The 59,094-nt window shown below is 36.1% G+C and overlaps 2 protein-coding genes and 1 long non-coding RNA gene across 8 annotated transcripts in view; all 3 read left to right on the top strand.

Annotated features, from left to right (window-relative positions):
• Positions 1-16,579: 16,579 nt before the first annotated feature.
• On the top strand, positions 16,580-30,422 carry LOC121252376 (protein HESO1-like). Of its 5 annotated transcripts, none has more exons than XM_041151969.1 (10): positions 16,580-16,794; positions 17,024-17,075; positions 18,337-18,525; positions 22,594-22,770; positions 23,025-23,209; positions 24,470-24,565; positions 26,387-26,432; positions 28,544-28,650; positions 28,796-28,897; positions 29,710-30,422. In XM_041151969.1, the coding sequence occupies exons 2-10, from the start codon at positions 17,057-17,059 to the stop codon at positions 30,298-30,300; spliced, it is 1,512 nt and encodes a 503-aa protein (XP_041007903.1). In that variant the 5' UTR covers positions 16,580-16,794; positions 17,024-17,056; the 3' UTR covers positions 30,301-30,422. The 5 variants fall into 5 exon arrangements, with proteins under 5 accessions (XP_041007903.1, XP_041007906.1, XP_041007905.1 ...); XM_041151972.1 differs by having other exon boundaries at positions 17,024-17,087; XM_041151971.1 differs by lacking the exon at positions 18,337-18,525.
• Positions 30,423-31,835: 1,413 nt separating this feature from the next.
• On the top strand, positions 31,836-53,794 carry LOC121252377 (ultraviolet-B receptor UVR8). 2 transcript variants are annotated; one of them, XM_041151975.1, is made up of 16 exons: positions 31,836-31,916; positions 31,991-32,274; positions 33,040-33,116; positions 40,226-40,304; positions 41,201-41,260; positions 41,422-41,523; positions 42,653-42,746; positions 44,123-44,165; positions 44,273-44,318; positions 44,445-44,491; positions 44,601-44,703; positions 50,812-50,866; positions 50,987-51,053; positions 51,496-51,532; positions 52,610-52,686; positions 53,169-53,794. In XM_041151975.1, the coding sequence occupies exons 1-16, from the start codon at positions 31,894-31,896 to the stop codon at positions 53,286-53,288; spliced, it is 1,314 nt and encodes a 437-aa protein (XP_041007909.1). In that variant the 5' UTR covers positions 31,836-31,893; the 3' UTR covers positions 53,289-53,794. The 2 variants fall into 2 exon arrangements, with proteins under 2 accessions (XP_041007909.1, XP_041007908.1); XM_041151974.1 differs by having other exon boundaries at positions 52,607-52,686.
• Positions 53,795-58,859: 5,065 nt separating this feature from the next.
• The window catches only part of LOC121251477, a 1,221-nt gene continuing 986 nt past the window's right edge, over positions 58,860-59,094 (top strand). Inside the window, exon 1 of the long non-coding RNA XR_005938026.1 lies at positions 58,860-59,094. This exon is cut by the window's right edge and continues 595 nt beyond it. This is a non-coding gene — a long non-coding RNA (uncharacterized LOC121251477).

Here is a 59,094-nt window from a genome sequence, read left to right as displayed (position 1 = left end):
TCATGAAAAAGAATGGTACTTGGCTAGCTTTCATGAATACGTGTATTATATGAACCGCTCGATCCCTATTTTGTAAAATATATCATGATTATTATAAGTAGTGTACGAACCAGAAACCCTAATTTACCAGACCGATAAGAATAAGTACTACGACAGTACTGAACTGAAAATCCGCACTCGGTGTATATACTAATAATATGTACGTTTGGGATCTCTTACTAATTAATTTCTTTCCATTAAAAGTAGTAGTGCTTAAGTACGTATATATATATATATAAGCTGATCAGAAATAAAAACAGGCCGGCCGGCATCATGTATTCGTCCTCTATCTCTAATTAGCTAGCTAGCTAGGGACAATATTGCCTTGATTTTAGTTCATGAGTAGTACTTTTGATGAGCAATATTAAGTGATAATTCTGATTGTTTGACGACAGAATTAATCTCATTGCAAAAGGGACGTTTTGGGGACGGGATCGATCGAGCACATGGCAGCAGATGGAATATATACGAAAGGAATATCTCTTGGCCAGTACTAAGATTAATATCTATTGCCAAATAGCTAGGATCCATGCATACAGCTAGTACGTAAAGTTTATATGTGTGTATATATATATATATATATATATATAATATAATATAATTGAGAGCGACCCTGCTAGCTGCAGTACTACGCCATATATAATGTTGTAAATTAAACAAATTCTTTAACAGTATCTAATTAAGACACTATTAAATTATCAAATAGATGATCATGCCCGTAACATTAATTATATATATATGTTACAATATGATGGAATGATTTTTCTGAGCAAAAAGATGGATGAGAAAAGTCCTTAATTAATTAATTATGCCATCGATCGAGGCCATGGTGGGTTTTGTAGGCCGGCCGGGGGACTCATCTCTAATTAGTAATGTAATTCATGATCATCTTCATCATCTTGAATTTTATGATCTTTTTCGATCATATTAAAATATATTATAATTTAAAATTGATATGAAAAATTATTTAAATTATAATATGTCGATGAAGCTAGGTAGCTATCAATGATCTCTCTTTAGAATATGATTTGCATGCGCGTCTTTTAGTAAAGGTAGTACTGGCGCAGAACCCTGATGATCTTTGTCAGTGTGATCTGTATCGTCATCATATATATATATATAAATATATATATATATATATATAAACTAAATAGAAAAGATTAATGCTAATTAATTAATTAGCACCACCGAACAAATTAAGGTACGGATGATGACTAAGATTACAATATACCAATTGACTATTTGCTTATGGCAGTACGTACCACTTTTGTACAAAATGCCCTTTGGCACGTCGCTTAAGATCATTCCGAGGACATCCCTTCTTTTTAGGCAATTTTTTAAAGAGTACTGCAGAGGTACGTGTGCCCCACGAGTACACTCCATTTGCACTTCCATCGTACGCATGATAGAGCACTTTGTCTTTTAACCATGACTAGCATTTGTTTTGAAAGACAATAACGTGTCATGGTGCACTCATTTCTTTTTAAAAAAACATCAAGATGGCATTAAACGAGCTAGCTAGTATATCATATTATAAGAAAGATCGCTATGACTACGAGTACTAGCTAGAGCTCGAATCGTGAAATATTAATAGAGTTAACGAGTTAATTGGTTCCGTCCCGGTGATTCTTTATTAATCAGACAATCAAGAAAATGATTCATGTCATAAAGATGATAACTACATGAAGAGTACATACTGATCATGTAGTGAATGGATTGTTTTGAGAGATCGCATATGTTGCAACGTCTATATATCGATCCACAACAATCAGTCGTTGTTGTTGAAAAACTTTCCCTCCATTGAAATCGATCGATCGGGCCCTCGAATAGGAAAATAATGGAATTAGATTACTAATGTTACGGAGAGTGATCATGCATGCATGGGGTACGTACTCCATACACATGAGGTGGAATTAATGGAGTGTGCATGGTGGACGACATTAGGTGATCAAATAACTTAATTGGACGTACGCCGATCGAGTTTATTTGGGAGTACTGCGTGCGTGCAACGTCGTGGTGACTCTGAGTAAACGGTGACTTATCTAACTTCTAACATCCTGCAATATAGAAAGAAAAACATAGAGAATAGAGGTATATTGAAATAGGAGGATGGGAAAGGAAGGAGGATGCATGCATGCATGGGAGAGGGAGAAATCCTCTTAAGGCAAACAAGAGGCCGGCCGGGGCACATATATAATAATATATAAGGAGCGTGCATGCGTTTCTTTTCTCTCTTGATCAAGTGAGTTTGGATCGGCTAGCTCTCTTTGTTTTTATGAATTTGATTGATTAATTACAGGCCGATCGATACATGATTAATTACCATGCAAAAAATTGATCACGGGTCAAATAATTAGTACAAGAAAATGTTTTTTTTTTGCCGTGATCAGTCTGCTTTTATTGTAAATAGTCGTTATTATCGCAAATAATTCGTCATAAATATTTATTTTTCTTGTAGTGAATCAAGAAAGCCAGGATCATTTTTCTAGGGAAAGTGATTGGAGAAAATAAAAAGTGAAAGTTGGAGTTACGAGAGCATGCATGAATACGATCATTTGCCCATACATGAATGAGAAATGCCATGATTTTAAAGGATCAATATTTAGAGGTCCTTTTAGAATATCCCCACTTGAGCAGTAGCACTCATCATGTCCTGCAGAAAGTATATTTCTCGCATGCAACTTGTTGATCTCCAATATCAGATGCGGAAAGAGAAATACAATTTGGTAACGGACCAAAGAGAATATTCTTAGTACAGCATCATCATGCGCGTATTTTGTCACGATAATTCATTAGCTCAACCAATATCGATCAGTACTGTGTCCCAAAACGCGTATCGAAATCAGTTGTTTCTGTATTTGATATTTATAACTAATTAATGTAATCTCGTTTGTAAATACAATTAAATTAAAACCATTTCTTTATTTATTATTCTCTTATATAGTCATATATATCTTTTTACATTATGAATATATATATAGGAAAAATCTAATTGTTAGCCATTCTGCGTATTAATACGCGCACCTATTCAATATGATTGGTCAAAAAGTAGATTTTATTGAAAACGATGCTAATTTGAATTTAAAATATGAAGGCAACAACATTAGTACGCAGATTGGTACACAAACTTGCTTGTACATAGCAAAACTCATATATATATTTACAAAGAATTGCAAAAAGGGCAATATTAGGAAATCTTTGGATTCCTAGTTTCAATATACACAATAATTATCATGTAGAGGGAGGAAAGTTTGTGCCCACATATATCGATCCCACACTGACAGGTACCTGGCCTCCAAAGTAAAAGGGGGGTAGGCACAGCAAGGAATCATGATCGTGTACAATGGAAAAGGGTTCTCCAACAAAAAAGTTTCCAATATGATTCCATATTTAGGGCTGACTGACACATAAACACTATCTAGCTAGCTTTATATTTTGAATTAAATCAAACAAATAGTACAAATACCAACCTCTCTTTGGAATCCTTTCTCCTATATATAACCCCCCTTGACTTCATTCCTATGCATCCCCCACAAGATTAGTACCTCACATCAGTAAGCCTGATCATCTTCCAAAGCCCTAGTTGATCAATCAGCTTCCTGTCAAAGACTGCAATTTAAACCCTTAGTTACACGAAGAAATTGCATTAAGAGATCATGTCGGATGACAAGAAGATGAAAGTGAAGAAAGGATGGCTTGCAGTTCGAGTGGGATTAGAAGATGAAGATGGAGAGTTTCAACGTTTTGTGATTCCCATATCTTATCTCTACCATCCTTTATTCAAGAGGCTTTTGGAGAAAGCTCATGAGGTTTATGGGTACCATACCACTGGCCCTCTTAGGCTTCCATGCTCGGTGGACGATTTCCTCCATCTCCGGTGGCGGATCGAGAAAGAGCCGAATCATCATCACCATCACCAACACCATCATTCCCATCTCTCCGGTGCTTTGTCCTTCCACTCTTGTTGATGATCATCTTAGCTATAAGTAGATACGACACCATGTTTATTTCTTCTCACAGAGAAGCTAGCTGGATTTCAGTACTACGTATATGATGATGATGATGATCACGACTTATTTGTTGATCATCATCAAATTACAATATGTTGCTTTTTCTGTACTTTTAGTTTTTTCTTCTTTTCTGACTAATAATCTAGGAATCTGTCTTGTAACGACAAAACGGGAAATGAAGAAGTACTTGAAGGAATTTCACCCATATGTATAACATTGTCATCCTGTTCTTTTCTTGCTGCAGAATGAATGAAATTGTGTTTGTGCAAGTCTCCTCATATATATATATATATATATATATATATTATGATTCCCCATATAATATTTATGATCTGCTTAATTATTATTTATGATCTATTCTTTCGACGAGGAGATCAGGAATTAATTTTTAATTTAATTTAATTAATTATTTTCAGCGGTGGATCGAGGGCAGTCTTGCAAGTAATTATGGCTTATATTCATTACTACCTGACAGATATGTGATACTATAATGATAGAAAGTGTTGCACGAGTGTGAGCCAGCAAACAGCAAATTAAAGAGAAAGTGTGGTCTGCTGTGGCCATTATAAGTTTTTTTTCCTTTTTTCAAGATGGAAACTCCTACTTTTCCCAACATCCAGCACTAGTCCTATATATATTGTTTTGTTTTTCCTTTTGAATTCCTCAAGACATTTGCTACTTTTTGCTTCTCCTATATATAGTATACTATCATCATATAGTAACGTCTGTATATACACGCAAACTCACGTTAATAATCATTCTTTTAGTACAATTTTATTCGAAAAAAGAACTAATAATTAATCATGTATTGTATTGCAAAGTCTAGTAATCTCATTTCACTATTAGTCTACGTTGACGTGGCATTTGTTAAGATTTAAATAAGAGTAATGTTACGTACAGTCGTGGAATGCACAAGAGTCGTAGAATCGTTTTGAAAAAAGTAGGGTCTACTATTATAAAATTAATTTTTCTTTTATGTAGGTTTCGTTTTTATTCATTTTTTTTAAATAATTGCACGTCGCTAGCACACTCACGACTGCATTTATCATTTCTCTTTAAATAATAATAAAATCTTCATTTTTCCCATGATCAATTTATGTTTTTTTGGATAAGTTGTGATTTCACATTGTATCAGAGTAAATGTGATCTTCTTCTTTCATTATCTTAAATTTTTGGGACAATTGACGATTTCACACGAGTATTATTTAAGAGGTTATTGAAATTTCATCTCGAAAAAATAAATTAAGAGTTGATTCAAGAATTAATATAGATTAACAATATCACATGATCAAAACAATGAAATAAAATTGACACGAGCGTTTGAATATAGTATTTTTTTAAAACTAATTATATGAGGATGCAGGAATGAATAGCATTTTCTAATATCTAATTTATTATATAACTAAATATTGTATTTGCAGTTTAATACATCGATGATACTTCTCCTTTGAAATGTATAGGAGTACTACTTGCACTATAAGAAATTAGACTTTTTCCAGTGCTTAAAATCGTCGCAAATACCCCTGCTAATCGTTGCAATTGATTATTTGCAGCGATTTTTAATTCGCTGCCTATTCGACGAAATTAAAGTGTCATTTTTTATCAATTTCAGCGATAGGAAAAAATCGTCACAACAGACTACTATTTTCGGCAATTTTTATCCGCCACAACTGTACCAAAAATCAACGGAAATGACATTTCCATTTATCATTAAATCATTGAAAAAAATTAATTGCGGCGATATATATCGTCGCAAAAAGTGTTAAAATCGTCGTAATAGTCGTTATTTTTTCCAGCGATTTCAGTTATCGTCGCGATAATTCATTTCTAGCTAGGTATCTGTCACCCAAAAATACATTTCGTGCGAGTAAATGTCGCCGCAAAGCTCAAGCTAATTGCAATTTAACGTTTATATCAAACAATAATTAAGAACTACTAAATAAAAAAAAAACACTTAAACAAGAAAAGAGTGAATGAGAGAATAAAAAGTACCTTGATTTAATATCCATAGCACTGCTTTGCCGGTGCAAGCCTGTAATGTGCCTGTAGTATTACCCTCAATTAGAGTTAGGCAATTTCTTACAACTCCACAGAAAAAAGTAACATTTTTATAACATTCTTGGAAGCTGTAAATGTACATTTAAAGAGAAGCATTGAGATCAAGCAAAAGCAAGAACTTTCAGCCTATGAGCTGCCAAACACAAGCTAGTAATTTAAGTTAAAATCTAATGTACAAGCAACCAATTAACTAACTAACTAACTAACTAAGTACTATATATTTCCTTTCAAAACAAAAAAACTAAGTACTATATATATATATATATATATATATATATATATACTAGTAGTAATGTGCCCAGTAGAAAGAAAATATATATGTTAATTATATATATATATATATATATATATGAACTATATATAGATGAAAAAGTAAATTAATATACAAACCAAGAGACGTTTGCCTAATTGGTCTTTTCTTGAACAAATATCCACCCTTGAACATTAGACCATCAAGAACCTTGAAATTGATGTCGATCTCATGATCATGTTTAAATTTAATAAAAACTCCGTACGAAGTTTGAATACAAACATATATGTAAGAGAAATTGAGACTTCGAAAAGATGAGTTAAAAAAGAAAAGCTTTTGCATATTACCCAAGTTCACTTGTGCTCGTCAATCTTGGTGCTGTGATGGAATTTTCCTTGAGCTTAATTCTCCCACCCTGTGAGAATGATATGCTAAATACATGATTAATAGTACACGTACCAAATTCATTAATCCCAAAGGGAAAAAAAAAATTTCTGACTACAGGGAACAAACCACATAAACTTCTCAATAATTAAAATTATAAACCCAATTTGCTTTCTCCTACAAAGTAACCCTTTTTTCCTTTAAAAGACTAAGAAGCAACATGTCTTTTATCTAATTAGAACCCAATTTCATTTGCTCCTCTTTCACTTCTTTTTCAGTCCAATGACAGTCCAAACCTCCAGATCTCTTCATGCTTTTATTCTTTTCTCTTCCATGGAAGCTGCAAGTCAAATAAGCCACACAAAATCACACAAATAGCAAGCAACAGAAAACCAGAACAGACATCACAAAAAATTGAAACATATAGTAGCAAAAACTATAATAGACTGCAGCTAGTTCTTTTCTCTCTCGGGTTCTTCAAGTTTTCAACCATTTTCCTTTGGTTTCTTAATGATATATAGCTATACAACATCCAAAAATAATTGCTAATGGATGCAGCAACACCACGTATTTGGGAGTGCTGGAGTACTATCATTACTTCAAACCTTAAATCAGTTATAGTCAAGCAGGTATTTAAAAGAGAAAATAACAAAATCAAGTACTGACTGAACCATTCACAAGCAAAAAAGTTAAATCGATGATGGTCATCTAAGGGCAGAAATGCAAAAAATTATCCAATACTAAAGGGAATAGCTTATGGCAATGGTTGGATATATGATTTATATCTATATGTAGTCCAGTTTTTTTAAAGAAGATCATTTCATTTGTTCTTGTACAAGCGAACATCTGATTGCTTTACTGGTTATAGTCCAGGTTCTTATTGCTCTACTAATAAATTGATGGGTTTATATTCCAAACTTGCAGAATCTATTAACATAAATTAAAGGAAAAGATACGACATGAGAACCATATTCCTGACATCTGATTTTGTCCTGCCTCACAAAATAGGACAAAGATAAGCTCCCCCCCCTCTCTCTCTCAACTTTTCCCAAGAAAAAGATGGGGTCAACACCTTTAAGCTTTCTCAAATAGAACAGCACTATACACCTCATGGCTCTCACGATTTTATTCTTAAGCTACATACCTGACAAAACAAATATTTGTTCTAACAAATATTTTGTCACTCTAACCATCTTGTGCTGCTAAATACTTTGTCACAAATATTTGCTCTAACAAATATTTTGTCACTCTAACGGTCTTTGTTCAACTACACTCTAAACAAGTTGATGTCACAAAAAGAAAACCCATCATCAAAACTATGCTACTTCGACCATTTCTCACTGATCCGATCCTAGTCGATGACAAGTAATTATCAAGTAGTCTTTGAATATGGCTGACAAAAAAATTAAGAGGCTGACAAAACAATTAAGAGGCTGACAAAAAAATTAAAATGAAAGAGATAAAAAAAATATTGTGACAATAAAATATAAGATTGAGACAAAAAATAAAAGATTGTATTTCTTTAACATCAAGAGCAACCTGAAAGATTGCATTGAGAGCAGAGCAGGTGCATAAATCTAAAAATTGCAAAAAATTGGAGAAAATCTCATTAAATATAATCAAGAGTTAGACTTCTTGTCTTACTTCTACTGCTGCTCCTTCTTTTGTCGATTTTCTTTCGTTTTATGCATATTGGAGAACTATATTAGCAACAGTAAAAGTCTTCGCACTTAAAGACAAAAAAAAAAAAAAAGAAAAAAAGAAAAGAAAAAGAAATTTACGATTGTTTGTTAACGTACCTTGATTATATTCTCAGTTTTCTCCTTCTTCTTCACTTTTCAGAAGCTGAAAGGCCTCATGCTTCTGAAGTTTCATCTGCTCTTCCTCTTCCTTTATGAGGTTGACAGCTTCTTCATCTTTCTTCTACTTGGAAGCTTCCATTTCTTGCAAATACATTTCCTTATTCTTCTTTGCCATCTATAAGTTTCAAATATAGAGAATAATGAGACTCGAGCTAAACAGGAATTTAAGCCATGATTACTTGTGCCCCATTAAAACCCATTTTCTATAAGTTGAATGTTAAGTAGAGTGAGCTTTTGATTTCATGAATGCACCTGCAACATCTCATAGAACTCTCACAAAATTATTCACACTTTAGTTAGCAGTGACTTTTTTTTATAAATGATTCACACTTTAGTTAGCAGTGACTTTTTTTTATCAAAGAATATATGTAATGTTAAGGCTGGATTGTAATGTGGCTAGTTTCCATGTACTTTGGCTACATCTTTTTCTATCAATAAAGTTTTATTCTTACTTATAAAAAATGTCATCATAAACAAATAAGTCCAGAAACTAACCATAACAAGAATCTCTATAGTTACATAACATCAAATCAAGTCTATGCTACCAAATACTAAACCAAATAATAATCATGAAAACATAATGCAATAATCTTAGTAAGATAAATCATTTGGCTCTCGGGCACTTGTATTATCAAGTCCTCAACATGAAAGATGAGTAAAAATCTCTTGGTCATGTCCAATCGATTGTAAATGAAGCCAAACACACAAAAGTTTAACATTTATTGTTGACCTTTGATGTGCATATATCTAGTTGGATATTGACTTATTACTTGAACAAGAAGCTGAGTTTTATGCAATTGCAACTAAATTTCAAATATCTTTTATTTAGTAATGACTTTCTCTGGTAGTATTGCTTTCTTTTCCTTTCTATAATTAATTTTTTCTTAAAAAAAGGCACAAATTGAAAATGTGAATAGAAAATGGAGTGCATAAAGGAGTGGAGAAAATTTATAGAAAGAAACCATGCATATATGATTAGTATCATCCAAAATGAATGTGTAATGTTTTGCACAAGTGGAAAACACAAACCAATAATAAGTGTCACCAAGGTGGTGCTCACAATCACCACACCAACTTCAGCTATGCATGTAAGAACAAACTGAATTTCATTAGCAGAATTTCGTGACACCAACTTCAACTTCAGCTATACCAACACATGACAACATAACATTTGGTGCTCACAATCATCACACCAACTTCAACACAGACTCATAAATTTACTTTGTTTTTCACATCAAACTTGAAACAGGAAACAACAAACAAATAAATATAAATGACAAACTAACAAAATAAATAAATGAAAAAGTATAAACTCATCGACCCAAAAAAGCAAACAAATAAATACAAATGACAAACTCAAACATTTCAAATTAAAAATTGGAAATAAACATGATTTTTGGGTAAACATAGCATAAAAACAGCAAGTAAAACAAATAACAAAAAGAATTATAAAGTTCAAGTCAATTTCAACCAAAAGTTCTCAAAACCCAAATTCTCAAGTCAAACACCTTGTATATACTGACAATATTCATTTTAAGGGCTTGTGTGCATTTGGCACCATAAATAAACTGTATAAACACCGGCAAAGTACCTGTCTTGTGCAGAGTATGTTAGCACCTTTCCATTAACATCATCAAACTCTACCCGGGCCATTTCAGAGACTCAGAGTCAAACAGAGGAAAACCAAAATAAGCATATTCCCCTCCGTATGTACCTAGCCATTTAAGATGGAAAATATCAAGATAAAGGATAAACATAAGATAAAGTTAAATGAGTGTTGCGTGAGCAAAGGAGAAATGAGAGGAGCTTACCTCACAAAACGTAGGAAAAATCTCCAAAACCCACAGACTGCACAAATAAAATTCATTTCACAGAAATTTCGTGGGAGTGGAAATTAACTTGAATTGAATGTGGGTGTGTTCGTGAGAAGCAGAGAAGGAGAAGGCCCTTACCACCGACCGGCAACTCAGAACTCCAACAACGAACACAAACGCGAAGCAGCAAACCCACAAGAAATCTGCAGTGGAGAGAGAGATAGGGTCTACTGTGAAGAGAGAGAGAGAGAGATGGTGAGAAATACCTCTAGGTTTTTCTTGCATCGTACGAGAGACGAAGACGGGTTGGGGAGAGAAGGGGGAGCGGCTGGAGGGAAATGAAAAAGGCCAAACGCGGGCGAATTAAATTTTGGCAATTTTTTGCGGCGAGTTATTATCGCCGCAAAATCTGTAAGTTTCGCCGCAAAATATGCGAGGCTCACTCGACGATTTAGAAAATGTTGCAATTCTCATTTGCGGCGACTAAATGTGAGATCTCTGGTTTCACTTGAATTTTTAATCCTTATGTTTATTAATTTTGAGGTGTTATTTTGTTATTTTAATTAATGTGTTAATTAATTATGTTGTTTGTTATTTGTTTTGGTATTTTATTTTTGTTGTTTTGTTAAATTTATTTTAGAGTATGTTATTTTGATTATTTGTATTGTTTTTATTTTTGGGTTTGTGTTTGTTTATGGGCTTATTATTTTTGTTTTATTATGTTGGGCCGTGTGTGTTGTGTGTGTGTTAACTGAAGCCCAGCCGAAGACCGGCCCAGCCCGTGAGAACCCAGCCCCTACTAAAGGAAACGGCGCCGTTTTGATGGAGCTAGGGCTCCATCTTATTCCCTTCATGCGCCGCACCCTGCTGCTTCTTCTTCCCGTTTCTTCTTCCTCTTTTTTCTTCTTCTTTTCTGCTTCTTCCACCGATTTTTCCACGCAGCTGCTGCCGAAAGTAGATCCCAGCCGAGAGCCACCTCCACCTACATCTCACTCTCTCGTGTCGTTCGGCATGCACCCCGAGGGCTTGCTGTCAACCGTGGCATCGCACGGTCACTTGTCCTTCCGCAAGCTCCTTGGTGGAGATGGGCATGGCTTCCATGAGTGCCGTCGTGCCACGCGTCCGCGAGAGGACTTCTTTTTCTCCACGGCATGCTGCCGTTATTTCCTTCCTCCACCGTGCGACACGCACGCCATGCGAACCGCCGCATTTGGCCTATAAATAGGCCACGGCTTCTCATGGTTTGGGGATCTCCGTTTGAGTGTGTTATCTGTGAATTTAGGAGTGAAACCGAGTAATTTTGTAAGCTTGTTTCGAGTGTGTTTGGTTTTGTTTTGGAAAGTCAATCGGAAATTTTGGTGTGATCCGACAGTTCTAAGTGAGATGCCGTGCGGTGTTTGTTCTTATTTTTGAAAAAAGTTCCACTTGGATTCTTGATAAATTTTGGGTTGTAAATGGTGAGTGTTGTGAGATTGTTGCCGTGTATGGTGTTGTGAAATTGTTGGTTGCTGCTGTGTAACAAAAACCCAAGTTTTTGGGCACTGTCTTGCTGTGTGCCGCTGTTGCACCGTCGCCTTGTACAATTGTGATCTTTCAGATTATTCCACTCAACGTGTTTATGTAATTTTCCATCAAGTGATATTAATTGGCTTTATAACTGTTGTTTGATTATAAATTGTTGGTTTATTGGAAATATATTGTATTTGTTGAAGTGTTGGGCTTTAAACGGTGTTGTGAAAAAATGGGCCTTGGGCCGTCGGAGTTGTTGAGATTTTAAATGTAATTGGGCCCTGGGCCAGATTGGAGGATGGGACTATACGTGTATTTGTGAAACTGTATTTCGGTGTTTATTAAGAATTTGTAAAATGAATTATTTAAATGCGTATTCCAATAAAATGTTGAAAAACATATTTATTGTTTTATTAAATTGTGCGGTAATGTCACGAAGTCTGTTGGATATTGATATTGTTGCGTGGGTGCGTGTGTTTCACGACTCCAAGTCGAGATGAGGCATTATCTCAGTGGAGCTCCTCTGGTCACTCGGGAGCGTAACAGACTGACGTGACGTCCACTGAGTTGTCGCAGGGCGACGACAGGAACGAACGAGACAGTAACGCTCTCGTACCGATTCCGTGACCTTTGGCTGACGAGGTTAGAGGATGCTTAGTCATGTACGCACTGGGCGCGGAACTGGGTATCGCTCGTTACGAAGTCTCATGCACGGACGTTACCTGTGATGTGACGAAGAGAGCCAGGGTGTGTGGACGGTCCATATGGGAGATCGTGGTGCATGCGTAAATTAATAAATATGATTGGGACAAAAATGAGATTTTTGGTGTAAGTATAAAAATGGTATTTTTGGAGAAAATGAATGCAAGTTGTTATTTTGTCCGCATGGGAACATGTGTTTGTATAAATGTGTTTTAAATTTCATGAATGTTGTTTTGGTTAATTACTTGCTGAGATGTCATAATCTCATAGTGGTGTTTACCCTACGGTTCCTTTTTATGGTGCCGTAGAGTTTGACGTAGAGCCCGAGTATGAACCTGAAGGACCGACTCCGCCAGAAGCTTAAGTCGCTGTTATGTTGTTCAGCGTTTGGGACTTGTTTCCCTTATGTTATTTGTTTTCTTTAAATTATCTGACGGAAGACTGTAAAATATTTGTAAAGTTATTTTACTGCTTTTTGAACAATTCTGGTACTTAATAAAGAAAGACCCTTTTATTTTTTTTTCCGCTGCGAATATTACTGTACATTTATTGTATGTTTAACACACTTTGAGCACTGGTCGTTGGGGTGCATGATCCGTGTGGTCATCATCCTGGTGTCACGAACTCCACAAAAATAACACGTGGGGGTCGAGGGCGCCACACTAAACTTCGCCGGAAATAGTATAATAAATTTGGTAACATGAATTTTACGGCGACTATTTTCGCCGCAACAAGATGATATTGTAGCGATTTTGATTTCGACGGAAATAAAATTTCTATAAAGTTAAAAATAGTTTATTGTGACGAAAAAAGTCGACGCAATAGGTAAAAAATCGCCGCAAATAAATAAAAGTGATTTCAGCTCAGATTGTCTCATGAATTGCGTTAGAATTTAGCGGCGAATTAAAAATCGCCGCAAATGATAACTATTTGCGACGATCTAAAAATCGCTGGAAAAAATCTAATTTCTTGTAGTGTTGTTATCCAATATTAGAATATATATATAGGGAGAGAGAGAGAGAGAGAGAGGTAATATTGACTGAAAATAACAATATTTCTATATATAAGTTTTAAACAAATTGAGTGAAATTGCAAATCATAACGACTTGAATTTCTACTCAGACAACTTCTAGTCGTCAAGCAACTTTTCTTTGCTTAATTGGGAAACATTTTCTGACATGAAACACCAAAAATCCAAGGTTGTAACGAACTTTTTCCTTAGCTATATATATAGTTAACAAAGAATATATATATATATATATGGTCTTGGAAACTCCTAATTATCGTACGTGCATAAGAGAATTATTAAAGACCTAGTACATATGTTTGCAAGAAATCACTACTGATCATGACCATAAATAATATTGATCATGCTATTATACGTGTTTAAATTTAGGTTGTTACAATTTGGTATACATCTCCTGTTTTATTTCTCAACTTGAGAAATGCTAATTGTATTTAATAAAGACTTACTTATTCACATATCAGTTATTGATATACTGAAAATTATAAAATTTAAAATTTAAAAAAAATTGATAAAATATTGAGTCTTCACATTTTTTGTAAATAAAAATATAAGTACATATAACACTACTCTTCTCAGCTTAAGATCCAAACATCAATACTCGATCACATGCATGACTCCTACTCCAAAGCTAGGCGTTGTTACAATTAATTAAGCTGGCTCGATCTGCCGTAGTGCACGTACAATATTTTGGGATTTGGGGGGGGGGGGGGGGGGCGGCACATATTGGAGGAGAAACCCCTCCCCTTTTTTGGAGCTACAAAAGAAATTATCGTGATCTCTTAAAAGTTAAGATAATTTCTTTCGTGGACATTTTTGCTTGTTGTATATATGGATTGAAGAAATCAAGATAAATCTTGGATACTACAAGAAAATTATTTATTTGTGGCTAGTTATTTCTTATGAAAATGACTATTTCATGTTAAAATGAGTCTGTTTTCATCACAAATAGTCATTTTCGTTATAAATAATCTATCACAAATGCTCATTTTTATTATATTGGGAGAACTTTTCTTTGTTTATTCTTGATGATTAGCAAATGCACGCATCATGTTTTCTGTTCGATTGTACTTGTGTCTCGAGATCAATGAATATTTGCCTGAGGTGAAGCTTGATTTGGGACTTCAGAAGGATCTAGTATTGGTTGTAGATAGCAATATCCAATTAGACTTGGCTATAGAAAAATAGCAAGTGATTTTTCTTTACTTAATGAATAGCCGAGTCATGATCAGACTCTGATATAAGTGTTGAGTTTACCTACAAATCTTATACAAGAAAGTTTATACACTAATGTGATTTAATGTAATAGAGTAAATCCATTTTACAATAAATAGAATTTTAGAATTTGATGAATCACATTAAATTACACGTTAGCGTGTAAGCTTCTTTATGTAAGATTTTTGTGTCAACAAACAATACTTATATACATATTTATAAATATATCTTTCAATTGTCTATTTTGCCTCATTTTAGCATATAATTAACTTGCAGCCACCACAAAAAGACACTGAATTTAACGGAGGAGGAAATGGACAACTTCGAAGAACAATCAAACTTGCATTTCCTCCACCAACATTTCCATAATTAATAGATGGTGGGCCTAGAAAGGGCAAGTAGTGCAAGTCATCTGATAAGAAAGAGGCTTCCCTAGATCTCTATAGGCCTTTTCCATCCACATGAGGTTCTTTCTCCCTTCGGTTCAAGGCCCATACATTTTATAATACGATGAAATTATTAAAATTGTCATTTAATTTCCAAAGTTGATAATTAGTTTGCAATTTACTTCTCATTAAAGTTTAAAGATTAATATGGAAGAAAAATAAATGATATAATTTTATAACAGAAATAAATTTAAATTGTAAAAGTAGCAATTGTGTGTGGATTATGCGACATTCGCATTTAATTTTAATTGATAATGCATGGAATTTTAGATAATGATAGATTTACTATCTTCCTACCATCATTTTACCATTCTATAGTATATTCGAAATTTTTATTTTTTTATTATTATTTTTTAAGTATTTTTTTAATATCTTTAATTATTAAAAAAAAATAAAAAATATACTTCATTTTCTTAACAATGAAGTAATAAATAAATAAATTAAAAATTAAAAGAATTAAGAGTAATAGTAAACAGATGGTAAGAAGTAGTAAATCTATTATTATCTTTTCATTTTATTGATAACACATGGAATTTTGAGTCCGTGCATATGGACTAATATGGAGCCACGTTAGCCTTAAAAGTGGCTCCAAAAGATTACTATAATATATATATATATATAAATAAAAGTGTAATTTTGATCTATGCCAAAGTTTTTTTTTTTTTTTTTTTTCTAACCTGCTTTGTGTCCCTTTTTATTTATGATAATCGTGTCAAAATAGATCCGGAGTTCCGAGTTAGGCCACGTTTCTCTCATAAAAAATACACGCAAGAAAAATTTCTTTAACGACGAGTGAGGTTGTTGCAAAAGTTTTGGCTAAGCACTTTTGGCGGCGGAAACTTTCAGTCAAGGGCTCGTCGTTACTAATGTACTACCATTCAAATACGATCCCTTACTTCAACGCGTTGGCTTCGATAAGAAATGAAATGATTTTAGGTGAAAAATATAAGTTAAAAAAATATTAAAAAAATATTATTTTTTAATAATATTATTATTTTAAGATTTAAAAAATTATATTAAAATTTAAAAAAATTAAATTATTTATTATATTTTATATAGAAATTTAAAAAAATTATAATAATGAAGTGAGATTAAGTTTAAATATCAATAATATCTTAAATATTTTGAAAATATTTTATTATTATTTATTATTTTATTATTAAATTTCACGTATTTTTTATTATTTTTTAATATTTTAATATTAATTTTATTATTACCATTAACAATTATTCATAGTACTTATCAACACTTCTCAATACCGAAATGAGATATGATGGGTGCAAACTTGCCTAAAAGTCCTCGGTACTAAGAATAAAAACGTCAATTGACTCTGTGAACGTTCCTCCGTACTTATCCGAATTCGAGCAGGAAAACGGGGAGACTGGATTACCTTGGAACTGTTGAAGAACCACCCCGCTCTCTCTCTCTCTGCGCGCGGCCTTTTTACCTGAGTGAAGACGCAGGTTTCGATTATTCGCCAGGTAGATTTGTATTTTGTTTTAGTCCTTGTCCCTTTTGTTCCTGGGATCCATATATATGCTTTAGGTTCTGATTTCAACTTCAATTCTGCATTTTCTTTTTGTTTCTCTTAACATTTTCAAGGGCTTTATCTCGGCAAGTATGATAATTTTCCCCTCCTATTAAATGTATTACAATATACTTGTATTTGAAATTTGACTTTTTTGTCGTTTCATATTTTGAAATTTTCAGGGACTATTTGGATTTTTATAGGCTCATAAGCCCATGGCACTACGTGGGAAAGGTCAGTGATATGGTGCTCTTTTTCTAATGTCCATATCTTTGATTTAAGGTTCAATTGCTTTACAACTCAGTTAGCCTTTGATGAGATCTGCAGCCCCAGGGGATAGTTTATTTTATTAACTGATAAAGATGGTAGAAGTTTTAACATAACAATAATGTTTGTTTTGTTTATCCTAAATGAGAAACAATATGTTCCTGGTGGGTTTTTCTCATTAATGTCATTGGAATGGTGGAATCCGTGTCTGAAGTGGTTCTATAAATTCTGAAATTCTTAGGAGAACATTTGACAAATAGTTAGGAATTTATATCAATACTTCATGGAGACAATAGGGAAATACTTGTCTCTCAGCGGAAGCACCTATGAAATTCAGGGACTTGCTTAGGGAATTATTTGGAAAATTTTTAGTGTGATGGGAAATCAAAATTGTTCTTGGTTTCTTCAGCAAGATTCTCGGAAATCGAATCTCTTGTAAGAAATACTCCCAAATCTTTTTCATTGAGAGATCATGTAATTTTTTTTTGTAAGTAAAAATTTTATTAATAGAGATCTAGGCAATGCCCAAGTACACAGGATGTATACAAGAGAAAATACCTAGTTAAGAAGAAGGGGAAGAAATAGATACGAGAAAATTATGTTCATGTAAATTCCTCACTGAGTTTCTTAGTTCTTCTCTGCTGTCTGTGTAAAATTTATTAAATTATTGCATCCATATCTTGTAGATTAGAGATTTCCCCTTCAGTTTCATATTGGCAATGCTGTCAATGAGTGGAAAGTTTCCTACTAGTTTATCAAATTGTCATTCTGCAGTTCTCATGCCGTGATTGTCATACTGCAGTGGCTAGTTTACTTTGCATAGATGTTTTATAATGGTTATGAAATATAGATGCCTATACAAATGACTGATCATGCTTGAGGATGAGTGAATTTAAAATGTTTATGTTAGCTTTGTAATAAATCTTTAATAATGACTTGTAAAAAGAAGTAGATTTACATTATTTGAAACCTTTATGTTAGTTTGGTTATAAATATTTAAAAATGAATTAAAGTAATAAATCTTAACAATGAGGACATCTTGATTTGTTTTGGGGTAGGGGTTAGCTGGATAGCAACTAGCAAAGAATGAATTATAATCATAGTTTTGCCTACAAACTGTCTTCCCCCAGCTGCATGCACCTGAATTTTTTTTTATCTCATTAGCGTCTCTTATACCTCTTCATGACAGTTGTTCAATGTTTCTTCTAATGCGTTTTCTTTTATCCAGTCTTGCAAAAGAAAGCAAAGAAGCTTGAGTTACGTGGATTGCAGAAGAATAAAATTAATCCTACGCATTTATCTGACCTCGATGAGCTACTTAATGATATTTTTGTTTCCCATCTCCCAAAACCAATTGATTATGACCACCGGAGAGATTTGGTTCGTATCTTCAATGCAATAGCAAAGGAAATATATGGTATTCATTCTGTACTTCTGCAAACGCCAAAGTTACTCCAGTGCACTCATGGAAATAGTATATGAAGCTTTTTAAATGCGCCTGGCTACTAATGAATATCTTTTTTGGTCATTATATAACAGTTATGCTTTATGCGTGGCTTCGTCATATTTTCCAAAAAAGAATTAGGTCCTTGAACAGTTAGAAGCTGATAATCTTGTCATTTTGGGTTTTTTTTTTTAATTATTTTTTTATCCTTTATTGCCCAGTAATCATCATGGCTTAGTTGGACAATCAGTATAACAAAACGTGGTAATCGACCTGACTACGGTATCAATAACTGGGTATCAAATTTGACCACAATGTGCCATGGGTTGGTTGGAATTGTACATGTGTATATACACGAGGTTCATGCCTTTTCTTTCAGAATAAGAAATTATTTTGGCTAGACATAACTAGTTAAAAGGCTTTTGAATTTCTATTGGACTTTTTTTTAAGGTTTTACAACGTTGGAAAGTATTGCATCATTCTTGTATTATCCAATAAAAAAGTATTGCATAGTAGTGTTTCTCTGCATGGCTTCTTTCATGCATGAATTTCTCAATTTGATAACTGTTTTTTGTGATGTTGATTGTAGAAACTTATGGAGGGAAAATACTTCACACTTTTTATTCATTGATGTACAGTAACATATGTATACTATATACAATTGACGATTATACCCTCACAAGTTACACTTATTACAACCATGTCCTCTTAACACTTCCCCTCAAGCTGGGGCATATATCATATAAACCTAGCTTGAAACAAATAAGTTTTAATTGACTCGAACACAAGGACTTAGTAAACATATCTGCGAGTTGATCGGGAGACTTCGCAAAAAGTGTAGAAATGTTACCACTTAGTATCTTATCTTGAATGAAGTGACAATCAATTTCTATATGTTTAGTCCTCTCATGGAACACAGTATTAGAGGCAATATGCACTGCGGCTTGATTATCACAAAATAATTGGAGAGGGATAGGAGATGGAAACCCAATCTCTTGAAGGAAGTGTTGCAACAATATCAGTTCACTATTGCTTGTTAGAGGACATGATTGTAATAATTGTAACTTGTGAGGGTATGGAAGCCGGAGGCTGCAAGTGACACGAGTAAGCTTGTAAAGGAATTGGGGGAGACATTGAGGAGGGTTGGGTAAGGTTGGGTGAGTGTGAAGGAGAAAATGTAAGAGTAGGTAATGGTAGATGATCGCACTCAACACTCGAAGCTGGGTCCGAGAAATAGGGTATGGACTCAAAGAAGGTAACATCAACACTCGTGAAGTAGGGTCTAAGAACAAGACTATAACAACGATATCCTTTTTGAGTTCAAGAATAACTAACAAAAAAACACTTGGTAGAACGTGGATCAAGTTTATCAAAACCTGGGCCAAGGTTATGAACATAGCAAACGTACCCAAAGATTTTTGGAGGAAGGGTAAATGGTGGAGATGAAGGAAACAAGATGGAGAAGGGAGAGGAACCATTGAGAACTGATGAAGGCATACGGTTAATAAGCTGACAAGTAGTAAGAACACCATCACTCCAAAATTGTTTAGGAACATGCATGTGCAGTAAAAGTGTTCGGGTTACATCTAACAAATGACGAGTTTTGCGTTCAGCCACCCCATTCTGTTGAGGTGTATAAGAACATGAAATTTGATGAAAAATTTCTTTTCTACTTAAGTAGCAAAGGCACTAGACTGATATTCTCTAGCATTATCAGAACGCAAAACTTGAAACCTTTTGTTAAATTAGGTTTTAATTTCTTTCCAAAACACTTTGAATATGGAAATAAGTTTAGATATTGCCTTCATCAGAAACACCCATGTCACACGAGAGTAGTCATCAATAAATGTGACAAAATACTGAAACTTGTTTGATTTAATGTTGATTGGTCCCCATATATCAAAGTGAACCAATTCAAAAGACTTGATACTCGTTTAACAACTCGAGGTACAAAAGACACGATGATGTTTACTAATTCAACATGCTTCACAAGGAAAGGGAGACACATTCCTAGATTCCTAAACTAAAGCTTCAAAAGGGAAAGAGGGGTGACCAAGGTGACAACGCCATTCTTAAGCAAATGATGAGGAGGATGTAAGGGCTCGGGTGGGTGACTGTTTAACATCAAGATAGTACAAACCACCAACTTCAGGCCCCGTACCAATCTTGTTTCCTGTCTTGAGATCCTGAAAGACACATGAAGAGGGATAAAATGTCAGTGAATATTGAAGACTTTGAGTAATCTTACTAATGAACATCAAACTAAAGGGAAAACTAGGAGCATATAGAACATATGACAATGATATAGAGTCAGTGAGCTTAGTGGATCCAATGCCTATAACTTTAGCAAGAGAACCATTAGTGAGAGTAACACTTTTTGGAAATGTCACAGTATCTAACTTAGATAAGATAGAGGACAAATTAGTCAGATGTTCATTAGCTCTTGAATCAATGATCCATGGATTTTGAGTGGATGAGACAAGACATGCGGACACTGTAACTGAGTGGGCAAGAGTAGTTATGAAAGATGAAACCTGTGTGCGACCCAAAAGCTTATCATACTCATCCTTTGATACACTAATCATATCTTGGCAAATGACTTGATTAGTGAATCCAGATGGTCTACCATGTAGATCCCAACAATAGTCCACCAAGTGGTTAGTGCGATCACAATGGGTGCACTTACGAGATTCTTGACCTTGAGTGCGATTACTTTTGGCATCACGTCCCCCATGTAAGCCTCTACCACCCTGGCCTCCACGCCCACCAAGAGCAACATAGGAGGCAACTGCATCATGTAACTGTGACTCAAATTTAGTTGTCGTGGACGCAGGAAAAATATCACAATTGAACTTGGAGACAAAAACTCCACACAAGATATGAGAAAAACCACAATTCAACTTGAAAATCCGAGAAACACAATATTGATTGCAATTCAGAGCCGATACAATCAATTTAGAGCCGATACAATGTAATTCTGACCGATACAACCCGACGGCCCTGTATCGGTCAGAATTACATTGTATCGGCTTTGAATTGCACTATTTTGACCTGTATCAGCCGGTATTGGCTTGGAATCGGCATGTATCGGGTCTGAATCAGTCGGTATCTACTCGGAACAGGCCGGTATCGATCCTTATCGGAACCGACTTCAACTTAAACTCAAAACTGGATTAGGTTATCCTAAACGAGAATAAGTAGTCTGGGAATTACCTTATCCTTGTTACCAAATAGGCGTTATTCCAGATTAGGAACAATCTCTTACTCCAGGTTGGGGTTATCCGCACTTGAAGATGGGATTGGTTATCCTTGCAACCAAACACTACGTCCCTTTGACGTTGCCGGCGACAAGCAGCACTTCAGGCGGCCGCTGACGACAGGGAACTGACCCCTGGTGTCCAAAACCGGAGACGACACCGGAAACTCGCAGGAAACACCTTCAAACACCTATGGGCCGCCGAAGACGAATAGAGAAGCCACTATGCTGCTCGGAGGATGACGACAAACTCGAATCCGGCAGCTGCAAACACTGGTGAGCTTAGATCTGGCGACAAAATTCAGATATGACACCGGAAGGCACTCCAATGAGTTTGGACCACAGTGAGCTCAATTTTGGCACGAACCACTATACACCACTTACCACCATCCGACAACCTTGAGCTTTGATACCATGTAGAAACTTATGGAGGGAAAATACTTCACACTTTTTATTCATTGATGTACAACAACACATATATACTATATTCAATTGACGATTATACCCTCACAAGTTACACTTATTACAACCATGTCCTCTAACATTGATATTACCTAACCAAGAAGCATCATAGTTCTGCTTTCTTCCCGAGCCTTCCACAAACTGTTGTCCTTTCCGCCCTTCCATTATACACTGCTTCTTCGTTGGACTTGTAAAAAAAAATGTCCTCTAACATTGATATTGCAATATGCCAATAAATGCCTCAGGTTCTTGAAAGTTGTATTTCCTTGTACTAGATCTTTTCAGTTTCATTCATTTAATTATTTTCCTTTTTGTTATTTCAGGCAATTCTGATGAATCTCCTGTCGTGGAGGCATTTGGCTCTTTCGTAATGGATATATTCTGTGCTGGAAGTGATATAGATTTATCTGTGAATTTCAGTAACACGGCTGTTAAAATTTCTCGACAGAAGAGGATTGAAACCCTCAGAAAGTTTGCAAAAAAGTTTCACACTCTTCAAAGTAATTATTGGCATTTAGTTTTTCTTTCATTTCTTTTATATTGTTATCATATGTTTGAATGCTGTTTCTCTTGCTTGTTTTATACAAACTGGTTATTTAAATTAGTTTTTTTCCCTGTTTAATTGAGATTAAAAAGTTGAAGGCAAGGTAAAAAACTGATCGATACAATAGGCACTCTGGGGAAACCCTATAGTATTGAATTGGGGTAGCGGTTTTGTTATAACTATTGTCATAGATGCATTTCTTTGTTGTAGGGGGAGGACATGTTGCTCGCCTTCAGACAATCACAATGGCAAGGGTGCCAGTTGTCAAAGTCATTGATCGTGGAACTGGCATTGAATGTGATTTATCAGTTGAGAATAGGGATGGTATTGCAAAATCCCAGATTGTCCACATGGTTTCTATGATTGATGAAAGGTTTCGGAAGCTTAGTTTTTTGGTAATTAATGCTTCCGAATGTATGGCCCAATAAGACATTATTCCTTTATGTTAGCTAATGCTATCATACTGCCTTGGACAAATTTCTAGCATTTTAGTTATGATATGTTTAGTTGCCTGCCCTGCCTCCCCCCTAAAAAAAATTTTGATTAGTAGAAAGAATTTTATGAAAAAACAAGATAGGTGTATCCTTTTATCACAGACTGACTCAAAACCCAAAGTAACCTTGTGGCCTTAGAAAAGGAAGTTTGATATGCATGATATCTTGTACATGTGATGCATACAGACAATATGAAAAAAAGAAGAAGATTAATTTTAAGATCAAAAGTCACAAAGATCCAATAACGCCTAGAAGGAAAGAGATGAGAACCCCCAAATTGCTTAAATTTAATTAGAAATAGATTTTGGAAATGGTGTCTTTAATCTAAAAATTGGGAGGCTATAAAAAATGGCTAACCTTTCATGATTTTCTTGTATCTTTTTCTATTTCTAGATAGGTGACTCTTGGATGAGCCTTCTGTGTTTTGATGAAGCTTTATTCCTTGTAAAAATAATATTTATGTAGATATAAATTGGGAGGCCAATTCTATTGAGCATTCCCCCTCCCCAGAAGACATAATAGAGGAATAGCATTCCAAATAATGCTTTTCCATTGTTCATTGAAACAATTTTTCAGACAAGCCAATAACTCTCTTACTGACTTAGGCACGACCTAAGAAATACCAAACAAAGAGAATGCTAGTGACCGTGCTCCATGTGCCTATAACTCCTCAGCAACAAAATAATGGAGAATGGTCCATGGTCTCCCCACTTGAAATCAAGAACTTCATCATATGGAGTTATTTGAAGTTTGGGAATTTAAAGAAGAAAGCTCTCAGGATTGTTATGGGGATTAGGGAAAGTCGTGAAAGAGAGATTTAAGTAAACTCATCTAGGGGACTATTGGATTCATTTGTTAGATCATCATGTATACTTACTGTGTACTTGGGATGCCTATTTCAATATCAATAAAATATCTTCATACTTATATAAAAAAAGGACTCATTTGTTAGATCATGAATCAAGAGTAAATGTCTTTTCCATTGCATTGGATACAAATGAAGGTTTTTTTTTTGTTTGAGATCAAAATTGAAGGGTAGAGATGAGGCCATATTCTAGCAAGACATGTTAATCCCTTCAATATAAATAGTTTCCCCAACGTCAAATTTAGTGCTTTTGTACATTGGGATTGATATATTTGTTTTTTCTTCTTTGGTTGCAGGTGAAAGCTTGGGCAAAGGCACATAGCATTAATAGTTCCAAAGATCGAACTTTGAACTCTTTATCCCTAGTATCATTGGTTGCCTTCCATTTGCAGGTATGATCAGCATTTTTATTTTTTCTGTGAAAATTTAGGTCAAGTTTTTCTTTTTGTTAGGTGTATAATCATTTGGACTAAAGCTTAGAATTTTCTCCAACTATGAAGTTCTATTGCATTGATTTGATTGTTGAGAGTAGCCAGTTTATGCAAAAATGCTTGCTCCACTATAGATCCATGTACTAGTATCTCCATTGTGGTATGTGGAATAGGTGATAGGTGGTGGAATGCTGTATGCTGCTTACGTGGAGTGTGGAAGATTGGGGGCAGAGTTGCATACAACTTATATTCATTGTTTGGTTAGAATTTAAGCCTAAAAAAAACAGATGCTTGTAACCAGTTTTTATAAAGTTATAAAGCATCACTAAAAACGCAAAAGGTGCATCCTAAAAGACAGGTTGTATACAAGGGGTCACCAATATAGATACGAGAAAATCATGAAGAGTTATCCCAAGAAATTCTAGAGAGACAGTCCAAAGGAAAGAGAATAGTAAAAAGTAAGGTTTTGAGCTCCTCCAGTGTCAGTTCACGATCCTCAAAATTCCTATTGTTACATTCCTTCTAAATACATCATATTAGGCAAATAGGAACCACCTTTCACATTGCTGCAATTTGTGGGCTTCCTCCTAACCCTCTCCAATAGTAGAAATGGCCCACTATTCTTCTGACCATGACCCAAGCCAAACCAATTCACCTGAAGAAGTCATTCTATAAAGCACTAGGCATCTCGCAATGTAGTGAAAGATGGTGAACGGACTCCTCACTCCTCACTCCTCACTCCTCTTCTTCTTCTTCTTTTTTTCTTTTCTTTCTTTCTTTCTTTTTTTTTTTTTTTTTAATAGACTCCTCACTCCTCTTGCATGTGCAACACCAATCAATTACCACAATGTTTCTTTTCCATAAATCCGTGGTGAGTTTCTTTCCTTGAGAAGCTGTCCATGCAGCAAATGCATGCCTCAAGGCGTCTTTATCTGCCAAACACTGTTCTAGGAGAATGGATTGTTACCACGAGGGATGAGGGTGTTTAGAGTGAACTGCGAACAACCAATTCTTGGAAGACGCCCAAATGAGCTCAGCCTCCTAAATTAATGGAATACAATTGATTAAAGAATGCCGTGAAGGAAAATCACTAGATGTCTTCAAATAATCCGCCATAGAAGTTCTAGTGGAGTGTTGATTAATGTTTCTTTTTCCCAAGCTTTGGCTTCCATAATTTTCTAGACTTTCTTACTTTTTCAGGTTAGGTGTATCTAATGTATATTCCCTTTGTACTTGGATATTGCCTTTCTTGACCCTTAATGAAATTTCTATTACTAAACAAAAAATTTATTATTTTCCTTTTTTATACTACTTGGGATTTTGTGTCCTTTGTAAGAAAAAGAGCAAGCCACTAATAATGCACTGTCGTTTTTGGGGAATGTGAAAGAAAGCTTGAGTTGTCAATGCATTAAATTGTCCATAAAGTTCATGTTCGTTTCTAAGGAGACACTTATGGGATGGAGGGAATAATATCATAATGTTTGCACTGTGCAATGTTAGCAAAATATTATTGTTGACTGTGTGTCTTTAAACGATGTTAAGTTTTGGTAGATTATGCATGCTTCAGAAATTGGTGTTTTCTTGTCATATAATCTACCACATGGTGTTTGGTACAAGTGATCAACCTATTGATACCACTTCTGACCATCTATCCATTTTAAGTAACGTGTTTCTGATGGTTGGAAGTGTAAATTATATCTGCTTGTTTCTAAAGATACTGAAAGATTAGTCTGATTGTTGATTTTTGTTTTAGTGACTAATTTTTTCCCCTTTCTCACACAGACTCGAGATCCTCCAATTCTACCTCCCTTTTCTGCTTTATTTAAAGGTGAATGATTCTGCAAACCATATGGTAACAATTCTATGGTTATTGAACTCCCAAAAAACTTAATTATATTTTCCAAATTTAGGCAGTAATTTTGTTATCTTCAAAGAATTTTTTTTTTTTTTTGTTTCCAGAATGTAGAGAAGAACATGAATGGAACCAAGGATCGTATGTTTGGTATTAGATGCCATATTAGCCAAAGAAAGTGAATTTATCCCTTGGATATTTCCCTTGATGCATCGACATTGAGATGTGACATTGACACATTGAAATGGTGTATTCACTTGCATTGCTTATGTCACAATGTGTTGCTGTTTATACACATGCATGCATCTAACACACAGACTCGAGCATTTTTTGTTTAATTGTTGGATATTCTAAGGTTGTAGTTTTAATGATTTAATCACATATTTGTGGTTTTACATCAAGAAGGTAAAAAGCACACCACAAAGATTTTAAAAAGATATTATAAGCCCTCCTCACTGTGAAGCAATTCATGAGCCTAGTCTTCTGGTTGCAGAGAAAATCGGTTCAGAAACTTAATTTGGGTATGACAATTGGTTGCCAGTAGTGAGCTTTCCTTTCATCTAAATTTTCACAAGTTGGCATTTCATGTCGCTACTGCACCCTGGCTTCCCAAGGGAGAAGATCATCCCATGTGCTTTCTGGGTTGGATGGCATTCCTACAATCTGCCCCTTGGCCCACAATTTAATTTTTAATTTTTTAATTTGCTCGAGCCTTAACTTTGAAATGTGGAAAGGGGTCCTTTAAGTGGGTCGGTGTAGGTCTGCTTGTGGCATATTTTCTGCCACACTGATTTGAGGCCCTTTTTGCTGGTTTGGGATCTATTTTTAGTCTCTCTTCTTCTCAATACAATAGTGATGGGCGATTGATCTGGTAGAGCACTTCGTAGGCCATGGGCCCAATGGCATGTGTCATTCGCAGTGAGCTAGGAGGAATATAATCTTAGCTGTGATCCTGTTGACATGAAACATGGGACGCAAGCCCGTTAGGATGTATCTCGGGCCTGAGTCCATTAAGAGGAGATTTAGGCCATGAGCCTTTTTGCTTAAGTTTCAGGCCTAGGGCCGCCCTTGTAAGACAAAACATGGGCCATGGTCCACTGGCTTATGTTGGGCTATGAGCCCATTAGGAGGGAACTTGTACCATGAACCCCATTTACTGGCCCGTTGAAGTGAAACTTAGGGCCATGAGCTGTTATGAGGGAATTTGTGCTATAAGCCCATTCAAGGTGCACTTGTTGATTTATTTCTTATTTTGGTTACGGTTTGGGCTGGTCTTCCTTTTTGTCAAATGTGCTGTGGCAAGTGTTCCAATGTAGAAATCCAGCCCTCAACATTTACATATACCTTACTCTTTCATTTATTAAGTACATACTCAACCTATAACTTAACTGAGTTTTAGTCAGAATTGAGTTGGGATCATCCAAGGATCCTCATTAGCCAATTAAGGTTAGCAATGTGCATTTTTTGCAACATTTCTATCTGAAATTGTACATTCTATCTGAATTTGTACTTTCTGTCACTTTCCTAATAACATATATATTTTTTCACCGCCTCTATACGTGCCATTTTAGGGGTGCCTTCCATTTTTACTCAAGTTATATCACTTTTCCTCATATGCCAAATGGCCAAACTATTTGACACAACTTCCCTTTTTTTATCTCAAGTGGATTTAACACTCAAAATGCATGCCATTAGCTTTTCTAGGGTGGCTTTTCCATATTTAGATACTTGCAAGGAACTGTTGAAATATGATATTAGGGTTACTTCTTCTTGGAGCTTGTTAGAGTTGCAGTCACTCTGCTGACAGGGAAAGATATTAGTTGCATTTTGTTTTAAGGATAAACTTTGTTATGATTCCAGTTGAGTTCAGATTCCATATCATGTATCCAAAAATAATCTACATTACTTTCCGCAGTTTCTACTTAGCTTTTAATTTGAAAAAGCTAATTGTTCTTTTTTCGTTTTGCTACTTTCCTTGTTTGCTCATTATTGAACTTATTCTGGTTTTATGATTGCTGCTTGGTAACAATCATGGACCTTCTTGATTTGCTTCATTTTGACATTTGAGCCACCTTGGCATGGTCCAGATGGAACTGATCCTGGAAGTGTGGCAAGAAATGTTCATAATTATTTGGACTATGGAAAAAGGAATAAAGAATCCTTGGCAGAGCTTTTCATTACTCTACTTATTAAGGTAATTCTTGTTCTCTACTTTTGTTAGCTTATTAGCGATAAAATAATAGCTCTAATCCTTTTAATCTGGATATTTACTATCCAAGAAAATTGAGGCAACCCATTGTTTGTATAGTACATCTAATTCAAGTTTCTTAATGTTGCAGCTAGAATCAGTTGAGACGCTTTGGAAGGAAGGTCTCTGTGCCAGCTTATATGAAGGATCTTGGACATCTAAATCATGGGATTCTGAGTTGAACTTTATAAGTGTACGCTGCCTATTTTATTTTCTTTTTGACAAAAATTGTGGGGTTTTTTTTTTTTTTTTTGATGTTGGGTAACCTCTCCAAGGCAGGGTCCTTCGGACCCACCCTTGCAGAGTAAACTCCGATCCTGTGCACTGCACCCTCGGAAGTTTCCCTATATGGAATTGGTTAAATCACTGGCTTTTCACCAGGGGTGTGGCCCTAAAGAATAGTTTGCACCCATGAGGTGTTGAACCTTGGACCTTCAAGGAAGTGATACTCCAAGACTAAGGCCTTCACCACTTTGGCCAACCTCTTGGGGTTACGAAAATTGTGGGTTCTGACTTTTGGTTTTCAGAAAATTCTGTATTAGTTCATATAAAAGCCCACATTAGGGAGTGAGCAATCCACAGCACATCACTAATGAAAACAAATAGCAAACATCTCCAAAACATACAAAGAAAAACTCTTTTATAGCTTAAGTATGGTATGCCCTCTCTCTCCACCACCACGAAACATCTCACCTCTTTTGAAACCTCATGCCTGCCAACATAGTCCCTAGAAACAACTAGAGCATCTGATTTGGCCAACCAATCTGCAGCATGATTAACTTCTCTATAAACATGCCTGTATGAAGGACAAGGGCCAAGCATCTTTCTAGAATCTGATCCTACACTTCTCTCACTAACCAGTGTGCCTCATCTTTTCCAAGCAACCAGCTTATCACAACTTCTGAATCAGATTCGAATTTTTCATCCAGCAGCTGTAACTTTAGACAAGGGTTCTGACTTCACCTGTAGTGTTTGATCATTGATGTGTTCACATGCTTCTTACAGGTTGAGGATTTCACAGAACGATCCCAAAATGTTGCGAGGGCAGTAGGAAGACAAGAAGTTAAAAAGATCTACGAATGTGTGCAATATTCCCTTGGTTACCTTTTGACCTTTCTAGGTGGCCGGATGCAGCGACCAACATTAAGGGATATTTTGTTTGGTGTCAATGCAGTATCTACTTTACCGGATATAAGTACTAGAAATCCTGTGGACGGTGAAAATACAGCTAGTCCTGTTCCGAGTAATCCTCGTCCAATGAAGAAGCAGCGTATAATGGAAGGGCGGAAAGGACAACAGCTTGTGGAAGGCTCGGGAAGAAAGCAGAACTATGATGCTTCTCGGTTAGGTACTAATTTCTACCACAGTACAGGGACATTTCCTTCTGCTCCAACTCAATTTCCAATAGGTATTGAAGGGTCACATGTTCATCTACTAAATCAACCCATTATTTATCCACAAACTTCACCTTGGTTTGGTGCACCACCATACAGTCAAGATCCAATTTTTCCGAACCAATACCCGGGACAATTTAATTCTTTATCTCTACAGGACTTGATAATTTCTGGCCTTCTACTTGGTTCTTTCTATCCTTAATGTTGGTATGCACTTGACATGGTTGAAATGAGATTGCTCCTTTGAGTATGACCCGAGATTTGAAACTGGTTCATTTTGTATGATGTTGTTATCATGTTAGGGTCATTCTTACGTACTGAAAAGTCTCTTTTCTTTTGCAAGTTTCCTCATTATAGTTCCATCGATCAAAAAAAAAAGTTTCCTCATTATAGTTCTTTCGCTTTGAAGGATTTGATGTGTCGATTAATGCAATGTCAATAAGTTGCAATTCTCTGTTAAATTTTCATTATAAATTTTGGAATGTTCAAGCTTCCCCTACCCCATTACTTATCAAAATGAAAAAAATAAAGAGAACAAAGCTAAGTTGATCACTAAGATATATAAATGTGGTTTATTTATTACAATGTTTTGATGCTCAAGACAGTCGAGGTTGAGCCTCGTAAGTTAAAATTTATATTCAAATTTGGTTTGCTAAATTAGTGGACCAGCTGAACATGTTTGTCTGAAATTAGTTGTGTTTGAACTTTCATGTATGAATCTATGATTGAGAAATTTAAAGTAGATTGATGTTAAAACTTTTACCAAAGAAATCGGCATTTTTTCTTCTTTGTAGAATGCTTGTTGGACTAAAATATATTTGGGAGATTTATTAAAGGCCTATGTACCCCTTAATAACGCCAATTCTCCATAAAACATTGATAAATTCTAACGATGGGTTCACATTATTCAAAAAAACTTTACATAAACAATAAACAATACTGATGTTGTGGCTATAATTATTCAAATTGGAATTTAGATAGCAAGTAAGGGAAACTTAAATAATATTTTTTTTTCTTAAAAGTGTCGAGTTTTATAAGTACTATAGTCACAAAGAAATCTTATAAAAATAAACTTATAAACTGATATGAATTTATATAATCTTTAGATTTACTTTACAATAAAATTAATTATACAATCTAATATATCATATTAAACCACGTCAATTTGTGAATTTATTTTTGTAAAATTTCTTTCTTACTAAAGCATTCCCGTGAAAAAATTAAGTTTTAAAAGAGTGGTATTACTCTTAATTTTATATTTTATTATATGCAATTATAGTGGAGTAGTATATTTTAAATGTCTTTATAAGCTAATAAATTATATAAAAATCATTTAAAATAAAACAATGCCATTGAGATTAATAAAATTTTGAAACGAATGGATAACATTTTAATTAAAAAAAAAATTAAAAACTAGCATGCAACTTTCTAATGACTTTGGTGAACATACGGTCCTGAATAGATTTTTTTTTTCATTTTTAAATGTTCCCATCAAATTGTAATTATACTTTTTTATATTTATTTTTTAAACATCTTTTAAATATATTTAAATATTAAAAATAAAATTTATTAGTAATCATTTGTTTAATCATTAAAAAATAAAAATATTATGTACAGTCACTTTTACATATTTTTTATACACTCTATTAATAAGATTGATTGTATCATTTTTTTTAATATAAAATAATTATTTTAATCCATAAATGCATAAAAATTACTAAAAATGACTGACTTAACAGAAAAAAAAAAGGAGCATATTTGGTAGGCTAATTTGGAAAGCATTTTCCTCCTGCGAATGACGTTGCAGCGCTTTGAGCCGTTAGTTGCTGCCCTTTGTTGCCTTGTTGCTCGTTTTTCAAACAAACACACCTCTCAATTCTCATTTCGTTCAGGTCGTGGCAAATTTCTGAGAAAGTTATGTGGAGTAGAAGTTGCGGATGGAGAATTATTCGGAGATTTGATACGATAACAGCGATCGGGATTGGGATATTTGGAAGATGGATATCAAGTGAAGCATCGGGAACAAGGTTCGCAGCGGTGTGGGGTAATGGAGACTACGGGAGGCTTGGGCTTGGGAGCTTGGAATCTCAGTGGAGGCCTGCTATCTGCTCTGCGTTCCGCGGCCAAAACCTTAGAGCAATCTCCTGTGGCGGTGCTCACACTCTATTCTTAACAGGTCCTCCTAACTTGATTCCTTTTTCTGCTATTCTCATTTACTTATAAAAAAAAAAATTATTTGTTTAAACTCTGTTGCAATTGATAGGCTCTGGCAATGAACTGAGCGCCCTAACCTGTAACCCAGTAACCCGATCACATTTTTTGATCAATTGAAAATTAGTGAAAGCTATGCTTCCTACACACACACACACACACACACCCCAAAGACTCTGGCACGAAAAGGGGGAAGTTCTCCATTCCTGGTTGTCTTGTGGCTGGATACTCTGGAATCACAGCAATCATTAGTTTGAATGGGAATCCAACGCAGCGCCTTCTCAGATTTTGAGAAGAGTTGCACATTGGAGAGCACAGTATGATCAGAGTTGTAAGCTGTGTTTGGGGGAGTTATTATCAACCATTTGAAGGTAGAATCAGTAGTTTTTTTTTTGTTTTGGGGGGGGGGGGGTGGGGGGGATGGGGGCTTGGGGGCAGCAATTTACCCTGTCAGCAGTTCGAGTTTGCTTATTTTCAACTTTTGAACTTAGCTAATATAAAGCTATATGGTAGCACACATTTTTCTGGTTCGGCAGTATACATAGGTGTGTGCATGCGCGGGTGCATGCGCGCACAAGCACTGTGCGTGTTGGTGTGCATGTTTTTATACTTAATCTTTCATGCTGTTTATCTTTTGAAGAATTCTATTCCATCATAAAAGTGATGGATTGTGAAGATTATTGGTGGTGTAAGGGTAGAAGCTTATAATTTATCCTCCCTCCTCTGACAGAATCTGGCCGTGTTTTTGCCACCGGTCTTAATGATTTCGGACAGCTCGGCATCTCACAGAATAAAAGTTATGCTACTGTATGGTTTCTTGACCTCTTTGCCTAGTTGGTTAACTTCGTTTACCTAGCTCTTTATTCAGTTGGGAATAAAATTATTATTATAGATTTTTCTAGTCTTAATGTTATTCTTTTTTATATAAGTAACACTCATGTTGCCCTTTTATATAAGTAATACAATTGTTCTAAGAAACAAAGATAAAGAAAGTTCTGGAAGTTTTTTTTTTTGTGTGAGAAAGTTCTGGAAGTTAGAGATAGAAAATAGTTATAAGCAGACATCCAAAGGTAAAGGGTGTTTAAAAGGGATCCCTTGATATCTACCATTGACTTTTCACAATATAAAAAAGTTACAGCTGTTCTTCTCTCTCTGTCTCTGTCTCTGTCTCTCTCTCTCAATTAATCGAATGCTCCTTTTTTTCAAAAATATCATCCCAAACTGATAGGGCTTTGAAGAGAGATCCTAAAGGAAGATTGAGACAAGTCGTAGGCAAATGAAAAGCCCTGCAACCAAGAATACTTGCCAAATTATCCACATTCTTGATATTAACAATGAGTTGCATTAGTAATTACTCCCATCTTTAGTTTTCTCTCCGTACACAATTTTTCTTTCAGTAAGTTCACGTAGTCCATGGTGGTTGTGGGCTCTTGACGGTGGGGTGTCTGTTGCATCATTGGAAGAATATGTCCTCCATGAGAAGTTTAGCAATTGAATCGAAGGTGTTTGAGATACGGGCGGAGGGGTGTGAAGTGCTTATCACGGAAAGGGGTTGGAAAGGATCGCAAACTTTGAGGTTGGGTTGGGACTCAGCAAGCTGGGTCTTAAGGGCTTTGGAGGAATGTTCTAAGTATGGAAGAAAGGTGTATTACTCTGCTTATAGGGATGGTAACAGGGGATACATCGCGCAGAAGGGCTCTAACTCCCGTGGCAGTTTCTTGGCCCTAGTGGAGTATAGTGGAGGGGGGCGCTAGAGTTTCATCTTTATCCCTGGGGAAAGGGATGGAATGGGGTGGAGGAAGCTTGCAGTGGTCGTGAGGGAGGTGGGTAACAAATGTGCTCAGGGGAGAGGTCTACCACCTTCGTCGACAGTAGCACTCCCATTGGCTCGGTCGTACATGGAGGTTGTGCAGACACCTCGAGACGGGAGAAATTTTGCTTCGGCAGACCTAAATAGAGTAGGTGAAGTTCCTGTTTTGGTAGGTGCACAGAGGCGGGAGGGTGATGGTAGAGGCGTGTCTGGGCAAAATGATGTAAGTACTTTGAAGGATTTGCGGGATATGCAGGCTGCTTTGGAAGAGATGGTCGTTAAAGTCAAAGGGATGATACGGTGCGTTTTGGGTAAAGAAGTTATGGGGTCGAAGGCTTTGGGTGTGGGCTAGGAAAGGGGACCTAAAGGTAAGGCCCAGTCCAAACAGAATATCGGAACCGAGCCCAAACAGAATATCGGAACCTGGAGGAAGAAGTCCCAGGTCGGGGCGGACGCAGAGGTGGGTGGGTCAATGCCACCGTCGCCGACAAAGCCACAGACGGTGACGTCGAAGATTCTCGAAGTTTCGACGGAAGAACAGCCGCAGGCAGCAGGGTCTGTGAAGCATGGAGGGGTGAACTCAAGCAGTTTTGCTGTAAGATCATAAACAAACGTCTTGGCTCCTGCACAGACTTGGTCGAACGGTAGTAGATAAGGAAATCCTGACATCAATCGTGAGGAGTAAAGGTGATTTTCTCGTGAGCAAAGGCAAGATAGTTTCGGCTCAGTCCCGAGACAATGTAACGGAGCCAATATTAGCACAGATGCTTCCACCAATGGCACAGAAAGAGTCGATAGGCACAATGGAAGCTTCGGGTGAGCTTATGTTGGTCCACCATTTTCTGGAAAGGGAGGCAGGGGAAATTGTTGAGGCTGCTAAGGGACAAAATGAGGTTCTGACCTCTATGGTCACTCACACGAGGGAGGTAGGGGAAATTGTCGAGGCTGCTGAGGGACAAAATGAAGCAGGGGGTTATTGTTTATTGTCTCAGTTCTTAAATTTAGAAGGAAGTAGGCAGGTTGAGTTTGTACGGTCTGAAATGGAAGAGTAGGATAGGATGGTCTCGGATCCAGAGCTCGAAGTAGCTGTTTATGAGGAGGAGATGGATAGTTCATCTCCGTTACAGATGACTCCTCTTCAGATTGTGTCGGAGGAAACCTCAGATTGGGTTTTTAAACAAGTGGAGAAAATTCAAAGCTGTGTAGGTCTCTTTTATGATGGTTATGAAGAACAATTGAGGGCACTTTTAGTTGCTATTGAAGCTGGTCGATCCACGGTCGAGCAGTCATCTGTGAAAAAGAAGCGGGAGTTGAGAAGATTGCATTGTTCTATTAATTATGACAATAAGGAGGGTACTTCGGGTAGGAACAGATCTAAGGGGAGGGAAGCTATATCAGTTAATGAAGCCTAAAATTATGTCTTGGAATGTAAAGGGGATCAATAATGTCAATAAACGCCTTCGCATTAGGTCCATTATTCATAGTTGGAAAATCGATGTTGTATGCCTCCAAGAAACAAAATTGGAAAGTGTTGACAGGAATGTTATTAGTAGCTTGTGGAGAGGTTCGTTTGTAGACTGGACTTATTTAGCCTCTTCTGGTGCTTCTGGTAGAGTACTAGTCATGTGGGATAGTAGAGTTGTCGAGATGGTAGAAGAGTGCATTGGAAATTACTTGGTGGCATGTGTATTAAGGAATGTGGAAGATGGGTGGTCGTGGGCATTAGCAAGTGTCTATGGTCCCAATAGGGATCGGGATAGGAACCTGCTGTGGGATGAAGTATCAGGGTTGTATTCTATGTGGGATCTTCCTTGGTGCATATGTGGGGATTTCAATATAGTTCGATTCCCAAGTGAGCTGGTGGGTCTTTCTTCAATAACTACAGCAATGGAGGTTTTCTCATAGCTGATTTTTGACTGGGAACTGCTGGATTTGCCGTTGGTGGGGGGTGAGTATACGTGGTCCAATTCCAGAGGCAGTTCTAGATTGGATAGATTTTTAGTATCATTGTCGTGGGAAGCTCATTATCCGAAGTTGTGCCAAAAACGTTTTCCAAGGATAGGATCGGACCACTTCCCCATTATTCTGGAGTGTGGGGGTATTCATGAGGGCAAACAGTACTTTAAGTTCGAGAATATGTGGCTAGAAGTGGAGGGCTTCGTTGATAAGGTAAAAAGTTGGTGGCTGTCGTACCAGTTTGAGGGGACTCCTAGTTTTGTTTTGGCTAGTAAACTCAAAGCTTTAAAAGCTGATTTGAAGATATGGAATAAGGAGGTTTTTGGGAATGTTGAGTAGCAGAAAAAAGCCCTTTGGGAAGAGCTTCAATCCTTGGAAGCTGATAGGGATAGCGAGGAGAGCTTGTCTAGGATCAACGAAGTAAAAATAGAACTTGAGAGGGTTCTTTTGAGGGAAGAAATATCATGGAGGCAAAAGTCGAGAGTTATTTGGCTTAAAGAGGGTGATAAGTGTACTAGCTTCTTCCACAAAATGGCCAATTCTCATAGACGTAACAATGCTATTGAGATGTTAAGAACTGAAAATAATCTGCTTACCTTACCTGCTGAGATCCAAGAGCATGCTGTGCAGTATTTTAGTTCCCTCCTTAGTGAGATGGAAGATTGGAGACCTAAGGTAGATGGATTGAACTTTGTAGCGGTGGATGCTTCTTCAACAAGTTGGCTGGAAAGGCCGTTCGAAGAACTTGAGGTGCATTGGGTGGTGTGTGGAATGAGGAGAGACAAAGCTCCCGGGCCGGATGGCTTTTTTGTGGCATTTTTTCAGGATTGTTGGGAGATTGTGCGGGAGGATGTGATGAAGGTTTTTCATGAATTTTATGAGTTTCAAAAGTTTGAGAAGAGTTTGAATGCCACTTTTATTGCCTTAATTCCAAAGAGAGTGGGTGCTTCGGAGTTGAAGGAGTTTCGCCCAATTAGTTTGGTAAGTAGTGTCTATAAGATTATTTCAAAGGTGTTAGCAAATAAAATGAGCAAAGTGATGGGGAAGATCATTTCCAAATCTCAAAACGCATTTGTTAAAGGTCGTCAAATTATAGATTCAGTGTTGATTGCAAATGAATGTGTAGATAGCCGCATGCGGGAAGGGGCTCCGGGGGTCCTTTGTAAGTTGGACATGGAAAAAATATATGATAATGTAAACTGGAATTTTCTTTTGTATATGCTTAGAAGATGCGGTTTTGGTGATAAGTGGTGTGGCTGGATAAGTCACTGCATTTCAACTGTCCGCTTTTCTGTACTTGTTAATGGGCAGCCTTGTGGGTATTTTCCGAGTTCTAGAGGTTTAAGGCAGGGGGATCCCTTATCTCCCTTCTTATTTGATATTGTTATGGCAGCCTTGAGTCGCATGGTGGAGGCAGTGGTAGGAGCAGGATTTATCTCGGGTTTTTCAGTGGGAACTAATTCTAGTGGCCCTTCTACTATATCACACTTACTTTTCGCTGATGATACCCTCATTTTTTGTGAGGCTGTTGGGGAAAAAATTCAAATTTTGAGGGCTGTCCTGCTATGTTTTCAAGCCATCTCGAGATTAAAAGTGAACTTAAGTAAATCGGAGTTGGTACCAGTGGGAGAGGTCCATAATATTCATCACTTGGCTGAATTTCTGGGGTGTAAAGTTGCATTTCTGCCCATAAAATATTTGGGACTACTGCTAGGGGCATCTTTTCAGGCCAAACATATTTGGGACGGGGTGATCGAGAAGATAGAGAGGAAGTTGGCAGCTTGGAAAAGGACCTATTTATCTAAAGGGGGTAGGATTACTCTTATAAAGAGTACTCTCTCTAATATCCCTACCTACTTCCTTTCTTTATTCCCTTTACCAGTTGGTGTGGCCAACCGTATTGAAAAATTGTATAGAGATTTTTTATTGGGTGGCCTGGGAGAGGAGACTAAAACTCCCTTAGTGAGTTGGAAAAAAATTTGTTGCCCGATTGCTGATGGAGGTCTGGGTATTCATAGTCTATGCGGTTTTAATAAGGCGTTGTTGGGGAAGTGGCTATGGAGATACCATGGGGAAGAGGAAGCATTGTGGAGGGGGGTGATTGATCGTAAGTATGGTAGTGATTGGGGAGGATGGTGTACCAAGGAGAGCAGGGGTTCGTATGGAGTGAGTCTACGGAAGTTTATTAGGAAAGGTTGGGGTCGCTTCCTAAAACAAGTTAACTTCTCGGTTGGTGATGGTTCAAAAATCAGATTTTGGTCTGATGTTTGGTGTGGGGATATTGAATTGTCTCGAGCATTTCCGGTTGTTTTCAGATTGGCGACTAATAAGCAAGCTTCAGTTTCCGAGATGATGGGTTTTTCCAATGGAGTGGTGCTTTGGGATGTAGGCTTCTCCAGATCTGCCCAGGATTGGGAAGTAGAGGAGGTTACTGATTTTTTTAGACAGTTGTATTCGGTGGAGATAAGAAGACAGGGCAGGGACCAACTATGTTGGAGACAAACAGCCTCTAAAAAATTTACAATTCGGTCATTTTATAAGGTGATACTAAATCAGCACCATATTGGCTTTCCTTGGAAGAGGATTTGGAAGGCTCATGTTCCGTCAAGGGTGGCTTTTTTTGTATGGACAGCAGCAATAGGGAATATTCAGACTATAGATAACTTGAGAAACTGCAGAATGATTGTTTTGGATTGGTGCTTTATGTGCAAGAAAGAAGCGGAATCAGTGAACCATCTACTACTTCATTGTGAAATGGCTAAAGTGCTGTGGGATGGTGTGTTTGGAAGGGTTGGGCTGTGCTGGGTTATGCCAGAAGCAGTGGTCGATTTCCTAACAAGCTGGACCAACTTTCAAATGCATACTTGTTCCCAAGTGGCAGCTGCATGGAAAATGATGCCTTTGTGTATTATGTGGTGTATTTGGTTGGAGAGAAATGAGAGGTGCTTTAATGATCGGGAACGCAATAGAGATGCTTTATGGAAGTTTTTTATAAGCACTCTACTTAGGTGGTTCTCTGCTATTGTACTCAAGGGTGGGGCTGTAAACGAGTTCTTGTCTTCGTTTTTCTAAGTTTTAGAATGTAATTAGGTGTTTCTTGTGTATACTTCCTGTGTACTCGGGCTTCGCCTATTACATTGTGCTTAATAAAAGTTCTAACTTATAAAAAAAAAAAACAATGAGTTGCGATTTGCATTTAGCCAAATTGATTTTCAGCCCAGAGAATGCTTCAAAATAGGAATAACCGAATAAACAATGCAAATAAAGAAGGTGATCCGGGTTTGCTAAAAAAAAAAATCAAAGTATCATCCACAAACAGAAGATGAGAAAAAATGATCCCGTCACTGTGCCTTGACTCTACATAAATCCTGATAAAAGACCCCTGCTCATTGTAGAAGAGATCATTTTGCTAAGGGCCTCCGTAACTATGACAAAAAGCATAGGAGACAAAGGGTCCCCCTATCTCAAGCCATGAGTGCTATTGAAGAACCTATGAGAGTGTCAATCACCAACACTGAGAACATCGTTGAGCAAATACAGGGCTATCTAGCTACACCATTTCTTCCCAATGCCACAACTCTTCAACATATACAACAAGAAATTTCCAATTTACATGATCATAAATTGTGCCGGCAAACTACAACTTTTGACTCATTGCACCCTCAAACTGCCACTAATCTGCTGAAATGTTTTCTTACAGTATATATGTTTGACAAAGTTTAATAATGTATACACTTGACATGATATTAGAGCCACACTTCTAGGGTTACCATCTTTTGACATTGTTCCCTGAAAGTTTTCCCCCTTATTTCTCTTCTAATTTTTTTTCCAGCTCTCCTCTCTGTGTCTGCTTTTCTCTACTACTGAGTCTTCCTCATGGGTGTTGCTATGCATGAGAGATTGAGTGTTAGGGACAAGACATTCCCGATGTATCTTAGTAGGAGAGGGATGGCGTAGTCATTGTCATGAAGTGGGTGATCTTATCACCATCAGTTGGGGGGGCTGTGCACATCTTGTCTGTCTATTAAATTTTATGTGAATGCCTTCAAGTTTTAATTATGCTGTGTTGTTGTAAAAAATAAGATTTTCAGGGTTTTCTGTGGTTGAGTGCATAGATACTAATGGCCTATAGAGTTTCTTGCGGTTACAGGAGCCAGTTGAGGTTTCTGGGCTTCAGAAAGACATTGTGCAAATTTCTGCTGGTTATCATCACTCTTGTGCTGTTACAGGTATGGTGTTAGAAATGTTATACTTGTGGAAGAAGGTAGATGTTGTTTCTAAATGGTGCATTACATGTAAGATTTTTATTTTGAAATCTTGTTCTGTTAGCTGAGTACGTCATATAATTGATAGTAGATGAGTGATTGTCAAACTCTTCAAAACTTAAACTAATTTTAAGATGGCATGATGAAAATAGGAGTTGTCCAAAAGTTATAGTTGCCTGTAATGGGCTGGCTAGTTATATGCGTTCTACAGTGCTCCTGCAAGGTTAAGACGGGATGGAAAAAATTGTTGCATTTGCATAACATTTGAAATGCTGGTGTGAGGATTCAATGAGGAATTATTTCTTTTACAGCTCCTTGATCACTTTCAGTTTCAGAGAAGGTTCCTTGTTAATGGTTTTATTCAACTGCATTTAATAACTTACTATCTGGATTTTTTATATGCATAAATTTAAATTTGAATTGTTTTAATTTTATACTGCTTCCCCTTTTGGACGTAAATGGTTCTTAGTTCTTATACGAGATTTTGCATATTGTAACTAAATATCAATCCACAGAAACTTGAATATACAAATTTGAACGTTTTTTTGTCCCCCCCTCCCAACACACACAAAAAAAAAAAAAAAAAAGTTTACTTGTTAAGGTGTAAATCATTCTTTGATATCTGAAAGGGTTGAACACTTCTGTAGATGCAAAAGTCACCCCTTTTGATCATAGAATGCACATTAGCAGCCTTTTTTTGAAGGATTTTGCATTCAATGACCATGACATTATCTGGATTAGGAAAATTCTAGTGTCCATTAGCTCTCTCTATTTTTTTTTGTTCTTTTCCTATTTTTAATATTCCTTTGCAAGTGGATTTTGCATTTAATATTCCTGTTCTTCTTTTCTATTTCCTGTAGTGGATGGAGAACTCTACATGTGGGGGAAAAACTCCAATGGGCAACTGGGCCTTGGAAAAAGTAACAATCGAACCTTTACTTTTCTGGTCTAGGTGATATTATTTAGTTGCCAAACATTGGTCATTATTTATCTCTTCTGCTTTTTCCTGCAGCAGTTGCTTTGTTACTCAAAGGTGACAGGTACTTGTTTGAATTAACGAATATGTTTTACCGATATGCAGGGGCAGCAGCAACAGTTCATCTACCAACTAAAGTAGAGTGTTTGGATGGAATCACCATTAAAATGGCAGCTCTGGGCTCAGAGCACTCAGTGGCTATTACTGGTATGGAACTGGAAATGATTTAGAAAATTAGATTCTATTTTAAGCTCTGTTTCACTCATGGGAATGAAAATTCGGGGATGAGATTATATTTTTGGAATATCCATTACCAAGTTGTGATTCCTGTCAATGTACAGGTAGGATAATCTCAAAGAAAGTGAAAATAAATGTTACCTTTTTTCTCTTTTTTATTCTCTTGTATGGTTAATCTCAGAAATGAAGACAGGAAATAAAACCCGTACTATTAGTGTTGCCACCACTTTCTCACTCTCACCTTCCCATCACCATCACTGTGGTCACCACTGCTGCCAGAAGAATGCAACAAGAATTCACTTGCATTGCATCTTTGCCAAAAAAAAAATTCTACCGTCAAATTCTAGCCAATGCCAACCTTCATGCTTGTAGCTCTGCAAACTATCCTCTGATTGCTTGAAAGAAAATAGAAAATAAAAGGATACACAGATGAGGTCTTAAAGGTAATTGTGATGGCAAAGAGGTGGGTTGTGGGGTGATGGGTGCAGGTTGAGGAAACAGTGAACAAGCATAGTTTATATGTAAAAAGCAAACAAAGTCACAACTACAAGCTTGTCTTTGTTCATTGGGAATGGAGATGGATTTCATGTATCCAACATGGGTGTGGACATATGGACATAAGGGAAAGTGGGATCCCATTTCCCCATTCCCATTACACTGGTTTATTCCATTAACACAAAATGCAAAATGTGGAAAAAAAATTTCCACAAAACCCCCGCCCCGCCCCGGGGGGGGGGGGGGGGGGGGTGGTGGAATTTGGTTCCCAAACACGAGAACCAAAGTTTTAATTGAGAAATTGGGGAAGAAAAAAGCATATATATTCACCCTTCTCCCATACCACTTCTACCCTTTGTCACTAAAATCCCCATTGTCAGTCATTGCCAGCCCATTACTGCTGTCATTGGATTTTCAAAATCACTACCCATTATGCACTGCAAAACCCTCTACCACACCGCCATCACCCCCATCCAATGCCACTACCTATAATGCAAGGCTGCCACTCACACCTTGCCAGATTTTTGGTGGCAAATACTCTCTTTACTTCCCTCTCTTTATTGTAAACCCGTGTTTCATCATGGTTGTTTGAATTCTCCATCAGATGGTGGTGAGGCTTTAAGTTGGGGGCTAGGAGGTTCTGGAAGACTTGGTCATGGCCATGAATCAAGCGTTTTTGGGTTCTTCAAAAGCAACAGGTTGTAATTTCTTTCGTTCTTTCTTTCATTCTTTCTTCCCGAACAATACTTTATTTACTTTTAATAAGTAGTGCGGATGCTGGACCCTTTTTGTTTCTGTGGTGTATTTGGAATTTTGGAGAGAGCAGGATGCACAGGCCTTTGAAGATAGGGAATCTTTGGTGGTAGAGCCAAGAAAGAACGTCCTTTACTCCCTCTATACATGGATTGCTCATATGATAGTTTGCTTTTACTGCATTTTCTAATGAAACCTTCTTACATGTAAGAAAAAAAATCAATTTTATTAAAAGCACAAAGGGAGTGGAACCCAGGTACATATGATGTATGCAAGAGAGAGCACCAAATTTTTTATTTTATTTTTTATTTATTTTTTTAAAAAAAATCAGTGCAAGAGAAAGCACCCAACTAGGGAGAAGAAAGAAAGCAATGCACCTAAAATCTAAATAACTGGAGAAGCCGGAACTATTCAGAGTCAACACATCCAGACATCAAGGGTTTTGAGAACTGTGGTTCTAAGGTCAACCAGTCTTCTCACAATTTCTGAGCACTATGCTGTCAAACTGTTAACTCAAAAAAGTAGAGCATGATTTCTTCCTCTGCCACCCTTTGGCAGTCCTTGAAGAAAGCCATGAAACCATCTAGAACTAGAGCCTTATCCCTATTTAATTTCTTCTGCCCCCAACCACATCCATTTTTTTTTTCCCTCCAGGCAGCCTCTCCAACTACCCCTAATTTACGTCATCAATGCACAACAGAAGACCATACCCAGGGTTACCACTATAACTTTTTGTATTGGTTAACTTCTTATCAAGGGCCTGTGAACCCTCAGGATTAGTTGGAACGCTATTCTCAGACACCCAGTGCCAATAAAAAAAAAATCTTTTTGTATTAGTTGTTTCTCGTAGTACTGGATTCTCTCACCTCTCCTCATTGTAGAAAGGAGTGCTAGTAAGTGCTAAATTCGGGATGAGATTTGCTCTTTACGGGACACTAGCATACAATATTGTATTCTTGTCCCCTTGCTCAAGCCAACTCCCTCATATTTGTCTCCAAAAGTCTCCTCTAATAATGATAAGCTCTCCTCTTTTATTGGACATAAATATATGGAATAACTTCATATTCTTGTCCCCTTGCTTAAGCTGACTGACCTTCATATTTGTCTCCAAAAGTCTCCTCTATTAACAATAAGCTCTCCAATTTAGATTTGAGGTTGTGAAGGTTCACCTTGAGATGTATGGTGAGCTCCCTCCTTCACAATCAAATTTTTGAATCTGATAAACACATTAGGCTTTAACATCAATGCAGCTCCTTTGGGGAAGTCTATGCTACTCAAATTCATTTGTTTTGATGTACAAATATATCATTTCTTTGTGCAGTGAATACACACCAAGGCTTATCAAGAATCTCGAGGGGATTAAGGTATTCTTTGCTTGAAGTTTCAGTTCATGATTGATCTTTTGTATCTAAATCAATGTCACTTTTTCACTAATAATTGTGGTTTTTAGCGTAATTATTGATGGGTGTAGGTCAAAAATGTAGCTGCTGGGTTGCTGCATTCAGCGTGTATTGATGGTATTTTGTTGACCTTTATTATGACTCAATGGTTTTTGTGGTGAAGCTTTGACCTTATTTAAAATGTCCTGTTGAATCATCTGCTTTTGCGCCCCCCCCCCCCCCTTCCCCTTCAAAATTTTGCAGAAAATGGCTGTGTTTTTATATTTGGTGAAAAAGTGGCATATAAAGTGGTTAGTCCCAGATTTTGTTTTTATATTGATCTTTGTATTCATAGTTTCTTTAACTCTTTGGTCAATTCTCAATCATATCTTTACTATTTCTCAATGGAAATTAATTCAGGGCGTTGGGGATGGGGACAATGCAACAGCACGGGTCAAGATTAGCAAACTGCCATATTCAGAAGAAGTTTCATGTGGTGGTTATCACACATGTGTTCTGACAAGTAAATTATCAACTTCTTATTTCTTTTTGTAGTTTTAATTAAACTTTTTTTTTTTTGAAATCCCATGTTTATATTAGTAACAAAAGTTATGAAGAAAAGATAGCTAAAACTACATGGAGTGGTTTACCTTTCTTGTCCTCCTGACCACGTACAATTTATTCCCAATAAATAGTGTTTTATCTAGCAACTATTCTTAACCAGAGTTGCTTCTGTCCTGGTGGGGATTGCCCTCTCAAACACCTATGAGAGATTTCTTCCATATAATGTTCCTCAGGGAACTGTATTGGCCCAAAAGACATGGGGCTTGACTGCGAGTTAACCGAATCTGCAGACCAATTCAAGAAAAATCAACTAACTAATAATACATACATAGAAGTCCAAAATGAAACATGAGGTTGTTTGTATACATTACGTTAATATTAATCAGGTTTTACTTAATGGGAAACCAATGTTTCGGTTTTTGCATTGATGGTGACCTTGGAGGTGACACTACAGCTGCCCTTGCCTTATTACCCTATATAAAGTTTTAACCTCATATCATTCTTTGATGACGGGCTTGACATCCTTACCTCATAGGACCACAAATATTGGAAGCATACATCAAATCTAGAAACTAATGGCTCCAAATCTAGCCTGACCTGCCCTACAAGATATTGGAATGCAGTAGAAATACCAACCAATATCCTCATATAATCAACAACCATTGCTTCCCTATCTTCTTTCTCCTAAGAATCTAGAAAATATGCATTCTACCAAAACCTCCCCACACAATACATCGCGAAAAATCTTACCTGAGTGATGTGGCTCCTTTCCAATCTCCTCAAGGAATCCCGGATCCTCTACTATTATTCTTCCATAAACCCACTCCATAGGTGCCTACAACTTAAGTAGAGCACCATGGTCCCATCCCCACACCATACTTTTAGTCCACCGCCTGCCTCCTAGGATAATATCGTTCCTTCTTACACTACCAAACCAGTTACCCAATAAAGCTTGCGTGGAAGAACAAAGCCTTCTAATTCTCAAACCTCATTTTTGTAAAGGGAAAGTAATATAATCTTGTAAACAATGCCAAAGAAAATCTCTTTGTAATTTCTTAAGTCTATTTTTGGCATAGTGACATGCAAAGAAAAGATGGGAAATGTTGGCAAGCTTGACAAAGTGCTCTTGGCACTCCACTTTACAGCAGAGTCTTTTTCAATCCATCAACTCTTGTTCCATCTTCACAATCACCATGTCCCACACTGCTTTTGCTTTTTAAGATGAATAGTGAGGCAGGCCCTGATATTTCTTGGAAAGAGTTTTCATCTTGCAATCAAGAATTTTTGTTAGATCAAGTGCCCACCTCCCTAACTAGAACCATTTCACTACCTTTCAATCCTGGACCAACTTTGGACCAAAGATGAAAGCACCTTAATTACATAACTACATAATTAAGGTTTCCTTGTATGTAAGGTTTCCTCTCTTCCCATGAATTACCTTGGTCTTCCCTTGGGGGCAACTGCAATGTCTATATCAATTTGGGATACAGTGATTGAGAAGATTGAACGCAGATTGGCAAGTTGGAAAAGATTGTATCTTTTGAAAGGTGGTAGGATCACTCTAATCAAAAGTACTCTTTCTAATATGCCAACATACTTTTTATTTGTATTCCCAATACCATCAAGTGTAGTGAAACGCATTGAGAAACTTTATCGTGATTTTCTGTGGAATGGGTTAGGAGATGAATTCAAGTTTTATCTAGTCAAGTGGGAAAAGGTATGCTCTCCAGTTTCCTCCGGTGGGTTGGGTATTAAAAAGTTGAAGATTTTCAATCAAGCTTTACTTGGGAAGTGGATCTGGAGATACAACATAGAACCGGAAGCCTTATGGAAATCTGTGATTGAACTTAAATATGGAGGTATGTCGGGGGGGTGGTGCACTAGAGAAGTTCATGGAGCTTATGGAGTAAGAATTTGGAAACATATTAGAGGAGGGTGGAGGATTTTTGTTGGGCACAATTGGGTTGGTGTTGGGTGATGGGTCTAGAATAAAATTTTGGACTGACCAGTGGTATGGAGATCACGCTCTAAAGGATTCTTTCTCGTCAATTTTTAGAATTGCACGTGAGAAAGATGCATCAGTGGCTGATTGTATGGAGTTCTCTAGGGACCTAGTCCAATGGAACGTGAATTTCACCAGGGCAGCCCAAGATTGGGAAGTTGGCAGTATAGAGGAGTTTTTTGGTCTTCCATACACCATGATACCGAGAACACAAGGCACTGACATGATGTGGATACCCACCGGTAGAGGTATATTCTCAGTTTGCTCTTTTTATAAGACCCTCACACCAAAGTTTTGAATACCGTACAGGACGTTGTACCGGTCAAGGCACTGGAACGAAATATTTTGGTACCGGTACCGTTTCGTGTATCATTTCGGGATAGTCAATATATGAATAAATTATATTCCAAAATAATAGTTTATATATGAATAAATTTTATATAAATACATATATATAAATTATAAATAGTCTAGTCTGAATTGGGGGTAAAAAAATGAGTTTGTAGTTTGAAAAAATGAAAAAAAAAGAAGAAAAAATTAAAAGCCGAAATATTGGCCGGTATTTGGGCCAGTACGAAATATGTAATACTTGTACCAGACCTACCGGCCGATACGGTATGGTATTTAAAACAATGCCTCACACAGCCATAGAACACTAAGTTCCATGGAGAAGGATTTGGCGAAATAAGGCGCCTCCCAAAGTGGCATTTTTTGTATGGGCAGCAAGATTGGGTAAGATCTTGACTTTGGACAACTTACGGAAATGAAGGGTGATCATAGTAGAGTGGTGTTGCATGTGTAGGAAAAATGGTGAAACTGTAGATCACTTGCAATTGCATTCTGAGGTCACTAGAATGTTATGGAATGAAGTGGTCAACAGGTTAGATCTTGCTTGGGTGATGCTTGCCACAATGATTGAGCTCATGGCTAGTTGGACCAATCTACGAGGTCTCCCACAAATCTCAGCGGTGTGGAAAATGGTTCCGATATGTATTCTGTGGTGCCTATGGAAGGAGCGAAATGACCGGACGTTTGAAGACAAGGAGCATTCATTGGAAGAACTTAAATTATTTATTGTCAAGACTCTTTTTCTATGGGCCACAGCTGTGGATTTTGGTGGCCTCAATTTTCATGAATTTCTAGTTTCTATTCTCTCTTCCTAAATAGGTGTTACCTCTTGTATACCATCTTGTGTACTTGGGCTATGCCTATACATATCAATATAATCGTTTACTTATAAAAAAAAAAAAAAAAAAAAAAAAAAAGGTTCACAAAATATTGAAGTGCTATGTTGCAAATAGGTATTTATGATTGCTAACATTTTACAAAGCGCCTTCATCACCATGATGAAGGAAATAGAGAATGTAGGTTTTCTTGCCTCAGATCTCTTGAATTATTGAAGAAACCACTAGGACTAGTAATTCCATTATCTGACGTTTGAAATACAATGATATCTCTTGTGATCCCAGAACCATAAGTGACCGTAAGCTTTCTCTAGTTCCAACTTATTCGATAGAGAACCAGGACATTCAATAACCATCTACTCTCCAACGCCCATTAGCTCATAAACTTGAATCCAGCATCTATCTTGCTCAATGAAAACATTCTGATTATTCGATAGAGAACCTTCTAGCACTTTCTTTGATCTTTTAGCCAGCACCTTCGCAAACAATTTGTGCTTACCAAGCTAATGGATTAGATATCTGTTTCACTTGCAATAGGGGTTCTCTTGTATACTTCCTATGTATAAAGGCTGCACCCTTTTGCCTTTTAATGAGATTAGACTACATGTCAGAAAAAATATCTGTTGCACCTGCTTTCTTTTTAATTTTTGTGATGAAAGAAGAATTCAGGCTCTTCTCTTAAACTTCCCGTGCTCATGGAGAGACAAAAATCCATATCAAAACCTCATTCATTACAGACCAGTGTGATTTGAAAAGGGAAAACCGAAAATCCCCATCAACCACAGACAAACATGACTGAAAAAAAAAAGGCAATGAGAAACCCATTTGGAACCGATGCTTTATTTCTATTCATGCTCAGTAGTGCTTTAGACGGTTCCTTCTTGGCTTACAACGACTCAAACGGGCTAGGGCTCTCCATTGCTTGCAATGTCAGATGTTCGCCTTTAGTTAGAAGTAGAACTCCGATTCAAATAGTCTTCTCCCAAGGGATTATGGTCACAATAAAATCAATATATTTAAACGTTACGAGCTTTATATGTGAAGCAGTGCTCAAAATACATTTGTGCTGAAAGAACACAGCTTACATCTGTCTCTTTCTATCTTTGTACATACATACATAATACAATGTATGTATAGTAATGCTGCAGGTTTCAAGTGTCGAAATTTCACTAGACAAGTTTTCTTTTGAATGATCCCAAAGCCCTATTTTCCTTTTACCTTTTTCCTTTTCTCACTTTTTGTAAGGACTCAGCCCAATAATTCTAAGGTCGGAATATTAATAATTTTTATTGGGCCATATTGGATAAGCCCATGAGCAATAAATTATTGAGATTGATTAGGAGTTTTAATTAGGCTCAATACTTTGGTTAAATCTCGTTTATTATTTATTGAACAAGTTAGACTCATTTTAGAATTTAAAGATTGGCGATTACAAATTTATTTCAATTTAAAATTATCACTGATTGAAGTCCCCTACGCAGTCTTAGTCCTACAATCTTACATTGAAAGAACTATTAGATTAGGTTTCTAAATTCAAACTCTCTTCTTGAATGATCACGATCGAGTCTAACTTGAACTCGTCGGCACCCTCTACCAAATCTCTTTATAAATATCTCCCTTCCGTGTGTTATTTGGAAAAAACTATAAACCTTTGTAAGTGCAGAGGCCGAACCCAAGATACCCAATCTAGCACCGTGCGTGTCCCACGTTCACCACGCCAATAGCCGACTGCCTCATTCCTCTCACGACATCCTTCACATTTTCTCTCTCCTTCTAGTTCACATGATTGGTTTCATGCCGGAAATATTGGATTAACGCTGCAAGGTAAGTAGCTTGATTATAAATTAGGATTAACATACGTTATTTAGTTATATATATTATTATTAAAGCCAGTTCTTTGGAAGCCAATGTTTACGTACCACTCATGTCATGATATTTGCAAGCACCCCATTCATCATATTTCATTCCGCATATTATAGTTATGTATGTATTATGCATCTCATGCATCTCACTTTGCACAAAACATGTAAACTTTCATAAGATCAAGTGCAAGATAAGATCAGAACATTTTAATTAGATGACCATTCAGATGCATGGTACCAATGCAGTTTCAGAATGGATGTGCAAGTCATGGACTCAAGCGTGGTCCACCATATTATGCCAGAATACTATCAGCGGCTCCCCTTGCGGCTGCAACAGAACGTGGGGCCGGTGCACAACTTCGCACACAGGGTTAAGTGTGTTGGCCAGGCAGATCAGTCAGTTAATTTAGATAAATCAGTCATGCATAGCATAAGCATCAGTATAATCAGTCATGATTTTAAACTCTCAGCATGAAAAAAATATTTTATGAAAAACTTATGTTAATTATGTTTACGTTATGATGAATTTCTTACTGAGTCATTGACTCATTTTAGTTGTTTTTATATTTTTAAACCACCCTAGGTCAGAATATTTATGAAGGTAGAGCTGCAGGACGAGACTTAGTCTAGGGAGGCGTGACAATGGCCTAGATCATGTACATAGATTTTAAGTTATGATTTTTATGGCACAGATTTTGAGAAATTTTAATTAATGCTTTTGCACTCTCATTTATTATTTTAGTATTTTAATACAAAACGACTCTATTTATTATAAGAAATCTTTGTACTTGGTGCTTCCTTTAAAATACAAATAAAAAATAAAAAAAATATTTTCAAGTCAGGTTCAGTAGTAGCGCTCTGGCTCCCCAAATTTTTAAAAAATGACTTTATTATTAACCGATGGGAGCGAGGTGTTACACTTTTGTTGTATTTATTCTACATTCTTCAACTGCATGCTATGTATTGTATCCAATTAACTTTAGTCGTAATTTCAATTGCTATTTTACTGTTTTTCATAGGTAGTGGGCAACTATATACGTGGGGCTCAAATGAGAATGGCTGTCTTGGTATCGGGTATTCTCTGCAAAAGATTTCGTTTTTAACCTGCAACTCAAACGTCTGTTCTTAATTAATTATGATTACATTTTCACTTGAAGGATGCTGATATCTCCATTGGTTGATTTTTTCTGTCAGTTCTACAGATGTATTTCATATACCTGAAAGAGTTCAAGGTCCTTTCTTGAAATCTCCTGTTACCAAGGTCTGTTGTCTCTGTTGTCTTTTTCTGTTAGTAATATTAAAAAACATTGTTTTATGAGGTAACAACTTAAGAGGAAAATCTTTGGGCCACAGCTGTAGATTTTCGTGGCCTCGATTTTCATAATTTTCTTGTTTCTATTTCTTCTCTCTAATTAGGTGTGACCTTTTGTATACCATCTTGTGTGCTTGAGCTATGCCTATTCTTATCAATATAATTTTTACTTATAAAAAAAAACTTAGGGGAAAATTTTATAAGGACAGGTGCCTTCCTGCTGCTCTTACTGATTTTTTCTGATGAGTTGAGGATAAGATTTGAATAGAAGAAAACATACCAAAGGCAGTGAATATAATCACCTAACCAGTGATAGGGAAATATATTGTTCAATTCTTTCATTGGCTTCGTATTCAATGTCTGATACCTTTGACAAATGTGCATTTACAAGGTTTCTTGTGGTTGGAAGCATACAGCAGCTATTTCTGGTAAGGATTTCTTTTTAATCTAAAACCAGATTGGAGTATGTGATGTGATTTCTTATATTGCATTTTTCTTAAGTAATCAACAAATGGATGTTGATGTTTACTTTCTGATAAGTTTAAATTTTGAAATAAGTTCTAAATTTCTCTTAGTTTTGGAAATGTTTTAAATATTTTAGAAACAGCTTAGTTATAAAAGAAATAATAATAATTTAGAAACAACTTATAAACTTTTTCCCTCTGAAACGTGAAACTTTTTCATTGTGGACATCATCCAGAGAATTTATACAATCTTCTGAGTTGTTATCTGTCACTTGACATGCATCTTCTTCCTATGGTATCCTCGGCAACTCCCTAATGAAACAGATACATATGAATAAAGTATGCTGAGTTGATGGTTTGCAGGTTTACTCCCCGTTATAATCTGCTTAATTGACCACAAAATAGAAAAGGGGCGCCCATGCTTAAATATTTGGGAAAACTATGCAATTAGTTTAAACTTAACTCCCTAGCATAGCCTGATTCTGATTAGGCATTTTAGGGCCTCACTATTTTCGAGAACAGTGTTTTAGAAACCACATTGTTCATCAATTCAGAAAGCTGGTCGATGGGACTGTTGGGTGCTCATAGCTGGATGGTGATGCTACATAACAAAATTTTGTTCATAAACTAATGATGGAAAAACGAGTGTCAGAAGATATATGAGCGAAGTCTTGAAAGCTAATATTTTTGTATAATTATCTTAGACCTTTGGATGATAATATTATCTTACTTTGGCCTATCATATTCCTATGACCAAGACACCGAATTAAAAGTCCCTTTTATTCATAAAAGCAAGACTAGTGATATATGGATATACATTGATCATTTGTAAGAATTTCATATTGATGTTGAATGTTAAAAGAAAATGTCAATTAGACGATTTCATTGAACATTGCAATTATTTTTTTAACCATTTTTTCATATGCTTGAATACATTAGATTTTGCATGCTAAACGTTCCCTTTCGTAATGTACATTATCATTTGAGTGAATGTGCAATGTAAATTTGCTGACAACTTAATCTATTACTTCCGTCCAGAAGGAAATATATTCACATGGGGTTGGGGTGGTTCTCATGGAACATTTTCTGAAGATGGGCATTCTTCTGGCGGACAATTGGTATGCTTCCAATTTTCTTTTCCTCTGTTTTGACCAAGTAGTAAACATTGGAACTTCATAAACTGTTATCTGTATTAATGATTATGATCATTAGTGAGGCACTGTTAGATGATGTGGATACTGGAATATAATAAAGCATTTATCCAAAAAAGCAAAGATATTAAAATGTAGTTCATGAGCATGCCACTACTATTTGATTTTGTACTAGTTCTATCCATACCTTTATACCTGTACCATATTCTTGGTACAGCTGTAATGTAGTAAATTAAAGTCTGCATTTTCTTGTTGAATTACCCTTAATATCATCGTTGTTGCATGCTCTTGAGGTGTTGTCAAACATGTTTGATTGTTGTAGCATCAATGTTTGCTGTATTAATTTTTTTTTTTTTTTAATTTTTTTGCTTAATCTTCTTAGTCACATTCATTTTACGGAAACTATGTAGCTATGTAGTTAAGTGTCTCCAATACATGTATTTTTATAGGGTCATGGAAGTGATGTCGACCGCATAGAACCAGCGATGGTTACAATCGGAAAGAATGTGAAAGCATTACAAATATCATGCGGGTTTAATCACACAGGTGCAATTCTTGAATACACCTAAGCTTTCTCTGCCCTAATATCAGCTCCAAGGTATTATACCTCATATTCATTGCACAAAAGCAGTTCAGATATTTTTGATTGCCGATTGCGGATTACAGTCAATTTGTTCATTCATCTTATCATCGACAAGTGATTTGTCACCAAATTAGCAACCACATGTTTAAGCTCATCAGGACTCTAGAAAGACACATCATATGAAATTCCTTAAATAAGTTTCACCAAACCGATGTATACAAGTACTTGTGAGTAAAAGGTCCATCCATACAAAGGATCTAATGTATTCATGTCAGCCTTACAGTATGTAAACTACGAAAAAAAAAATGTATATGCTCTGAGAGTAGCTCTATGTAGTCTAGGTATATTTTTCCTTGAGATAAAAGGAAAAGAAAATTTCCAACTACATGAGAGAAAATGCGTGTATACATGCTTTGAATAATGAGGTTCATCCCCCTAGTTTGAGCTGTAATATGATCAATGGATTTTGTATACAAACTATGGCTTCTAGTCTCTTTCTCATGTCACAATCATCAATTTGGTACTCTACTAATTAATCAATACTTGGCAAACACAATTATCAACTTGGGAAGAGATTACTTAAGGGAGACAGAAAAACCGAACCCAAACCGATCTGCCCGACCGGAAGAGACTTTTATTTGCCCTTTTACCTGTAAAAAATAGTCTAACCCGTATCCGACTCGTCGGTATGTTTCGGTGTCCTAGTTAACCCGTTCGATCCTAGGAATTAATTAGTTCATGTTACTTGATAGGAGATTAACCCTGGAGAACTTTTTGCTCAATTCAAACACTGCCAAGACTGGAAGATGTGATTGAGCACCGGAACACAAATAGTCTGCCATTAGTAATATCAAAACTATATATCCAATCCTTAAAGAGGATCCGGAATGATGAGTTCCCATGGATCATCTCACAATAAGTTTCTTAACGAGCTAAAGCCAACCAAATCGTTTTTAATATTGTAGGCTCATTGGATCTCATGATAACTTTATTAAAAAAAAATGCTAGAAACTATGTTATTATCATATCATTATTTCAATATTTTGATTCTATACGATTTAACAGCTTTTAAATCAATCATTCGCTAGATCAAGAATGTGACAATAATATAATACATCTATTACCTATATGGAATTCAAGTTTTCTTGGAAAAATGCTAGAAATTATCTTATTATTATTCCATTCTTCTGACGATTTAATAGCCTCAACATCAATTATTATCAAGTTCTTGTTTATTTTCACAACCATTCTTATTTCATCTCATCTTATCTAATCATTACAATTTTCTCAAATTCTCACATAAAATAAAATAAATAATTCAATTTTTTCAAATCTCAAAACAAAAATAATATTAAAAATATATATTCTAATAATATTTTATTTAACTTTTAAATTTTATTTCAACTACAAAAACAAACGAGACCGGATGATTTTACCAAATACTAAACACTATCGTGTCGTATTAAAAGAAGGTTATAAAAATATAATAGTGGTGTAATTTACACTTCTCTAGATTTTTTTTCAACACATTTACAATTCATCCATTATCTATATGAATTCAAATTTTCTTGGAAAATTTTGAGTTTCCTCAACGGGTGTCCAATGTTTGAAATATGGTTGTTGGGTTGGAATGTTTGAAAACCCTGAAAGGCTTCTTCCTAATTTACATTGAAAGAGTAGGAGGGGGCCATACATAATTGCTCAATCCGTGGACTCTGCACCCTTCTAACCAATAAGAGACTTCCACGTACACCGCCTGTCAAACCAGGCTAGCATCCACGTGCTTCTGCTCCCCTCCTGATGCGTGGGACCCAGACGTACATATTGAGCATTAAAGAACCTCAAAACGAGTTCCATGGCGATTAATTTGTTGTTTTCTTCTCCTCGTTAGTCGGGCTCCTATTCCTCGGTTCCCGATCCTCCGCTCCCGCTGACACCGACATGCCCGGTCTTCGCGTCACCGATCTTCGCCGTTGGATGCTAGGGCTGAACGGCTGTGATATCTACTTCCTTAATCGCCGTCTTTCCCATGACGTGTTTTACGGAAGACACTGTTTCGAGTGCCAGCTATACCCCATATATAACTTAACTTCACCCAGAATCGCGATAAATAATAAATAAATAACGAGCAATGAAAACTAAAAAATAAATATCTATTTGCGGTAAAAAAAAAAAAAAAAAAAACTATGGTGTTTATTTTAAGGGAAAAAGGTTTTCACAGAAATATGTTTAATGAAGCAAAAATAGCCTCAACTGATTTTTTAAAAAAAAAAAATAGAAATTGATCAATTTAGCTCTGAACAGAATAATTCCTCAGAAAAAAAAAAATTCCTTTATGAACTGATTTTGGTTAAATTCTAATGATTTATAGTGACAAATGTAAATATCATATTATATTTATAAAAAAAAAGTAATGTTACAAAGCATCATTTCATAAATATAGCAATATCATTATATTGAGATGAAAGTAGGATAAATATGTAGTCTCCAGTACTCAGAATAGTACACTTTTGCACCAAATTAGGATACATTTTCCACTATGTATATCTTTACCTAGGCTACAAGCTATGATCAAATGGAAAAAGGCCCTTTGTGCTTTCTATACACTTTTTCAAAGCTTTAACTATGCTTGACAAATGATAATATATCATTTAATAAATTATTTATATGACATAATTTAATTTAAAATTAAAATTTAAAAACTCAAATTTTATAATTTAAATAATATGAATAATATGCTCTCATACACACCAATTTAAAAATAGAATAACTCATAATACAATTAATCACTCTCTCATCTTATTATATAAAATGTAAAAATGTCATTACATCAAAGTGAAATGAAAATATAATAAATATGTAGTGCATAATCCTTAAAAGCAATTATAAATTATAATAGTAGATTTCTTCAAAAAAAAAATATATATATATATATATATATATATATATATAATAGTACACTTTTTGCACCAAATTAGGATACATTTTCCACTGTGTATTTATTTACCTAGGCTACATGCTGGTATGATCAAAAGGAAAGAGGCCCTTCGCGCTTTTTATACATTTTCAAAGCCTTAACTCTGTTTATGGTACTGCATCTCACCTTTCCAAGAGAACAAGGTTTTATGAGTGCATAAGGCAGTTTTGCTGGAGTAATTGCGTCATGGGTAAAAGTAAAATTTGAAAGTGCAGGTCGTAACTAGCTAGCTTTTAGGTGCATGTCAGAGTACTTGATCCTTTGATTAAAATATTGAATTTGAGATTAGGTTGGCTAATGCATGGTTGGTTGCCATCCTGCATCTGTACTTTCCTTCCTCGCATAACTTGGCAAAAACGAAAAAACAAACATACTTTTGCCTAATTTAGTCCTTTTTCTACTAATTTTTGTGCATGCAACAGCTAGCTGGTCCTGACCAGTTTAAAGTGTTGCAATGGCTTAACAGGTAGCATAAAACTTGGTCGTCTTTCATAAATGGATCGATCCTTAATTTACAAGTGCCAGTAGTTCAGGCGCCTCCTAGAACAGAAGTAGTCAAAGATCTTAATTGGTGACAACGATTCATAAAGTCGATCCTAGTTAATTGGGATATTTAAGGTTTAGTCCGGTTGACTACTAGAGTTGAAAGAAACATTCTCCATTAATATAATTCTTCATGAATATTATCATTGCAATTTGCATTCATTCATCCAATACAAATTATATATTAAGTCTAGGGGTTTCGGTCTCTCTTTTTCTTGTTTTTTGATATGGATCGTGTCCTTTAATTTTCAAAGTTATTTCATGTTATTGTATGCATGCAGTATATATCATGCCATGATCTGTGCAATTGAAATATTCTATCCCTTCAAACGAAGAACAGTCTTACTTTAAGCTCTGCTAGCTAACTTGAACAAAATTTTAAGGTATTAAATCCTACAATTTAGTAACATTGGTTTGTGTTATCCGTTAGGTTGCAATTAAAGAGAGACTCAGGAAAAACAAGTGCATGCGCATGAGAAATCAGTCCTAAATCCCAAATGCTAGAAGATCTTTTGGCTCCAAACTGAGGGCCGGTGATCATCATGAGAAAAATGTCAGACTCAAAAGTCATTTATTATTAATAAGTTAATGACGGACCTTAGTCCTTAGCTAGCTAGGTTTCTCAGACCTATATATTAGAGAAGAGAATTAAGCAATCAGATCTTTATAACTACATGCAGTTCTTCTTAAAAATATAATGAGTTCCGATTGTGATAATTACAATAAAAATCAGTACTTGTTAGTTTCATTTATTGTTTGATTAGTTGGGTTTATTTATTTATTTATTTACAGTCGCACGTAGAATTAACTGGGTAGTAGGGGACCGGGATATCCAGCTTACTCGAGAGGGAATGTTTTTTGTTTTCACTATTATTTTTTTTAGGGTAGTATTTAAACCCATCATCGGCAGAGAATCTTCATTAAAGTATCTCTCTAACGTAATAAATGAGGAGAGAAGCAATGCAGAAGGAAAGGAAAACAGTAATTATTTGAATGGATATATATATAGAGAGAGAGAGAGGAACATGATCAGGTAATGAAATTGAGGGAAATCATAAAGAATTTTGAAACAAGTTCAGAATTCTAGTTCATTCTATACCAATTTTGATCTTTTTTATTTTCGTGTTTGTTTCTGCTTTGATTCTCTATTTATTTTTGTCCTGCATGCATGCATATATGTCATGTCTCCGGTTTCTCTTCGCTTATCCAACATCTTTTGACCTACCCTTCCCTAATTTCCCTCCCGGCCCCCTAACCTGCTTGCTTTGTCATGCACATAAATTCATAACATAATAAATGTGGTACACATCACCTGCATACTTTCTATATCGATTGAGACAAGGAGAGGGAGCCAGATTATGGTTTGAATGCAGAATTGATTGTGCACAGAATTCCTTAAACCTTCAAGATCAATATATTAATCTCTATGTCATGTTTGTTGGAATAAAAAAAAAACAAAGAGAAGATAAAGAAAAACAGGTTGTTTCAACAAAGTCATTTTCAATACAGATCATGATGGTAAAGAGTAATTATATTATAAAATATATAAACGTTAGGTAATCATTTTAAAAAAAAGTAAAATTTATTATTAAAAAATTAAATTTATTTATTTATCTTTCCTTATTATTAAAACTGAGTTGAGGAACAGTACTTATAAGAAGATTAAAAAGTCGAGAAATGACATGAAAGGGAAGGTAGCGCTATATGTTTTGAAAAAAAGAAAAGAAGAAGGAAAAAGGAAAAGTAGTCACCCTGAGCGTGCGGGCATAGGGGGTCGTACAGGGGTGAGTTTGAAAGTAGGGATGAGAAAAGCTAAAAATAATAAGGTAATGATGAAGAATCGCAATAAAGGCAAAGGTGTCTCGTGTCAAGCGCAATTTAAATAGCCAGTTTGTCTTGTTGTGTGTGTGTCTGTGTGTGTTTGACCGAGGGAGCAACTTGTGGTAGCAGGTAACAGGTCGGTTGTTTAACCGGCAGCAGCAGGTTATAAAATATTACACTTGGGAAATGACAGAGAACAGAGTTTGGGTGGGAGTGGGTACGGCTGCCTTGGGTTCATCTTACTTGTTAAATGCCCTTTTGCATAAGCTAATTTAGGAACTTCTCATCAGTATTATTGCAAAACCAACACAACCCAACACAACAGTATGAGTCAGTGTTATATTTATAATATATATATATATATATATATATGTTTTCAACACTCTTTCCGATCTCTTACTATAAAGCTGTGTGGGTTAGGGTTATCAGTTTGCAGAAACAAAGAGGGAGA

The sequence above is a fragment of the Juglans microcarpa x Juglans regia genome, chromosome 2S (assembly GCF_004785595.1).
Source record: "Juglans microcarpa x Juglans regia isolate MS1-56 chromosome 2S, Jm3101_v1.0, whole genome shotgun sequence".
NCBI lineage: Eukaryota > Viridiplantae > Streptophyta > Magnoliopsida > Fagales > Juglandaceae > Juglans > Juglans microcarpa x Juglans regia.
The sequence above is the reverse complement of the archived record's forward strand: the minus strand, read 5'-3'. Positions and strand labels throughout refer to the sequence as shown.

Bases quoted from the DNA above. Each gene is read 5' to 3' on its own strand.
- LOC121252377 (XM_041151974.1), top strand. From the start codon at position 31,894: ATGACGTTGCAGCGCTTTGAGCC. The intron at 32,275-33,039 runs GTCCTCCTAACT...CTCCTCTGACAG, and splicing joins TCACACTCTATTCTTAACAG to AATCTGGCCGTGTTTTTGCC. The intron at 44,166-44,272 runs GTATTCTTTGCT...TGATGGGTGTAG, and splicing joins AGAATCTCGAGGGGATTAAG to GTCAAAAATGTAGCTGCTGG.
- LOC121252376 (XM_041151969.1), top strand. The intron at 24,566-26,386 runs GTATGATCAGCA...TTTCTCACACAG, and splicing joins TGGTTGCCTTCCATTTGCAG to ACTCGAGATCCTCCAATTCT. The intron at 26,433-28,543 runs GTGAATGATTCT...GGCATGGTCCAG, and splicing joins CTTTTCTGCTTTATTTAAAG to ATGGAACTGATCCTGGAAGT.